General features: G+C 42.9%; 3 protein-coding genes and 1 long non-coding RNA gene across 8 annotated transcripts; 3 read left to right on the top strand and 1 right to left on the bottom strand.

Annotated features, from left to right (window-relative positions):
* Positions 1-18,398: 18,398 nt before the first annotated feature.
* Positions 18,399-31,712, top strand: LOC124013538. Of its 3 annotated transcripts, none has more exons than XM_046327853.1 (7): positions 18,399-18,534; positions 21,276-23,279; positions 23,447-23,607; positions 23,685-23,917; positions 24,451-24,580; positions 30,771-30,868; positions 30,949-31,712. In XM_046327853.1, exons 2-7 carry the CDS (start codon positions 21,308-21,310, stop codon positions 31,085-31,087), a joined length of 2,733 nt encoding a protein of 910 aa, XP_046183809.1. In that variant the 5' UTR covers positions 18,399-18,534; positions 21,276-21,307; the 3' UTR covers positions 31,088-31,712. The 3 variants fall into 3 exon arrangements, with proteins under 3 accessions (XP_046183809.1, XP_046183810.1, XP_046183811.1); XM_046327854.1 differs by lacking the exon at positions 18,399-18,534 and adding an exon at positions 18,770-18,993; XM_046327855.1 differs by lacking the exon at positions 18,399-18,534 and adding an exon at positions 19,178-19,323.
* A 1,537-nt stretch (positions 31,713-33,249) lies between these two features.
* On the bottom strand, positions 33,250-41,127 carry LOC124013541. 3 transcript variants are annotated; one of them, XR_006834890.1, is made up of 4 exons: positions 40,816-41,127; positions 39,106-39,235; positions 35,998-36,123; positions 33,250-33,309 (listed from the first exon to the last, which is right to left on the bottom strand). It is a non-coding gene; the product is annotated as an uncharacterized LOC124013541 (long non-coding RNA). The 3 variants fall into 3 exon arrangements; XR_006834891.1 differs by lacking the exon at positions 40,816-41,127 and adding an exon at positions 39,353-40,552; XR_006834892.1 differs by lacking the exon at positions 33,250-33,309 and having other exon boundaries at positions 35,997-36,123; positions 40,816-41,125.
* A 139-nt stretch (positions 41,128-41,266) lies between these two features.
* Positions 41,267-52,891, top strand: LOC124013540 (sensor for unfolded proteins in the ER ire1-like). The gene is made up of 7 exons (XM_046327858.1): positions 41,267-41,344; positions 45,164-45,327; positions 45,410-45,630; positions 45,970-46,099; positions 48,245-48,316; positions 51,792-51,817; positions 52,022-52,891. The coding sequence occupies exons 2-7, from the start codon at positions 45,211-45,213 to the stop codon at positions 52,158-52,160; spliced, it is 705 nt and encodes a 234-aa protein (XP_046183814.1). The 5' UTR covers positions 41,267-41,344; positions 45,164-45,210; the 3' UTR covers positions 52,161-52,891.
* A 3,868-nt stretch (positions 52,892-56,759) lies between these two features.
* On the top strand, positions 56,760-58,296 carry LOC124013539 (serine/threonine-protein kinase/endoribonuclease ire-1-like). Its single transcript, XM_046327857.1, has 3 exons — positions 56,760-57,648; positions 57,812-57,972; positions 58,050-58,296. Exons 1-3 carry the CDS (start codon positions 57,210-57,212, stop codon positions 58,284-58,286), a joined length of 837 nt encoding a protein of 278 aa, XP_046183813.1. The 5' UTR covers positions 56,760-57,209; the 3' UTR covers positions 58,287-58,296.
* The last annotated feature ends 13,351 nt before the right edge of the window (positions 58,297-71,647 follow it).

Raw genomic sequence — 71,647 nt, 5'->3', positions numbered from 1 at the left:
GCGCTTCCAGTCTGACGATAAGGTTCATCCTTGCGCTTATTTTTCTCATCGCCTGTCGCCATCTGAGCGCAACTATGATGTGGGTAACCGTGAACTGCTCGCCATCCGCTTAGCCCTAGGCGAATGGCGACAGTGGTTGGAGGGGGCGACCGTTCCTTTTGTCGTTTGGACAGACCATAAGAACCTTGAGTACATCCGTTCTGCCAAACGACTTAATGCCCGTCAAGCTCGTTGGGCGTTGTTTTTCGCTCGTTTCGAGTTTGTGATTTCTTACCGTCCGGGTAGCAAGAACACCAAGCCTGATGCCTTATCCCGTCTGTTTAGTTCTTCTGTGGCTTCTACTGATCTCGAGGGGATTCTTCCTTATGGGCGTGTTGTCGGGTTGACAGTCTGGGGAATTGAAAGACAGGTTAAGCAAGCACTCACGCACACTGCGTCGCCGCGCGCTTGTCCTAGTAACCTCCTTTTCGTTCCTGTTTCCACTCGTCTGGCTGTTCTTCAGTGGGCTCACTCTGCCAAGTTAGCTGGTCATCCCGGTGTTCGAGGCACTCTTGCGTCTATTCGCCAGCGCTTTTGGTGGCCGACTCAGGAGCGTGACACGCGCCGTTTCGTGGCTGCGTGTTCAGACTGCGCGCAGAAGAAGTCTGGTAATTTCTTTTCTGCTTCTGCTCCTGGTCTTGCTGGGTCTCAGTCTGTTCCCTGCCATCGCATCTCTCCTGTTCTTGTCCCTGCCCTTGCTGTGTCTCAGTCTGTCCCTAGTTCTCATTTTTTTTTTAGAGTAGTACCCTAGTTTCCCTTTTTATCGTTTTTTCGTTACGGTCCTGAGGAGAGGAGTTGGGTTCTTTCTCGGGACGTGCTGGACCGTTTGATCTATGATTTCCTCCGTTGCCGCCAGTGTTCCTCCTCGAGAGCGCCAGGAGGCGCTCGGTGAGTGGGGGGGTACTGTCATGTTTTGTCTTATATCATCTTGTCATTTTGCTTTTCCTTCTGTTCGTTTCCCCCTGCTGGTCTTATTAGGTTCGTTCCCTTTTTCTATCCCTCTCTCTCCCCCTCCCTCTCTCTCCTCTCTCTATCGTTCCGTTCCTGCTCCCAGCTGTTCCTATTCCCCTAATCATCATTTAGTCTTCCCACACCTGTTCCCGATCCCTTCCCCTGATTAGAGTCCCTATTTATTCCTTTGTGATCCGTTCCTGTCCCGTCGGTTCCTTGTTTTGTATTCACCATGCTGTGATTGTGTTTCGCCCTGTCCTGTCGTGTTTTTTGCCTTCATCAGATGCTGCGTGTGAGCAGGTGGCTCTATCAACTACGGCCTGCGCCTACCCGAAGCGACCTGCAGTCTGTGGCCGCTTCTCTAGTTATTCCCCTCTACAGACTAGAGGATTTTTGTTATTCCCTGTTTGGATTTAAATAAACTCTGTTTCTGTTAAGTCGCTTTTGGGTCCTCTTTCACCTGCATGACAGAAGGAACCGTCCAAAAATAGATTTAGCAACAAAGGATTTAGGGCCTACATTCAACATGCAAGAAGAGATAAGTTAGGCTTACATCTTAGATGGAAGGGCATAGTACAAAATGAATGGCATGCATTTCCATCTACAGTTTGGTTTAAAAAGCTGTGGCTAAAAATAATTGTATCCATTAGTGTACATCGTCTAAAACAAACCAAAGAAGGGGTTACAATTTCTGAGTCATTTCCGGTCACTGCCACTGGACACGATGCAATGTGAAACAGGGAGTTGTAGTTCTTCACAGAAAGCGTAGGTGTATTTGAACCATTTGTAGTTCCTAAGCACTGACATTTAAACGTTTTTGTTCTGGAATCATCATGAAGCACCCCTTAAATGTATTGTCTCTACCTTCTTGCCCTTTGTGCTGTTGTCTGTGCCCAATGTTTGCACCATGTTTTGCAACCATGTTATGTTCTGCTACCATGCTGTGTTATGTGTTGCTGCCTTGCTATGTGGTCTTAGGTCTCTCACAAGTGTTGTGTTGTCTCGTTGTGATGTGTTTTGTCCTTTATTTATGTTATTTATTTAAAATGTTTAATCCTAGCCCCCGTCCCCGCAGGAGGTATTTTGCCTTTTGGTAGGCCATCATTGTAAATAAGAACTGTAAAACTGACTTGCCTAGTAAATAAAGGTTAAATAAAATAAATAAAAATTAACATATGACAATGTTCTCACTACAATTTCGGACTTAAAGTGGTGAACTTTTTAATAAATAGGCCTATAGGCTTTTAGCTAGGGTTGAATATACTCAACAGTAAACTTTGGAAACAGCTTGATTGTACTACTAGACACTTTATATATATATATGCCATTTAGCAGACGTTATTTATATCGTTTACCCCTTTTTCTCCGCACTTGGTAGTTACAGTCTTGTCCCATCGCTGCAACTCCCGTACGGACTCGGGAGAGGTGAAGGTCGAGAGCCATGCGTCTTCCGAAACATGACCCGAGCCGCAATGCTTCTTGACACACTGGAAGCCAGCCACACCTTACACCTTGGTGACCGTGCAGGCTTCCGGCTCGCCACGGAAGTCACTAGATCCCGGTGTGACAAGGACATCCCGGCCGGCTAAAGGAAGGAGGCCAAGGTGGCGGCTTGAACAGACACTTTTTTTACAGAGCTCCGCACCAAACTTCAGAAAGATTGTGAAAAAAACAAGTTTACAGTCATTACTATTACTGTTTTTATTTGTTCGAGATATAAGAACCTTCCTGTGACTGGAATAAGAATTGGATCATTTATTGTCCATGCAAAGTCGTAACAAAAAAAGGAAGAAGCTACCAGTTCTATTGCTAATCAACAAGAGAGAAACGTGCTTATAGACAACTGCCATAACTACACTTGCCCTATGGATAATATCATGCTTTCGAATGCTGTTGAAGATGACAAATTCCCCTCTTTACCGGTTACTCCATGCAAACCTTTACCCTCCAAAAAACCCAACATGAACTCTGACATCGTGGCTACCCTCTCCTTACTCATCAACTCCAGGTCAGACGCCACTGAGAAAATGGTAGGCGGAAACACCATGGTTATCAAAGGCTTGATAAAGACTGGAGTTTGCATGTGGTGAAATCAAGGATGTGAAAATGAGTGGCAAAAGTTGAAAAAAGTGTGGAAAAGAATAACAATGTCTACCATAGACATCTCACTGACCTGGAGCAATACACAAGAAGATGGAACCTGAGACTACGGTGTGCCAGAGGTGGAGAATGAGGATGTGCGAGGAGATGCTATCCACATCTGCCAAGAAGTTATGCCTGCAGAGTAGAACAAAGTTGGTGATACAATCGACGTTGTGCATGGCCTCGGCAAGAAGCAACAGCAAAACGATTCAAGACCTAGCGGTATCATCATCCTCTTCACTGCCAGATTCTACAGGGATGCTGTCTGGAAAGCTGCTAGGAAGAACGCCTTCCTTCAGAGCCATGGTATGCGTTTCGCCGAGCATCTCAGCCCAGAGGACATAGAAAGAAGGAACAAGTTGTGGCCAACGATCAAGATAGCACGAAATGAGGGAAAGGCTGCTTACTTCGTCGGAGGACGAGGCTTCATCAATGGTTCAGAAATCCATATTCCTCCCCAAAATCTCACCAGAAGGAACAGATTTATGGTTTCGGCCATTTTATTCTCATTTTCCTTGTATTGATTAACGTTACCTAACAAGCATCAGGTGACTAGTTTTTGGAATACTCAGGTACCTCAATTCATTAGTTTGTTCTTGTATGACCAGAAGGCCTATTTTCTTTACAAACTTACGAAGAAGACTGAACGTTGTATTTATTTTTTATGTATACAGTAACCAAGATACTGTTTTAACTTCTTAAGGTATAGGGGGCAGCATTTTCACTTTTGGATAAATAGCGTGCCCAATTTCAACTTCCTGCTACTCATGCCAGGAATATAAGATATGCATATTATTAGTATATTTGGATAGAAAACACTGAAGTTTCTAAAACTGTTTGAATCATGTCTGTGAGTATAACAGAACTTATGTAGTAGGCAAAACCCAGAGGACTAACCGTTCAGAATGTATTTATTTTTTGGTCTCGGTCTGTTCACTGCGTTCTCATTGGCAAATTATATTTCTTAGGAACCTGTTTTCAGTTCCTACCGCTTCCACTGGATGTCACCAGTCTTTGGAATTTGGTTGAGGTTATTAATTTGTGCAATGAATGTTGAGAGTGAGCAAGACGTGAAAAATAGCGTTGGTTTGTTGTCTTCCTGTATTGAACACAGATAGACCCGTCTACAATTTTATCGATTATTAACGTTTAAAAATACCTAAAGTTGTATTACAAAAGTAGTTTGAAATATTTTGGCAAAGTTTATAGGCAACTTTTGAAATATTTTGTAGTGACGTTGCGTTTTTTGGAAGCTGTTTTTTTCTGGATCAAACGCGCTTTATACATTGACATTTGGATATATATGGACGGAATTAATCGAACAAAAGGACCAATTGTGATGTTTATGGGACATATTGGAGTGCCAACAAAAGAAGTTCGTCAAAGGTAATGCATGTTTTATATTTTATTTCTGCGTTTTGTGTAGTGCCTGCAGGGTTGAAATATGCTACCCTCTTTGCTTACTATTGTGCTATAGATAATAGCTTCTTATGCTTTCGCCGAAAAGCCTTTTAAAATCTGACATGTTGTCTGGGTTCACAACGAGTGTAGCTTTAATTGAGTATCTTACATGTGTGATTTAATGAAAGTTTGATTTTTATATAATTTTTTAAAATTTGCCGCACTGCATTTCCCCTGTTTTTTTGCCCAAGTGGGATGCAACCGTCCCCTATACCATAAGAAGTTAAAGGGCATACAGGTCTGCTCTGACTTTACACGGTTATTGTTCTATTTAGTTATTAATACTTATTTCCAAGTGAAAAAGGTCTTAGGAACATGTGTATGTAAAATATTTTTTATTCCATTTTTTATGATCAGTTTTCATATGCACTTAAAATAGTAGGTACCCTTTAATTTAAATTATTATTTTGTATTGTATTTCTCAGAATAGTTCCTGATTACACTAAAGAGGGTTTTTAGTGTCTCTTACTACAAAGAACCCTTGGTTTGGTCTTGAACATAATTTTCTGTTGAGTTGAATTTCAAAAGCCGGATAACATCTAGCTCAGAGTTTATGGAATAAGCTATTTTCACTTTAAGTTGACTTAACTGGTGCAGATCTCGGTTCCTTATCGCTTACGTTTACTGTTCCTACGCTTTTGACTCATCCTACTACAGTTTATACTTTTATATCATCTTTGTTGTTTTGTCTTTGTCTATAGTTTCTCTTAATGCTAGGGGGTTGCGAAAAACATTGTGAAGCGCAAGGCCTTATTTTTATTTGCTTATCAATTTCTAACAGATTTTTGGCTTATATCCAAATGTATTGACAGTGAGTGTGCTACTACAAATATTTGTACTCCTCCACTCACAGACCATAGGGCCATTTACATTGATATCAAAATATTTACCCCTGATACTAAACTTGGTAGAGCATCCTACTGGAAGCTAAATAGCTCGTTATTAAATAATGATATAGTTAAGTTTGAGGTTAAAGATCTGCTTTCACACTTTTGGGAAAGGGCTTGTGAAGAAAAATCTTATTGCAAGAACTGGGAGCTCTTTAAATTTGAGGTTTCCAAATACCTTAGAAAATATGGTAGTAATCTTGCTAAGACCAGAAGAGCTGAGGAGGAGGTCCCCGGCCAGCCTCTCGGCAGAGGAGAAGATGGAACTGATTGAGTTACAAAATAATAAACTGGATAATATATATAGATTAAAGCAGATGAGCCTTTATTAGATCTAGGAAAAAATGAATCAAGGAGGGAGAACAGAATTCATCCTATTTCTTTAGACTTGAGAAATTTCACTCTACAAATAACACTATCCATAAGTTAAACATCGATGGTGTTATTACAGATGACCAAAAATGAATCGCTAAATACTCTATAAATTTTTACAGTCATGAATCCATAGATATGTTTTTTGACTCACTGAATAATGTTCACTCTATCAGTGATATAGAATCTAAACAGTGTGACGAACCCATCAAGTTGAAGAGATTATAGAGTCTATCAAACATCTAAAGAACAATAAATCACCAGGTGTTGATGGAATTACATCAGAATTTTGCTAATTATTTTCTGAACAAGTAGCTCCCTCCCTATTTAAATACAATGTTCTCCAACCTACAATGAGTCAGGGATTAATAACACTGATACCTAAAGTCTAAAAAAGTGCTGCTCATCGATAACTGGTGTCCAATTTGTCTTCTTAATAATGACTATAAGATATTAGCCTTACTACTTGCAAAAAGAATGAAAGAAGTCCTGGATGCAATCATTGATGAAACACAGTCTGGCTTTATGAGGAACAGACATATTTCTAACAATGTCAGACTAGTATTAGACATACTTCACTACTCAGACCTAATAACCGAGGATAGCTTCATATTATTTTTAGATTTTTATAAAGCATTTGACACAGAGACTTGGCTTTGGGGATTTTTTTCTGTTAGGCTATTAAGACTCTCTATACACGTGGTAACAGCTCTATCAAATTGGAATATGGAGCCTCACCTCAATTTCAGTTAAAGCGAGGAATTAGGCAAGGTTGTCCTATCTCTCCATACATGTTTTTATTAACCAGCCAACTTCTTACAATTTTTTAAAATAATAGTCCCGTACAAGGTATTTCCATAGCTGGTAAAGAAATTATTATAAGCCAGCTGGTTGACGATACGACACTTTTTCTGAAAGACGCTAACCAAATTCCCATATCGATTAATGTGATACAACCCTTTTCCAAAGCGTCTGGTCTATATCTTAACATTAATAAATGTGAACTCATGGCTGTCAAAGATTGTGTGACACCTTCATATTATGGTATTCCAGTAAAAGAAGAACTTCCATATTTAGGCATAACCATTTCAAAGGATCAGAAGTCAAGAGGCTTACTAAATTTTAACCCTCTTGTTAAAAAAAATGATGAAGAAGCTAAATCAATAGCTACAGAGGGACTTGTCTTTAAAAGGAAGAGTCCTAATAACCAAGGCTGAAGATATCTCTAGACTAACATAAGGCACTCTATCTTTATATCTTGACAGTAAAATAAGCATGGAGATAGACCAGATGCTTTTCAACATTCTGTGGAAAAACCATACCAATTACATTAGGAAAACTGAACACTTATGAGAATGGTGGGCTGACTTTTATGGACTTTACTACCTTAAATAATACTTTTAAAATTAATTGGATAAAACAATTCCAAAGAAAACCCACTTCTATGTGATCATTTTATTCCTCATAATTCCTCATTTTACAATTGTATTCCTTATCATGTCTTCTCTACTTTTGGTGGCCTTAACTTCATGTTGGTTTGTATTTCCGGTTCCGGTTGGAGCGAGTGGTCGCATCTGCACGTCGCTCCAACGGGTAGTATAACTTTTTCATTATATTTCATTATATCACAACGGTTTGATTTGTCTTATCTTAGCAATTTCTTCTCAGCTAGCTACATAGCCGTCTTTGTATCAAAGATAATTGCGTAATTATCGTATTTCGCCGTCCTAACGTAGTCTTCACTAGCCAGCTAGCTAACGTCCACTGATTAGCTGCACTGAGAAACTATTACACTCAACTGAACGACTTGATTAGTTTAGTGTTAGCTACCTACATAGCTGTCTTTGCTGTCTTCGTATCATCGTATCATCGTATCCAAGATAATTGTGTTGTTTAGGTTTAGAGTGTGTAGTCTTAGAGTGATTATCTTAATTTACCGAGGTTAGCTAGCCAGCTATTTGTCGTCCTTAACGTAGGTGACTCTGCTAGCTAGCCAACTCTGCTAGCTAGCCAACAGCTAGCCAACGCTAGCCAACGTCTTCTGTATAGAACTCAACTACCCGGTCGCATTCACAGGTTGTATCACATTTTCACTTCATTTCATTACAGTACAACGGTTTGATTTGTTTGATCGTAGCTAGCTACTTAGCTAGCTACATAGCCGTCTTTGTATCAAAGATAATTGTGTAGTCTAGAGCGATTTTCTAGGTTCGCTAGCCATCTATTGTCGTTCTTTTAACGCAACGTAACGTAAACAACACTGCTAGCTAGCCTGCTAGCCCCCGAATAGCAACACTGCAGAAACTATTACACTCAACGGAACGACTTGATTAGTGTAGTGTCAACAACGCACCCACTGCCAGCTGGCCTACTTCAGCAGTACTGTATCATTTTAATCATTTTAGTCAATAAGATTCTTGCTACGTAGCTTAACTTTCTGAACATTCGAGACGTGTAGTCCACTTGTCATTCCAATCTCCTTTGCATTAGCGTAGCCTCTTCTGTAGCCTGTCAACTATGTGTCTGTTTATCCCTGTTCTCTCCTCTCTGCACAGACCATACAAACGCTCCACACCGCGTGGCCGCGGCCACCCTACTCTGGTGGTCCCAGCGCGCACGACCCACGTGGAGTTCCAGGTCTCCGGTAGCCTCTGGAACTGCCAATCTGCGGTCAACAAGGCAGAGTTCATCTCAGCCTATGCCTCCCTCCAGTCCCTCGACTTCTTGGCACTGACGGAAACATGGATCACCACAGACAACACTGCTACTCCTACTGCTCTCTCTTCGTCCGCCCACGTGTTCTCGCACACCCCGAGAGCGTCTGGTCAGCGGGGTGGTGGCACCGGGATCCTCATCTCTCCCAAGTGGTCATTCTCTCTTTCTCCCCTTACCCATCTGTCTATCGCCTCCTTTGAATTCCATGCTGTCACAGTTACTAGCCCTTTCAAGCTTAACATCCTTATCATTTATCGCCCTCCAGGTTCCCTCGGAGAGTTCATCAATGAGCTTGATGCCTTGATAAGCTCCTTTCCTGAGGACGGCTCACCTCTCACAGTTCTGGGCGACTTTAACCTCCCCACGTCTACCTTTGACTCTTTCCTCTCTGCCTCCTTCTTTCCACTCCTCTCCTCTTTTGACCTCACCCTCTCACCTTCCCCCCTACTCACAAGGCAGGCAATACGCTCGACCTCATCTTTACTAGATGCTGTTCTTCCACTAACCTCACTGCAACTCCCCTCCAAGTCTCCAACCACTGCCTTGTATCCTTTTCCCTCTCGCTCTCATCCAACACCTCCCACACTGCCCCTACTCGGATGGTATCGCGCCGTCCCAACCTTCGCTCTCTCTCCCCCGCTACTCTCTCCTCTTCCATCCTATCATCTCTTCCCTCCGCTCAAACCTTCTCCCACCTATCTCCTGATTCTGCCTCCTCAACCCTCCTCTCCTCCCTCTCTGCATCCCTTGACTCTCTATGTCCCCTATCCTCCAGGCCGGCTCGGTCCTCCCCCTCCGCTCCGTGGCTCGATGACTCATTGCGAGCTCACAGAACAGGGCTCCGGGCAGCCGAGCGGAAATGGAGGAAAACTCGCCTCCCTGCGGACCTGGCATCCTTTCACTCCCTCCTCTCTACATTTTCCTCCTCTGTCTCTGCTGCTAAAGCTACTTTCTACCACGCTAAATTCCAAGCATCTGCCTCTAACCCTAGGAAGCTCTTTGCCACCTTCTCCTCCCTCCTGAATCCTCCGCCCCCTCCCCCCTCCTCCCTCTCTGCAGATGACTTCGTCAACCATTTTGAAAAGAAGGTCGACGACATCCGATCCTCGTTTGCTAAGTCAAACGACACCGCTGGTTCTGCTCACACTGCCCTACCCTGTGCTCTGACCTCTTTCTCCCCTCTCTCTCCAGATGAAATCTCGCGTCTTGTGACGGCCGGCCGCCCAACAACCTGCCCGCTTGACCCTATCCCCTCCTCTCTTCTCCAGACCATTTCCGGAGACCTTCTCCCTTACCTCACCTCGCTCATCAACTCATCCCTGACCGTTGGCTACGTCCCTTCCGTCTTCAAGAGAGCGAGAGTTGCACCCCTTCTGAAAAAACCTACACTCGATCCCTCCGATGTCAACAATTACAGACCAGTATCCCTTCTTTCTTTTCTCTCCAAAACTCTTGAACGTGCCGTCCTTGGCCAGCTCTCCCGCTATCTCTCTCTGAATGACCTTCTTGATCCAAATCAGTCAGGTTTCAAGACTAGTCATTCAACTGAGACTGCTCTCCTCTGTATCACGGAGGCGCTCTGCACTGCTAAAGCTAACTCTCTCTCCTCTGCTCTCATCCTTCTAGATCTATCGGCTGCCTTCGATACTGTGAACCATCAGATCCTCCTCTCCACCCTCTCCGAGTTGGGCATCTCCGGCGCGGCCCACGCTTGGATTGCGTCCTACCTGACAGGTCGCTCCTACCAGGTGGCGTGGCGAGAATCTGTCTCCTCACCACGCGCTCTCACCACTGGTGTCCCCCAGGGCTCTGTTCTTGGCCCTCTCCTATTCTCGCTATACACCAAGTCACTTGGCTCTGTCATAACCTCACATGGTCTCTCTTATCATTGCTATGCAGACGAAACACAATTAATCTTCTCCTTTCCCCCTTCTGATGACCAGGTGACGAATCGCATCTCTGCATGTCTGGCAGACATATCAGTGTGGATGACGGATCACCACCTCAAGCTGAACCTCGGCAAGACGGAGCTGCTCTTCCTCCCGGGGAAGGACTGCCCGTTCCATGATCTCGCCATCACGGTCGACAACTCCATTGTGTCCTCCTCCCAGAGCGCCAAGAACCTTGGCGTGATCCTGGACAACACCCTGTCGTTCTCAACTAACATCAAGGCGGTGGCCCGTTCCTGTAGGTTCATGCTCTACAACATCCGCAGAGTACGACCCTGCCTCACACAGGAAGCGGCGCAGGTCCTAATCCAGGCACTTGTCATCTCCCGTCTGGATTACTGCAACTCGCTGTTGGCTGGGCTCCCTGCCTGTGCCATTAAACCCCTTCAACTCATCCAGAACGCCGCAGCCCGTCTGGTGTTCAACCTTCCCAAGTTCTCTCACGTCACCCCGCTCCTCCGTTCTCTCCACTGGCTTCCAGTTGAAGCTCGCATCCGCTACAAGACCATGGTGCTTGCCTACGGAGCTGTGAGGGGAACGGCACCTCAGTACCTCCAGGCTCTGATCAGGCCCTACACCCAAACAAGGGCACTGCGTTCATCCACCTCTGGCCTGCTCGCCTCCCTACCACTGAGGAAGTACAGCTCCCGCTCAGCCCAGTCAAAACTGTTCGCTGCCCTGGCCCCCCAATGGTGGAACAAACTCCCTCACGACGCCAGGACAGCGGAGTCAATCACCACCTTCCGGAGACACCTGAAACCCCACCTCTTTAAGGAATACCTAGGATAGGTTAAGTAATCCCTCTCACCCCACCCCCCCTAAGTTTTAGATGCACTATTGTTAAGTGACTGTCCCACTGGATGTCATAAGGTGAATGCACCAATTTGTAAGTTGCTCTGGATAAGAGCGTCTGCTAAATGACTTAAATGTAATGTAATGTAAATGTAATATTGGCAAAGTTCCAGTGAAGCTTTCTGCTTTTCATCGTCAGGTTTTCTTGTCATGATCCTTAATTTATAAGCATAATTTTCCTCCACACAGGTATTATATATGGAATAATCGGGATATATTGTATAAAAATACTTCTTTGTTTTTAGAATATTGGTTCCCGAAATAATATCCTATTGGAGAGCCAACTGGTAAATACAGAGGGTCCTTTATTTAGTTATAAGGAATTCTTATCACTTTACAAGGTAACATCTGAAGATTTTGCAATTGTTTTAGATAACATTCACTCGTGTGTTGCTTTATTATTCAGGAACGTGTCAAGACCTGACCCTCAGAGCCTACCTTCTATTGACCCTGTTGACTCATTTCTTTTGGTCCATTCAACAACAGAGCAATACGAACCTTGTTTCAGCAGGATGTTGTATCTATACCTTATGTCATGACTTATTGGAATGGATTTATTGATAATGTCTGTTGGAAAAAAGTTTGGATGTTGCCACACACATACCTACTTGTTAACAAAATTAAGGAAGTTTCCTTTAAAATTATTCATAAATATTATCCTGCCAACCACTATATGAAGAGGTTTAAGGAAAACATCAACTTAAATTTTTCCTTTTGTAATGACCACCCAGAAACAGTGTTGCATATTTTTTGGCATTGTATTCATGTGAGAAAACTGTGTAAAGACATCAGTAGATTTATAATTGAACATATTTATGAAGATTTTAAACTATTGTGGAGAGATGTAGTGCTTGGATTCTTTACCTACGATAGAAATAAGCTGAAACATTTATGTAATTAATGTCATTATTCTTTTGACAAAATGTCATATTCACAAATGTAAATTTACAAACAAAACACCACATTTTCTTACCTTACAAAAAGAAATAGAACTGTATTTTAAGACAATTAAATACTCTACTAACAAAAAAGCTCTTAGAATAATAAGTGTATGTATGTCCCTTAAGGTCCTTGTGTAATGTGATATTGTACCCCCTAGCCCACATATGTCAGAGTCAAGGCCCGCGGGCCACATCCGGCCCGCGAGAAGGTTTTTTAAGAAAAAAGTGGAGCTCTAAAAACAACAAAGAAAGACCTAGAGGAGCACCTGAGAATAACAAACGTTGACTCAAAGCGACATGAACATCTGGCCATCCCATCAGATATCCCACCCATTGAACCCCCGGAACATCATATTGAGACCAGCCCTCCGACATGGAAAGAGGTGGAAGACACAGTTCGACGGGCAAGAACAGCATCAGGCCCGGGGCCAAATGGAGTCCCGTACAAAGTGTATAAGAACACACCAGACGTCCTGAGGTTCCTCTGGAGGCTTATGAGAACAGCTTGGCAGAAGAAGATAATACCCAAAGTGTGGCGTAGGGCAGGCGGGGTCCTGATCCCTAAGGAGAAGGATGCAGTGAACATCAGCCAATTCCGCCCAATCTCCTTACTGAATGTCGAGGGAAAAATCTTCTTTAGGGTCATTGCCCAGAGGATGGCCGAGTACCTACAAAGGAATACGTACGTCGATGCATCTGTACAGAAGGCAGGAATATCAGGGTTCTCTGGCTGCTTGGAACATTCCAGCATGATCTGGCATCAGATCCAAATGGCCAAGGTGGAGAAAAGGGACCTCCATGTAGTCTTCCTCAACCTTGCCAATGCATTTGGCTCTGTGCCCCATGAACTCCTGTGGTCTGCCTTCAGATTTTTCCACATACCGGACACCATCACAAACCTGGTGAAGTCGTACTTCCAGGATCTGCAGTTCTGCTTCACCACCTCAGAGTTCACCACCTCATGGCAGTGCCTGAATGTAGGTATAATGGCGGGATGTACCATTTCTCCGTTGGCATTCACAATGGCAATGGAGGTTATCATCAGATCCTCAAAATGGGTTGCTGGTGGACAGCGAGTCGACTCTGGTTTCCGCCTCCCTCCACTCAGAGCCTACATGGACGACATTACAACATTGACCACCACTGTCCCATGCACCAGGAGACTGCTCAGAAAACTTGAGGAGAACATCAGCTGGGCCCGTATGAAGATTAAACCATCCAAGTCACGCAGCATCTCGATTGTGAAGGGAGTACTCTCTGACCTGAAATTCTTCATCGGAGATGACCAAATCCCAACAGTGTCTGAGCAGCCGGTAAAAAGCCTTGGAAGGTGGTATGATGCAAGCCTGAAGGACAAAGACCAGGTGCAACAGCTGCGCAAAGACATCAGTAGTAGCCTACAGTCCATCGACAACACCCAGCTACCTGGAAAGTTAAAGGCCTGGTGTCTGCAGTTTGGTCTCCTACCCCGGGTGTTGTGGCCCTTAGCACTGTATGAGGTTCCAATCTCAACAGTGGAGAAGATGGAAAGAGGAGTCACAGGCTACTTAAAGAAGTGGCTTGGAGTTCCACGATGCCTTACCACCATAGGCCTCTATGGAGATGGTGTCCTCAAGCTGCCCCTCACCAGTCTAACAGAGGAATTCAAGTGTGCAAAAACCAGGCTCCAAATGACACTGAATGAATCTCGAGACCCAGTGGTGAGCAACAACGTGCCGACCTTGGCAACTGGGCGCAAATGGAGGCCAGGAAAAGCAGTCCAGGAGGCAACAGCAGCCCTCAGACATGCTGACATTGTGGGTCATGTTCAGCAAGGGAGAGGAGGCCTTGGGCTAACTAGCCGTGCTGCTTGGAGTAAGGCCACTGCACCAGAGCGGCGGAAGATGGTAGTGCAGGAAGTACGCCATCAGGAGGAGGCTGCAAGGTGGGCCAAGGCAGTCTCTCTTGCCAAACAGGGACAGTGGACTCGATGGGACAGTGTGGAGAAGAGGAAGATCAGCTGGAAGGATCTGTGGGCCATGGAAGCGAGGCGGTTGAGCTTTTCCATCAGAGCAACATATGACGTCCTTCCAACACCAGTTAATCTTCACCAATGGTATGGTGAAGATCCGGACTGTGCCCTCTGTTCCATGCCAGCCAACCTCAGGCACATTCTCACAGGCTGTAAAACAAGCCTCGCCCAAGGACGCTACACTTGGCGTCACAACCAAGTCCTTAAAAACCTTGCGTCCGCCCTGGAGGACAAGCGAGCTGCCACCAACTCCCTACCACCCACAGCAGCATCACACTCCTTACGGACAAACTTTGTCCGCGAAGGGGCTAAACCACCGAAGAGCGGCTCTACACCATTAGAGCGAGACCAGCTGCGCTTGGCCCGCGACTGGAAAATGCTAGCTGACATTGGCCGGCAACTTGTGTTTCCTCCGGAGATCGCAACCACCACCCTAAGACCTGACATGGTGCTCTGGTCCCGTTCACTCAATAAGGTCTTCATCATTGAGCTCACAGTACCCTGGGAAAACTCAGTAGATGAGGCTTATGAGCGAAAACATCTGCGCTATGCTGATCTAGCTGCCGAAGCACGGCATCATGGCTGGAACACAGAAGTCCGACCAGTGGAGGTGGGCTGCAGAGGTTTTGTGGCAACATCTACAACCAGACTGCTTAGAGACCTGGGAATTAAGGGCCAGAGCCAGCGTTCGGCAATCAAAGCTGTATCAGAGGCGGCAGAAGGCAGCAGTCAGTGGCTCTGGATGAAGAGGAAAGACCCCAGCTGGGCCCCGAAGTGAGAGGGCCAGGAGGTATGCGGTCAACAATGATTGACTCAGGGAGGAGGACGCCCCTGCCATGCATAGTCCCATGGGATGTTTGCTATCAACAACAAGGCAACTCCTATGACTAATTGGGAATGGGACGCAAGCGTAGGATTGATCACCCTGTCGCTGGCCGCCTTTGAGGAGGGTGTATAGTGTGAAAGGCCGAAACACCCTAGGAACCAAAGGTACACTACTGACGATGCGCTCCCCAAATTTCACCACGCTCACTGTTCATTAACTCTTGGAAGTGCTTGCACAAAGGATAGTAACATCTCATCCTGTGTTCTTGGAATCTTGGAATCTTTACGGCCCCTGGGATGATCTTGATTTATTATTAGAACCGGCCCGCAGACCGCAGCAAGCCGGCAGCCCGCAGATCTTTTACACGCACCAATACTACATTTCCCACAATGCAACGGTGACGCACCGAGCAGTAGGCTGCTTCATTTCAATATTTATTGGCACAGCAGTTGTCAGCATCACAGTAAAATTAACTTTCAGATACCCATCAAAAATGGCAAAACGGAAGGTGGACACTGAGAACCGGGGGTTTCAAACAAGGTGGGAGTCGGAGTATTTGTTCACGGAGGTAGCTGGAAAACCTGTGTGTCTTCTGTGTGGAGAAAGTGTGGCGGTACTGAAAGAGTATAATCTGAGACGACATTATGAAACGAAACACGCGGACAACAACAAGAATATGGACATGGAACAAAGGCTACAAAAGGCAGAGGAATTAAAACGAGGCCTCAAATCTCGACAGGCTCTGTTCAAAAAAGCCAAATCACAAGGCCAGGCTGCTGTCAAGGCCAGTTTTATTTTGGCAGAAGAGATCGCTAAATCAGCCCGGCCATTTACGGAGGGGGATTTCATCAAAAACTGCATGATTAAAGTTTGTGACGAAGTTTGCCCAGAAAAAAGGCAACTCTTTTTAAATGTGAGTCTGAGCAGAAACACCATTGCCGAGAGAGTAGACCAGTTGTCCATCAATCTAAAAGAGCAGCTTGTGAAAAAGGGAAAAGATTTCATTGCATATTCCTTGGCTGTGGATGAGAGCACCGACATTTCTGACATTGCCCAGTTGTCAATTTTCATCCGCGGAGTGGACTCCAGCCTAAGCGTGACAGAGGAGTTTTTGGCTTTACGTCCTATGCATGGCACAACTACGGGGCATGATTTGTATGAAGAGGTGTCAAGATGTGTAAATGAGATGGAGCTGCCTTGGGAAAAACTCGTGGGTTTGACAACCGACGGAGCACCTGCGATGTGTGGACACAGGAGTGGACTGGTGGAGAAGATACGGGAAAAGATGCAAGAGGAAAACGCGACAGGTGAGCTGACAGCTTATCATTGTATCATACACCAGGAAGCGTTGTGCGGTAAAGCCTTGAAAATGGAGCATGTAATGAGCATCATCACGCGCACAGTTAACTTTATCAGAGTCAAAGGTTTGAATCACCGCCAGTTCAAGGCATTTCTGACGGAGTTAGAAACGGAGCATGGTGATTTGCCTTATCACACAGAGGTGCGATGGCTAAGCCAGGGAAAGGTGCTTCAAAGATGTTTCGAGCTTCGTGAGGAGATTTGTCTGTTCTTGGACAGCAAAGGGAAAGACACAACACAACTCCGAGACGAAATGTTTCTGTGTGAAATGGCTTTTCTGTGTGACATTACGAGTCATCTGAATGCAATGAACTTGCAGCTGCAGGGTCGGGATCGTGTCATCTCTGATATGTACAGTACAGTGAAGGCATTTAAAACCAAACTGACTCTGTGGGAGACGCAGATGCGGAAAGAAAATTTGAGCCACTTTCCCAGCTGCCAGACCATGAAAGAGAAGCTCTCTACCAGTGCGTTCCCGAGCGCACAGTTGGCTGATAAAATAGGTATGCTTGCCGCTGACTTTCGACGCCGATTTGCTGACTTTGAAGCACAAAAAAGCAGGTTGGAACTGCTCGGTAACCCATTTGCTGTTGACGTGGAAAGCTCACCACCAAACCTCCAAATGGAGTTGATTGACCTCCAATGCAATGATGCACTGAGGGCAAAATATGCGGCAGTGGGTGCTGCGGAGTTCGCCCGTTTCCTCCCGACACAATGCCCCAGCTGCGCATCCAGGCTGCTCAAACGTTGTCTATGTTTGGCAGCACATACCTGTGTGAACAACTGTTTTCTTTGATGAACTTGAACAAAACATCACACAGAAGTCGACTTACTGCTGAACACCTCCACTCAATTCTGAGGATTTCCTCAGCTCAGAGCCTTACCCCGAACATTGATGAACTTGTGGAAAAGATGGGACACCACCAAGTATCACCCTCAACCTCAAACAAGTGAACATTACTGTGCAATCACATATTTAGAGTTTTTACTCAGTTCAAGTTTAAAAGTTAAAGTTTAATATTTGTTTTCACTGCATGTTACTTCTCCTTAAACAAAGTGTTGTTTTTGATTAATAGATTTTTGCACTTTATTTTATTGTATTTCAATCCAATTATATTTTAAAAATATTTCAGTTGAGTGGATGATAGAAAATTGCTATTATTGTTTTTTTCTTTGAAGTAAATTTAGCCCACTTTTGCTAAAATAGAAAATATAGGCTACTGATGGTGCCTTGAATACCGGTTTCTTTCATTTAATGTTCATGTTATGGGGATTTTTATATAAAGGAAATTTGTCTTTTGTGTCTGTTGAAAATTAAAGATTACTGACAGAGCCATAAGAAAATATTGCTTTATTTATCTGATCATATTGGAATATATTTGTTAGGTTTTCAGTAGGTTCAATTAGGTTCACTAGACTATATGCGTCATTTAAAATTTTTTCAATGAACATTCGAACAGTCCGGCCCTTGGCTTGTAGCTAAATTTTTTATTTGGCCCTCCGTCCATTTGACTTTGACACCCCTGCCCTAGCCCAATTGTCCTTTGCATATTATTTATATGTACTTTTGTTCCCACAGGTACTTCCTGTATTGATTTGTTGTTAATAAAACATAAAAAAATATAAATTTAAAAAATGTCCTTTGTATATTATTTATATATACTTGGGTTCCCACATGTACTTCCTGTATTGATTTGTTGTTAATAAAAACATATATATAACATTTAAATAATTAAACGTACATTAAGTCCGGCTAAACTCCCCTAACCCGGACGACCCTGGGCCGATTGTGCGTCGCAAGGGTTCCCGAAAGTCTCGCGATGTTGCGCAACAGGTGTTACAAACTCTGCTTTTGGGCTACGCCTCTTCCGCTCTGATTTAAGGAAGCACAGTTAATGTCCGTGTTTGGGTGATTTGTCGATCAGTCAGTCAACAGTCGCTTTGGTGCTCTCGAACGCGGCCGATGTTATTTCCGCATCAGCAGTGCGGGCACTGTAACTTCAGCCTTTCTCATCTAAAGAACTAAGGGGTATGTACTTGTACTTTAATAGATTTTTGAAGCTATTGGCACAGTCCAGTGAATGTTGCTCTTTCCAAGTTTATGTTAGTGGAAACAACACAACCTCCGTATTTGAAACTATTAAAATGTTTGTTTTTTCCAAAAGTCTGTCAACCGTACTTTAGTCAGGTAAACCACCACACATTTAGTTGGTATGCACCAGAGCTGTCAAACTGCATGTTTGATTAGTGCCACAGTATGAATCATAACCCGGAAATCGTTCCATTTGTTATTTCGCCATGTATTTTTCCATCTGGGTGTTTAAAACTATTTCATATAAGATCTGTGTTTCGTGTAGGCGTACCCTGGGGTGGCACATTGATAACCACGCAAATCCCTCTCGGACGTTAACTTTTATAAATATTTAGCTTAGCAATTATTTTGAGTAAATTGAAGGGAACACACGGCTTATCAGAACGTCACGCCAAGGTAAGCCTACAACAAACACAATTAATTAGATTTTAAAAAATCCAATTCAAATGGTTGTGTTTCAAACTCAAAGTAGACAGCCCTAAACCTTCAGTTCTTGGAGGGGAGGAGAAAGTCCCTCGGCCATATTTGTCGTCAGTTCAATTGATTAGCCAAAGCAAGGACGTTTGCAATGTATGCCCTATTTTTTATGGAGTTTGCGAGTGTCCAATTATGTTCATATCGGGGCTTGAAACGCCCCGTAATTCAATTCGCGATGATTGTATATCCGCGAAGAAAAGTATCGCCAAAACTTAAAACTCTACGTCGATATGAAGTCAACATACAAGTGTAAGTAAAAACGAATGTAAATAAGTTAGAAATTGTGCTACTAATGCACAAACACGTCTCATAAAAGTAATGCTTTGATTTGGTATCTTTAGGAAATCGTAGAAATAAACATTTCCTCCTTCAGAAGTAAATGGGCAGGCTAACGTTAATTAGCTCATTAATTTGCTAGCTATTATACAGTAGGCGTATATTAATAATTAACGTAAACTCACCCCATTCCGTACAAATGTGCGCAACCGCAACATTCAAACGAGGCTACAAAGATAACTAATGGGACTGTAGCGACTGTTAACTTCAAAATCGGGGGTGTGAACTAGGTTTCTATTCAAACGTTGATCGACATGGTAATGGAAATCTAGTATTGGAGAAGTTGAAAAAAACGGACCCTCTGTTACAGCATGCATGAAGCAACTATTTCTGTCTTACAATCTCACTCCACCAGGTGTAGCACTTCTCTCATCCTTTAAAAACAAGAAATTGACGGGGTAAGGGGGATACCTAGTCATTTTTTTCGTCATCATTGCATGCGCTCATCATACTCAAAGCCGCTGTTTACTTCTAGGATCACTTTAGCACCGCCCTAAAATCCCGATTCAAATTCGACACAAACCTTCACATAGGTATGTAATGAGACATTATATAAACTCTTTATAGTGTTTTATTTACATTTTAGAGGTGCTAAGTTGGACAGATCGAGTGGGAAAAAAGCTATTTTCCCACAAGACATCTCTCCTTCTCACTATCACGCATTAGTTTCGCTTCCCTACCCGCCATTTTTAAAAAGACCCAACGGGGCTCATTGCCTGCTTCAATTATGCAGAAACGGGCAGTGTTTTAAGTCATGTAATTGATTTTGTTGGAAAGGGGAGAAATTGTGCTTTACAATGGTATTGACATTACAGTTGATCTGGAAGTATTATGTTTTTGGGGAGCTAAAATAAGGGCAATTGTACGGACCAAGGCGATGTACAAGTTTACGTTATATAGTTAATATAAGTAGACATGCAATCATTACTGACTGTAGCGCATATGAAGCACCCACAAGCTATCTGTGGCTGAAAACAATCATTGCAGGATGACCAAGTGATGAATTTCTGGGCAAGGGCAGTCAAAAATGATTCCATCTTTAAAAAATGTTTCTATTAACAAATCAATACAGACAGTAAATGTGGGAACACAAGTGTGTGTATATAAATAATATACAAAGGACAATTGGGCTAGGGGGTTGAATTTCACATTACACAAGGACCTTAAGGGACATACATACACTTATTATTCTTACAGCTTTTTTGTTAGTAGAGCATTTAATTGTCTTAAAATACAGGTCAATTTATTTTTGTACGGTTAGAAAATGTGGTGTTTTTACCAACGATAGAAAAGTAAAAAAATCCTTCCTCTTGCCCTGCAAGTGTATACTCGTAAGATGTCATGACACGTCATCAGAAGTGTCCACTTCATTTGTGGGTGTGTCTTAAGTGTTTGGAGGGCAAGCAATGTGAAAATGAATGGCCGAAAAACTGTTGGAACCATTGCTGCGATTTTTAAGGGTATTATGACGCTTCCACTGTGGCAGACTATTTGAGAAAACAGTACAAAAATTTTATTTATGTATTACTCTCCTAATGAACTCCACCCAGTTGTAATGTACAGTAAGTACACTCTTAGAAGATAAAAAAGAGAGCCCCATGTTGGAGGTGTGGATATGGAATGGGCAAGCATAAGCTACGGACAACAAACAATTGCATTTTATCGATGGCAATTTGAATGCACAGAGATACTGTGACGAGATCCTGAGGCACATTTAAAATTGTTGCTTTTATATTTTTGTTCTGTATACGTGTAGAATAGGTATATAAAATAACAAAAGGTCAGGCCTACTTTATGTCCCAGAATTATTTGTATTATTTAATTGAACAGTTCACTGTACTCACCACATTGCTTTTCTTCCTCAGATATCCCTGCGTAGATAACATCGTCAGGAGTTATGGAACACAAGATTGATTTTCAAGAACTCCTGGCCAGACTGGATATCTCAGAGCCAACAGATCCTATTATCAAGTGCATTATTAATAATAATCTGGAGAGGCTGAAGAAATTGATTAGAGGCAAGGACATCAATGCATTGTACCCTTGTGTTGAGTTACAAGATGAAGTAACCCCTTTAATGGCTGCTGTTGCATTTGCAAATCAGGAGATTTGTACATTTCTTCTGGGAAAAGGTGCTGACTCCAACAAACCATCAAAGAGATATTTAGCACCACTGCATTATGCTGGACTGCGTAAAGTTCCAGTGAATATTGTGACAACATTACTGGAAGCAAAGGCAGATCCAAATGGTCTAGCAGAACAACCATTCTTTCCAATTCAATTAGCACATGACAGAGAGGATATTGTGAAGGAGCTTCTCAAATCTGGAGCTTTAATGTGGCTAAATTGGGGCGTCCATCCTGCAATTGATCAGAAATTGGAAAGAGTAATTGGAAACTTTGCTAAAGAGAGTGAGTTCTTTTCCAAAATCAAGCTTTTTTTCAATTTTGCACAAGCAATAAAACAAACATCCCCAACAGATGTTTTCAAGCACTATGATCTTCACTTACTAGAGCAGAACCCACAAACCCACCTCACAATGATTGACATGTGCTTTAACGTTGAAGGTGCAAATGAAGACGAATACTTCCAGAAAGCCATGAAATGGTTGAACGACTCCAAGAAACTAGTTTCCTATGTTGAAGATGTAAGCAAACGTCTGTCCACAGTTCCTCTGAAATTTAGGGCAGGTGCATTGAAATCCTTATATAGAGTTGTTTGCGCAATGAAGGAAATACCTAATGAGGTGTCACTTACCCTAATTCCTGAGTTAGTGAAACTGCTTTCCTCTAAAACAGAAGATTATCTTGTGCCATTGATCATTGTTACGCTCTATGGCATCACACAGAAGACAAAAGACAAGGATCGTTGGAGCAACTCTGACCTTGAGGAAATATGCAAGCACATTGTCCCATGCACACAGAGGAAGGGTTATCCCTATGAATTGAAGATGTATGCCTATGCCTTGCTAGCAGATCTTTACACATTTAGTTGTGTTCCTGGTTACATCAGCTCTCTGGGACTGACTCTGGTACCTGAAGGACTACTTAACTGGGGAAGGGATGAAAACCTGAAAGTAAAGCTGAGAGATCTAAACATGTCCTTAGACAGACAACGTTCTTTCTCCCTGTCAACAAGTGAAGATTCAAAAGACAGTCATTTGTCAGAAACCAAGAAGAAGAAGAGGAAGACGATTAAGAAGATGAAGAGAACGGCAGAAAAACAAGACATACCAAAAGAAGAGACAGACACTCAAGAAAATGAAACCTGTTTAGCCTTCAATACTTCATCTACCCCTGTTGAGGAATCTGGCCTTGATGAGTGTTCTAGTGTCAAGCCGTTCCACCCCACCACTGACGCGTCACCATCACAGCGCAAATGGCTCAAAGTCAGCAAGCGGTGGGAGACACAGTTAGAGAAGCTAGCCAACGTGGATGAATGTAAAGTTTATAAAGTAGGAAACCTCACTCTTATATCTAATGATGACTACTTTCGCATAGCAATGGGAAGTGATGGATCTGAGGTCTTCTTGGGCCTGAGGGATGATGGCACTGAAGTAGCTATAAAGAGAATTATCAGGTCAAACTATCAGTTTCTCAAGAATGAGGAAGGATTTTTACGTCTTCCAGAGCTTGACAGTAGCTGTATTGTGAGATACATGGACTTTGCAGAAGACAGTTTCTTTGGTTATCTTGCTCTTCAGCTCTGTGAATACACTCTGGATGAGTACATTAATACACACCTGTCCAAGGACGACACTCCTGCCCTGATGAAAATCACTGAAGAGGTGCTCTGCAGTTTAAGTGTCCTTCATGGTCCAACTACCAAAGTCCTTCATCGGGATATCAAACCTCAGAATGTTTTGATAGGTGAGATATACTATAGCATTGCACAGTTAAGCCTTTCACTCCCACTAAATATAATACATGGCTTTCATCATTGTGGATTAAAAATCCATATGCAGTATCTTAAAGTCATTTTCTAGTACCTATACTTATGAAAAGCATGATATTGTGATATTATTTATCCTTAACAGATGTCAATGGAAATGCAAAATTGGCAGATTTTGGCATAAGTCGCAGATTGACAGTGGAACAAACAACTCTACACACAGTCCCTGCAGGAACAAAATGCTGGATGGCCAAGGAGACGTTAGACAAACAAGGCTCTGGATATAAGAGGAGCTCTGACATACAGGTTGAGCAACGTGAAGATAGAATAAAGATTATTTCCTGTTTGTAGAGCGATGGACTGAATGATTGTTGAAATTTCAGGTGGCTGGGATGTTGGTATACTACGTTCTTTCTGGTGGACACCACCCCTTTGAAGGTCCACTTGGTGAGGAACTTGAACAGAATCAAAACATAATCAAGGGGACTTACACACTAGAACATGTGGCAGACGAGGTGACAAAAGACCTCATTGAGTGGATGATCAATGAAGACCCTGCTGGGAGACCTACAGTGGAGGAGACCCTGAATCATCCCCTCTTCTGGAAACCACAGAGGTGAAAATCCTTATTTGTCACTTGAAAAGTTGTTTGTTAGTATGGCACCCTGTGTAATGAATAATAATAATGAACATTACTGACTTTATTGTCCCCATGGGGAAATTGTTGCTGTGTCGTGTACATGTTTAAAGTGGTGTTTAAATAACAAAGCAAATTGACCTTACAACTTCCATAAGTTACAACCAATAAAGAGTAGCCTGTTGGCCTTACTGGGTCGATAGGAACATTAGCTCGAGCTATTTAGTAGGGATATCACACCACATTTCATACATTGCATTTAAAACACAAACTAAAGCTAAACATAAGGACAAAACATTTTGGGATCAGTATTCCAGTAATAGTGACAGAATGATTGACACAATGATAATACTCTACGTGCATAATGAAAATAATGAGTTAATATTATTACGATGCATAGGATGCTTGGGCAAAATAAGAGACGATGCTAAAGTATATGCATTAAACTAGGAGTACACAAAGTACGTGAATGTATGACTAGACATTTTTTACTGTATATTGTTGTCTTTCAGGAGAGTTGAGTACTTGCGAAGAATTGGGAATGAGAAGGAGGTCGGGAAGTATAGCGACGCTGACCAAAAACTTCTAGAAGCTCTGAAACAAAGTGCTACGGAGAGAACCTTCTGTCAGTGGAGATCCAAGGTGAACCAGATGTCATTTTATAAAATGTAGTGGGGCAAAAAAAATATTTAGTCAGCCACCAATTGTGGAATTTCTCCCACTTAAAAAGATGAGAGGCCTGTAATTTTCATGGATACACTTCAACTATGACAGAAAAAATGTATTATTTTTTTTTTTAGAAAATCACATTGTAGGATTTTTAATGAATTTATTTGCAAATTATGGTGGAAAAAAGTATTTGGTCAATAACAAGTTTATCTCGATACTTTGTTATATACCCTTTGTTGGCAATGACAGAGGTCAAACGTCCTATTTTCTTCTAAAGTACTTATATCTACTTTGGCTCCGGAACCCCTCAACTGAAGCTAGCCAGCTAACTACCAGCTAGCTACCAGCTATCAGTCAGCAAACCATTGCTAGCGGTCTTCAGCTAACCGGTCATCAGCTAACCTTTAGCTCGGAAAGCTCTCGCCAGTTCGAACAACGCGACTCTAACCAGAGCATAACGGACCTCTTTTTTCTGGATTCTTCACAACTAGCTATCTAGCTAACCGCAACCCTGGATGATTACTCCTGGCTAGCATTTCCACCCACTTAGCTTGAAGCTAGCCCAGCCAGAGCTCCTGTGCTACCACCGACGCATACTCCTGGGCTACAATATCCGGACCCTCGACCGGTGTATCGATGTCACCGCATGAAGAGGAATAAACAGACTCACCCCATCGCGACGTCCTTGCTTGCTAATTCGGCCTGCTAACTGCTAGCTTGTTTAGCCCCGGTCCGCTAACTGCTACCTTGTTTATCCCTGGCCTACTAACTGTTAGCTTGTTAGCACAGTCCTGCTAACCGTCTGAATCGCCGCGTCCCAAACACTCACTGGACCCATATTTACTTTCTCTTTTCGATTTTTAATTTGTTTATACCTTCCGGTAACCTGCCTCACCCAATGTGATACGGAATCACCATTATTTTTAATTTTTAGAACACACTCAAGAACCTCCAGAAGCTAACCAGCTAACTAGCTACAAGCTATTTAGTCATTGTTAGCCACTGCTAACTGTTTTTTAACCTGGATAACACTCGCCAGTCCAGTTTGCCCCATCCACCGCTGCCCCCCTGGACACTGATCACTTGGCTACATAGCTGATGCATGCTAGACTGTCCATTAATCACGGTACTCCATTCTGCTTGTTTATGTTTTATCTGTCGGCCCCAGCCGCACTCAGGCTTTGTGTAGTTAATCCGACCCTCCCTGCCTAGCCTACGCCATTTTACCTGCTGTTGTTGTGCTAGCTGATTAGCTGTTGTCTCACCTACTGTTTTAGCTAGCTCTCCCAATTCAACACCTGTGATTACTGTGTCTCTCTCGAATGTCAATATACCTTGTATACTATTGTTCAGGTTAGTTATCATTGTTTTAGTTTAAAATGGAGCCCCTAGTTCCACTCTTCATACCCCTGATACCTCCTTTGTCCCACCTCCCACACATGTGGTGACCTCACCCATTACAACCAGCATGTCCAGAGATGCAACCTCTCTCATCATCACCCAGTGCCTGGGCTTACCTCTGCTGTACCCGCACCCCACCATACCATTATGCCCTGAATATATTCTACCATGCCCAGAAATCTGCTTCTTTCATTCTGTCCCCAACGCTCTAGGTGACCAGTTTTCATAGCCTTTAGCCGCACCCTCATACTACTCCTCTGTTCCGCGGGTGATGTGGAGAAAAAACCCAGGCCCTGCATGTCCCCAGGCACCCTCATTTGTTGACTTCTGTGATCAAAAAAGCCTTGGTTTCATGCATGTCAACATCAGAAGCCTCCTCCCTAAGTTTGTTTTATTCACTGCTTTAGCACACTCTGCTAACCCTGATGTCCTTGCAGTGTCTGAATCCTGGCTCAGGAAGGCCACCAAAAATTCAGAGATTTCCATACCCAACTAACATATTCCGTCAAGATAGAACTGCCAAAAGGGGCGGAGTCGCAGTCTACTGCAGAGATAGCCTGCAAAGTAATGTCATACTTTCCAGGTCCATACCCAAACAGTTTGAACTACTAATTTTGAAAATTACTCTCTCCAGAAATAAGTCTCTCACTGTTGCCGCCTGCTACCGATCCCCCTCGGCTCCCAGCTGTGGACACCATTTGTGAATTGATCGCCCCCCATCTAGCTTCAGAGTTTGTTCTGTTAGGTGACCTAAACTGGGATATGCTTAACACCCCGGCAGTCCTACAATCTAAGCTAGATGCCCTCAATCTCACACAAATCAAGGAACCCACCAGGTACAACCCTAAATCTGTAAACAAGGGCACCCTCATAGACGTCATCCTGACCAACTTGCCCTCCAGATACACCTCCGCTGTCTTCAACCAGGATCTCAGCGATCACTGCCTCATTGCCTGTATCCGCTACGGAGCCGCAGTCAAACGACCACCCCTCATCACTGTCAAACGCTCCCTAAAACACTTCTGTGAGCAGGCCTTTCTAATTTACCTGGCCCGGGTATCCTGGAAAGACATTGACCTCATCCCGTCAGTCGAGGATGCCTGGTCATTCTTTAAAAGTAACTTCCTCACCATTTTAGATAAGCATGCTCCGTTCAAAAAATGCAGAACTAAGAACTGATATAGCCCTTGGTTGACTCCAGAACCGACTGCCCTCGACCAGCCCAAAAACATCCTGTGGCGGACTGCAATAGCATCGAATAGTCCCCGCGATATGCAACTGTTCAGGGAAGTCAGGAACCAATACATGCAGTCAGTCAGGAAAGCTAAGGCCAGCTTCTTCAGGCAGAAATTTGCATCCTGTAGCTCCAACTCCAAAATTTCTGGGACACTGAAGTCCATGGAGAACAAGAGCACCTCCTCCCAGCTGCCCACTGCACTGAGGCTAGGTAACACTGTCACCACCGATAAATCCATGATTATCAAACTTCAACAAGTATTTCTCAACGGCTGGCCATGCCTTCCCGCCTGGCTACTCCAACCTCTGCCAACAGCCCCCCCCCCTCCGCAGCTACTCGCCCAAGCCTCTCCAGGTTCTCCTTTACCCAAATCCAGATAGCAGATGTTCTGAAAGAGCTGCAAAACCTGGACCCGTACAAATCAGCTGGGCTAGACAATCTGGACCCTCTATTTCTGAAACTGCCCGCCGCCATTGTCGCAACCCCTATTACCAGCCTGTTCAACCTCTCTTTCATATCGTCTGAGATCCCCAAGGACTGGAAAGCTGCCGCAGTCATCCCCCTCTTAAAAGGGGGAGACACCCTGGACCCAAACCGTTACAGACCTATATCCATCCTGCCCTGCCTAAGGTCTTCGAAAGCCAAGTCAACAAACGGGTCACTGACCATCTCGAATCCCACCGTACCTTCTCCGCTGTGCAATCTGGTTTCCGAGCCAGTCACGGGTGCACCTCAGCCACGCTCAAGGTACTAAACGATATCATAACCGCCATCGATAAAAGACAGTACTGTGCAGCAGTCTTCATCGACCTTGCCAAGGCTTTCGACTCTGTCAATCACCATATTCTTATCGGCAGACTCAGTAGCCTCGGTTTTTCGGATGACTGCCTTGCCTGGTTCACCAATTACTTTGCAGACAGTTCAGTGTGTCAAATCGGAGGGCATGCTGTCCGGTCCTCTGGAAGTCTCTATGGGGGTGCCACAGAGTTCAATCCTCGGGCCGACTTTTTTTTTCTGTATATATCAATGATGTTACTCTTGCTGCGGGCGATTCCCTGATCCACCTCTACGCAGACGACACCATTCTATATACGTCCGGCCCGTCCTTGAACACTGTGCTAGCTAACCTCCAAACGAGCTTCAATGCCATACAACATTCCTTCCGTGGACTCCAACTGCTCTTAAACGCTAGTAAAACCAAATGCATGCTTTTCAACCGTTCGCTGCCTGCACCTGCACGCCTGACCAGCATCACTAACCTGTATGGTTCCAACCTTAAATATGTGGACATCTATAATAATATAATAATAATATATGTTTACCTAGGTGTCATGTGCATACATTCTAAGTACTGTAAACTCTCCTTCCAGACTCATATCAAACATCTCCAATCGCAAAATCAAATCAAGAGTCGGCTTTCTATTCCGCAACAAAGCCTCCTTCACTCACGCCGCCAAACTTACCCTAGTAAAACTGACTATCCTACCGATCCTAGACTTCGGCGATGTCATCTACAAAATTGCTTCCAACACTCTACTCGGCAAACTGGATGCAGTTTATCACAGTGCCATCCGTTTTGTCACTAAAGCACCTTACACCACCCACCACTGCGACTTGTACGCTCTAGTCGGCTGGCCCTCGCTACATATTCGTCGCCAGACCCACTGGCTCCAGGTCATCTACAAGTCCATGTTAGGTAAAGCTCCGACCTTATCTCAGTTCACTGTTCACGATGGCAGCACCCATCCGTAGCACGCGCTCCAGCAGGTGTATCTCACTGATCATCCCTAAAGCCAATACCTCATTTGGCCGCCTTTCGTTCCAGTTCTCTGCTGCCTGTGACTGGAACGAATTGCAAAAATCGCTGAAGTTGGAGACTTATTTTAATTTTTTAATTTTACCTTCATTTAACCAGGCAAGTCAGTTAAGAACAAATTCTTATTTTCAATGACTGCCTGGGAACAGTGGGTTAACTGCCTGTTCAGGGGCAGAACGACAGATTTGTACCTAGTCAGCTCGGGGGTTTGAACTCACAACCTTCCGTTTACTAGTCCAACGCTCTAACCACTACGCTCACCAACTTCAAACATCTGCTATCTGAGCAGCTAACCGATCGCTGCAGCTGTACATAGTCTATCGGCAAATAGCCCACCCATTTTTACCTACCTCATCGCCATACTGTTTTTATTTATTTACTTTTCTGCTCTTTTGCACACCAATATCCCTACCTGTACATGACCATCTGATCATTTATCACTCCAGTGTTAATCTGCAAAATTGTAACTATTTGCCTACCTCATGCCTTTTGCACACAATGTATATAGACTACCCCTTTTTTTTTCTTGTGTTATTGACTTGTTAATTGTTTACTCCATGTGTAACTGTTGTCTGTTCACACTGCTATGCTTTATCTTGGCCAGGTCGCAGTTGCAAATGAGAACTTGTTCTCAACTAGCCTACCTTGTTAAATAAAGGTGAAATAAAAAAATAAAAAAATACTAGGTTTTCACACACTGTTGCTGGTATTTTGGCCCATTCCTCCATGCATATCTCCTCTAGAGCAGTGATGTTTTGGGGCTGTTGCTGGGCAACAGACTTTCAACTCCCTCCAAAGATTTATGGGGTTGAGACTGGCTAGGCCACACCAGGACCTTGAAATGCTTCTTACGAAGCCACTCCTTTGTTGCCCAGGCGGTGTGTTTGGGATCATTGTCATGCTGAAAGACCCAGCCACATTTCATCTTTCAATGCCCTTGCTGATGGTAGGCTTTGTTACTTTGGTCCCAGATCTCTGCAGGTCATTCACTAGGTCCCCCCGTGTGGTTCTGGGAATTTTGCTCATCGTTCTTGTGATCATTTTGACCCCACTGGGTGAGATCTTGCGTGGAGCCCCAGATCGAGGGAGATTATCAGTGGTCTTGTATGTCTTCCATTTCCTAATAATTGCTCCCACAGTTGATTTCTACAAACCAAGCTGCTTACCTATTGCAGATTCAGTCTTCCCATTCTGGTGCAGGTCTACAATTTTTGTTTCTGGTGTCCTTTGACAGCTCTTTGGTCTTGGCCATAGTGGAGTTTGGAGTGTGACTGTTTGAGGTTGTGGACAGGTGTCTTTTATACTGATAACAAGTTCAAACAGGTGCCATTAATACAGGTAACGAGTGGAGGACAGGAGCCTCATAAAGAAGTTACAGGTCTGTGAGCCAGAAATCTTGCTTGTATGTGACAAAATACTTTTCTACCATAATTTGCCAATAAAGTCATTAAAAATCCTACAATGTGGTTTTCTGGAGAAAAAAATATTTTGTCTGTCATAGTTAAAGTGTACCTATGATGAGAATTACAGGCCTCATCTTTTTAAGTGGGAGAACTTGCACAATTGGTGGCTGACTAAATACTTTTTTGCCCCACTGTATATACCTGTACATGTATACACTAATGCAAAAGTGTGGGAGTGCCCTCTCCCCTGGCAGAGTGTAGAAAGCTCAGAGGCTACACAATTTACAGATTGTTTTGTGTTCACAGCTGCCATCTGAATTGATGAAAAAGATGGATGGCAGAAAGCCCTACCCTGAGAACATGTTGGGGTTACTACGCTTCATACGCAACCTCCATGAGCACAAGTAAGACTGTTTTCCCCCGTACTAAAATGTTTCACTGTCTTACCATTTGAAGGTGGCTGAGTTTGTTTCTCCTTCTGCAGTGCTGAGGATTTAGAATCTGTTGACCTGATGAAAATGTTCCCTGATCTCTTTGGATGCGTCTACATGTTGGCCAAGAAACAGAGCTGGAATTCAAGGCCTGGTCTGAAAAATGTGTTTCAGAGAGATCTAAGCTCATGATTCTGAAATGTAAACTCATTTGAACTGATTAAATATGAACTATAGTAATACTTTTGACTTTTTGTTGGTAGAGGCAATGACTTTAACTGTCTCAAGGACATTTTATATTCTATATTTTCACTGATAGATCTAATATCCATATGATTTTTACAAATAATGATCTGACATGGTTATAGCCTACATATTATGGGAGTTCACACAAATACAGTACTCACAAAGCTTTGGTGAAATGTAGTGATTACTTTTTAACTGTCTTCACTTAAGGTTTATGGGATTTGTATTAATATAAATGATCTGTATGAGATTTCAGGGATGTCTGGATCAAAGTATTGACATGTTTTTTTTCTATCTGTGTTTTGCTTGATATGAAAATGAAGTCTGCCCAAGAGTGCATTGAAACCTGATTGTATTTCTTAAATCTGTGATCTAGCATTGGAGCTGTGATCACCAAAATGAGAAATACAATGGAGGTGCTGTGACGCCCTCTTGTGGATAGAACTGTGAAGGTTACAAATGTAGTGATCATCAACATTTATTTTTATTTTTATTTTTAATATTAATGGAACACAACAGTAAAATGTTAATGCAACTCTCTCAATATAATAAAGGCTATCAAAGAGCAATATAAAACTGCCATTTTTTTTACACACCTGGACATTCCCACCCACCTGCAACAGCTGCTGGTGTAGAGTAAACAAACTAGTATGCAGTAGGAACAAAACATTGTCCTCTTTTTGGTATAAAGCCACACATCCAGCACCAGATCAACCACAATGAAAAACAGACCTCTGAGTCACCAGGAATTCTGACAGAGGGTAGTAGACCTGTCACCTGTGACGCCAGGTGGTCGCTTATTCCACCCGATTAGATGACGATCACCTCAGTAAAAGGTGGAAATCACACCATTCAGGTGAATGTGGTCGACATGCTATGTCGGAACTTAATGTGTTGCGCCGTCTGGCCCCAGACACAGACTGTTATTGTTTTGACCTATTAAATGATTTATCACCCCCAAGAAACACAAAGCATAAGATATCAATTGTGATGTGTCCCCCTTTAATAAACACAAATTATATATTAGAAACATGTTATTTTTATCAAACAATTGTACAGACTAACAGACTTTAATTTTATTTTATTGGGATCCCCATGATCTGGGGTCCAAAAACGTACGTTGTATGCAAGTATATTTGAGTTCTCTTTACAGAACAATGGAACAGTTGTGGTAGCAGTAGGGCTTTTAGGTTCGTCTGGATCAAGTTATGATCCACCAAAACATGAGGGAAAGTACTTTGCCAACCAAGCTGATGTGGATCAATTCAGGTGATAGAATCAAATCAAATTTTATTAGTCACATGCGCCGAATACAACAGGTATTACCTTACAGTGAAATGCTTACTTATGAGCCCCTAACCGACTGCAGTTTCTAAAAATATGGATAAGAGAAAAGTAACAAGTAATTAAAGAGGAGCAGTAAAAAAAAAAATATATATATATATATATATATATATATATATACAGGGGGGTGCCGGTACAGAGTCAATGTGGAGGCTATATATAGGGGGGTGCCGGTTAGTTGAGGTAGTATGTACATTTTATGTAGAGTTAATTAAAATGACTATGCATAGACTACAACAGAGAGTGGTGTAGAGAGGGGAGGGGGGGCAATGTGAATAGTCTGGGTAGCCATTTGACCAAATATTCAGGAGTCTTACGGCTTGGGGGTAGAAGCTGCTTAGAAGCCTCTTGTACCTAGACTTGGTGCTCCGGTACCGCTTGCCGAGTGGTGGCAGAGAGAACAGTCTGACTATTGTGGCTGGAGTCTTTGACAATTTGTAGGGCCTTCCTCTGACACCGCCTAGTATAGAGGTCCTGGATGGTAGGAAGCTTGGCCCCGGTGATGTACTGGGCCGTTCGCACTACCCTCTGTAGTGCCTTGCGGTCGGAGGCTGAGCAGTTGCCATACCAGGCAGTGATGCAACCAGTCAGACATGCTCTCGATGGTGCAGCTGTAGAACCTTTTGAGGATCTGAGGACCCATATCAAATCTTTTCAGTCTCCTGAGGGGGAATAGGTTTTGACGTGCCCTCTTCACGACGGTCTTGGTGTGCTTGGACCATGTTAGTTTGTTGGTAATGCGGACACCAAGGAACTTGAAGCTCTCAACCTGCTCCACTGCAGGCCCGTCGATGAGAATGGAGGCGTGCTCGGTCCTCTTTTTCCTGTTGTCCACAATCACAAGGGTAAAGTGAACATTATGCCTGCATGTAATATGCACTGCATTTTAAGTATAACTTCCATTGTTACCTTATACACAACGTGAACAAAATCTATAATTATTTGAATAGGCTTTATGCATTATTCTGCCTCATTTTCTTTTTTAGTATTTTTTTCAGTGTTTGATTAGTAGTTTGTGACTAATCACTAACATTGAGTGGCTGCTGCCAACACACTGACTCAAATCTCTAGCCACTTTAATAATTAAATTTGATGTAATAAATGTATCACTAGTCACTTTAAACAATGCCACTTTATATAATGTTTACATACCCTACATTACTCATCTCATATGTATATACTATATATATGCTCTCTCCATTGGCTTCCAGTTGAAGCTCGCATCCGCTACAAGACCATGGTGCTTGCCTACGGAGCTGTGAGGGGAACGGCACCTCAGTACCTCCAGGCTCTGATCAGGCCCTACACCCAAATAAGGGCACTGCGTTCATCCACCTCTGGCCTGCTCGCCTCCCTACCACTGAGGAAGTACAGTTCCCGCTCAGCCCAGTCAAAACTGTTCGCTGCTCTGGCTCCCCAATGGTGGAACAAACTCCCTCACGACGCCAGGACAGCGGAGTCAATCACCACCTTCCGGAGACACCTGAAACCCCATCTCTTTAAGGAATACTTAGGATAGGATAAAGTAATCCTTCTCACCCCCCTTAAAATATTTAGATGCACTATTGTAAAGTGGCTGTTCCACTGGATGTCATAAGGTGAATGCACCAATTTGTAAGTCGCTCTGGATAAGAGCGTCTGCTAAATGACTTAAATGTAAATGTAATGTAAATGTATACTGTACTCTATACCATCTACTGCATCTTGCCTATGCCGTTCGGCCATCTATCATCTATATATTTTTATGTACATTTTCTTCATTCACTTGTGTGAAAATGTAGTTGTTGTGAAATTGTTAGATTAATTGTTAAGATTACTTGTTAGATATCACTGCATGATCGGAACTAGAAGCACAAGCATTTAGCTGCACTGGCATTAACATCTGCTAACCATGTGTATGTGACAAAACATTTGATTTCATTTGATTGATTTGTCAAATGTAGTGTGCCTGCTGAGAGGTGGAGGGGATGAGAGGCAAAAACATCATACTCTTCATGTATAATTGCTGCTGAAGGTGCTTCCACAAAGTACTAATAAAAGGTCTGAGTACTTATGGAAATGTTTTTTTGTATTTTTATAAATGAGCAACTTTCTCTAAAAACCTGTTTTTGCTTTGTAATTCTGAATTATGGGGTATTGTGTGTAGATTGATGGGGGGGGGGGCAATTGAATCAATTTTTAGAATAAGGCTGTAAAGTAACATGTAGAAAACGTCAAGGCATCTGAATTCTTTCCGAAGGCCCTGTACATACAGTACATACTGTATGAATAAACATCAAATGTTACATACTACATTACAGGTAACACTTAACAAAACATGACATTTAATCTGTAATCTATTGATGTGACTAAATGTATCTGCTGTTTGCTTTTATTAAAACGGAAACACTTTAAACATACTACATTTAGAATTGAAGAGGTCTTTAAGCTCCTGAACTAGATCTGCTGGGCTCCTCCCACCCTCATGTGGTCCAGTTGTGTTTACACCTATCAACAATTAAAATAACATGGTGCAGAATGACACTTTACATAATTTAGGACAAGTATAAGCACCCACCTAATTATTATGATTGATTATTTATGAAAATATGCAGAGGAAAACAAGAAACGCAGCAACCACAATGTCTGGCTTTTACAATAGTACTTTAGGCCAAGTGCTGCACCTCCTTTTGTCCTCAATGTTTATTCAAGATGAGGACAACAGCCTCCACAAGCACATCCTCCAAATCAGACAACTTAATAAGAACATTTATTAAACTACACGAGGAACCAAACATTACATTTATAAGAAAGTCAATTTGACACTTTTTCTACTGAAAACAAATGACTGATTATATTTTCTGTAACACAATCGTTCTGTTTAAAAGTCATCTCTGAACCCATATTAACCTCTTCTCTTCTTCAAACTTCTTATCTTACCCTATGTGAGGTTCTAAAACAGAAACACATTTAACCCACACTTATCAGGCACATATTTGCAGCTTTTAAGTAAGAACCAATAGCTGCAGGGTTGCTGGTTCAAACGACTGGAGGGTTGCTGGTTCAAATGACTGGAGGGTTGCTGAAATCTAATTTAAGTGATACCTAATAAGGGTCCAATGAACAACATATGAAACACTTTGAAACTACGAATTAGAGGCTAAAAAGTGTGGGCTAAAATATAGTGTTAGGCTGCCATCCTAACATCTGTTACTCTGAGCTGGGCTTTAAATTGCTTTGTATGGTCACCCACTCTCCTAGCCCTAATGTCTTCAGCCATCTGTCCTTTATCCCTTGACTCCCTGAACTCCTCAGTCATCGTCTGGAATTTCCACCTCTAAACCCCCCAACCTGCCACTGAGGGTTGTCAGGTCACCTGAGATGACAATATTGTATACTGATGTCAACTATAACAGAAGATATTGTCGTGGTGAAAGTATCGTGAGCTATTGGCGTATTTGAACCATACAGGATCACCTTCAAACTGTTCATGCTCACCTACGAAGCACTGAATGCGCTGGCGCTAAACATACCTTACTGACCATCTGCACCCCTAGATTCCCGACCTGCTCACTGCACTCCTCTAACAATGGCCTCTTCATCCTCCCTTGCACCAGGCTTAGCTCCATAAGAGACGTTGCTTTTAGCAGTGCAGTACCCTAAAGAAGCACACAAAAACGGATCAAAACTGGCACGAATATCCAGTTTATTGTACAGATGTGATGGTACAACGCAGTGGGCACTGTTACTCCAGTGCTGCGGGATACAGTTCTACCGTGACAGAGCCAAGGCGAGCACACCATGTTGTTTCACTATTTAACCAGATATTCAACTGACCAACAAGCCAGATAATGTCAGTTATAAACAAAATCATGCACGTGACCCATGACTGTATCAATATTATAAAGACATAGTCCACATATAATATTCTCTAATAATATACTGTCTGATAATATACACCATTAAGCAGACACTTTTCAGTGACTTAGTCATGCGTAGCTTAACCTCTTTCTGTCACACCCTGATCTGTTTCACCTGTCTTTGTGCTTGTCTCCACCCCCCCACCAGGTGTGTCCCATCTCCCCTCATTATCCCATGTATTTATACCTGTGTTCTCTGTGTCAGTTTGTGTTGTTTGTCAAGGCAACCAGTGGTTTCCCCCTTGCGCCTGTATAGTTCCTGGTTCCGACCATTCTGCCTGCCCTGACTCCAAGCCTGCCTGCCGTTCTACTGACCTCTGCCTGAGACTGCCTGCCATTCGCTACCTTCTGGACTCTGATCTGGATTACTGACCACTGCCTGGGCTTGACCTGTCGTTTTGCCTGCTCGTTGTTCTAGTAATAAACTTTTGTTGCTTCAACACTGTCTGCATCTGGGTTTTCCCTCAAATGTGAAACTTTCTAAATATGTTGGAATACTAATTGTTTTATGCAATGAAGAATACATGCTTAATGAAACAATTAACTTTTAAATTGTTCTCTAACATTACGGAATACCCAAGTTGACTTTTTTTTGGTGTGACATGCTTCACCTGTGATTGCGCCCAGGTGCATCTCGTTATTGGTGGGTGGGATTTTCCCTATCGATTCCATGTTTTTCCCCAGTGGCCAGAAGATTCTGATTATTTGTAAAAAGTCAGTGTGCCTTGAGAGGACAAGAGAGGTGAAGGTGTCTTAAACTAAATTTCCAGTAATGGCAGCCTGATAGTTGAATCTTAAGTATGGCAAGGGTATGACCCCAAGCCAGGACCAGCTCTCCTTCTCCCTGGGCACATCTCCCTAAACCTATGACCGTATATATTTTTAAAGTGAAAGCTAATAAGTATATATTGGTGATATGAGCATTAGAGCTGAAGATATTTTTAGATTATTGTGGCGTGCTGCATTGGTGATTATAGAGATGTGACTCTAATATTGGTGATGAAAGATATTGGTGCTTCAGAATAAATCTGTATTTGAAATATATCTCAGGCACATCAGATACAACTGATTGCATTAGGCTGTATCAAGGGCTTTGTGATTCGTTGGCCAGTCAATTCAGGTGTGATTGTGCCGGGCTGGATAAAAATGCTTTCTTACTGTTCACGAGGAAACTAATTAGGAAACACGGTATCATTTTGTACTTCCATAATAACTGCTATGTACTTAGTCTAAGTAGTGGTTGTTAGATAACAGCACAACTCCAGCCAACATGTTTCAGAACAGTGTTTATACTGCATGTATTACTGTGTACTAGTTATATAGGATTGAGGGCAGCTTGATGTAGTGTGACTAGATGCACTCATTACTAACTACATAGACATCCATCTCACAGCTGCTGAATGATTATGGATTGATAAGTGATTTGTAGTGAAACGCATAGTTTTAAGTAATAGATTTCTGAATATATTTCACTTATGACTCAAACCGTGGACCTCATTCCTGTAAATCACTCATGTGCAAAGACCTTGCTCAACAATGAATGTCACATCAAAGTTGACTTTCACTGCTATTCTGATGACAGCCAGCTCTACCACTCCACCAAACCCACCACTCCCCTCCCTCATCAGCTGCCTTCATGACACCCAGAGCTGGATGAGCATGAACCTCCTCAAATTCAACAACAACAAGACAAAGGTTATGCTCATTGGCTCCAAATTCACCCTCTCCAAGCATTACCATAGCTGACTTCCTGGTCCCTCGAAACACAAGTCAAAAGCCTGTGTCTCCCTGGGCAATTCCCTCTCTTTCGAACCCCACATAAAAACCAACACCCGGACAGCATTCTTCCACGTACGAAATATCTCCAGGCTCCGCCCCTCACTGTCACACTCCAGAAACGAAACCCTCATCCATGCCTTCGTTACGTCCCGACTGGACTGTAACACGCTACTCACCAGATCCCCACCAAACCCATCAATAGACTCCAACTGGTTCTGAACTCTGCTACCAGAATCTACACCTGCACCAGATCAACTGAACACATCAAACCAATCCTCCTCAATCTACACTGGCTCCATGTGCAATCCTGTATTCACCTTAAAACACTCTGGCTCTTCCAACAAAGCCTTTCATAACCAGGCACCCACCTACCTCTCTGATCTTCTCCCAGTCTATGCCCCCTCCCACTCCCTCCTCTGCTGGTGGTCTTGTCTCCACCCCATTTCACCATGGGTGCCCTGGCCTTTAGCTCCTATTCCCAACCCCAACCTCTTCATTTTATCTGTCTTTTTGTCTGGTCCTTTAGTTTGAAATGGTTTAGATTTTATACTGCACTCTTAATTGCTGCACTTGATTTTAGGACTTTACGTACGACACTTCATTTTATGTAATGTAAGATGTCCTTAATGTAAGATGTCCTGTAAGGCGTCCGCCAAATGAAAATTCATTATTAGTGTATCGGGGGAAAAGGATGTTGTTGGCCAGTTAATATAATTTAAAAAATAATAATACTCTTACTTTAAAACCCCTTTAAAAAAATATAAAGCAGGAAACAGTCATATTTGAAATTAGGATTATATCATATTTTTCGGTCTAAAAATGTATTACTGTGGGAAGATGCATTATGGAATGAAGAGGAGAAAGTAGTAGAGTAATTCTCAACATTTCAGATCAGAATGCAGGACTACATTGTTTTATACACATTCATCTGAGAATACATACCTTTCCCCTTCAGCACCTCTGCACAAAACAAGTTATAGGCAGACACATTGCGCTTATAACCAGCAGCTTTAGCCGCACCCAGGTGTTGCAGTTGGCGTTAAGTAAAACACCCATAGTTACCAATCCAGTTCTGTAATTTGAAAGGAAATCGTTGTCATTAGATGTAACGAAAAACATTCAACCATAACACTGTAACTTCTGTGTTGATAAAATGACGTTATAGCACTGTATTTTAACATGATTTTACACTGTTGCCTGATTCTGCCTCATCCAGTGTGGTGAATTGTTCATTCTTTTTTTCCACAATATTCAAATAATACGGAGGGTTAGGAAAGAAAACACGGCCTGGCTGGGGTCGTCCAGCGGTCGTGTGCTGTGGTGGAATGTCTCCCAAATATGCTTGCACCAATCCAATGCTTTTAAATGTATGAGGTGAAATGAAAGTGGAAACACTTCTGAATGCACCTTATTTATTCCCCCACTCTCCACTAAATCAATTTGTCGCCCCAATCCTATCTTGCCACTAACCCCTCAAAATCGACCAACCCTGTAGTCAAATGTCCCCCACTTCCTTAACGTCGCCATAAACTGTCGAGATTCCTGTTTTATAATTCGCAGCGATACTTTGCTGTGTGCTGGCACTCGCCAGAAACCGAAGGGTGACAGAAAGCCTTTCTGCATGATTTACGGGCATGCTGTGAGTTCTCTCGTGTGACATGTGAGGGGCAAGTCGCTGAAGCAAGTCGTCAAATCTGGCAACCGACACACCAAGTATTGAAAATGTATTTTCTTGTCAATGGCGTTTCGCATAGGTTGGACGAGACGTGTACAGTATGGTTTTGTCGTCCGCAGTGGACGAATTTGGCATTGTCTCAATCTTTTTAAAATTCTTCTCCCGAGTAGTAATATTAGTTCAAGCTCTAGCAATTGCAATTAATACATGTTTGCTTCTGTTGCTAAAAAAAGTACTGTTGTAAAGCATAGAAGATCAGACACTCTGACATTTTCCTAGCATATAAAATTACATATTTACACCGGATCCGGAAGTTCAAACGTCGTCGCTAGCTAGAGTCAAAAAGAGTGCCTCGACTCCTCCCATGGCCCCCTAGTGGGCATCCACGACACAAGGTGGACCTGTCTGGGTGGAATGCAACAAAAAGAGTCTGCTGCCCCGCCAAAAACCGACTCCCCCCACATGCACACAGATCAAAGGAGGGCTCTTCTAGCCACCTTCACAAGCGTCCCAGAAAGTCTCGCCTCTGGGTTTTACAAGCTCTTCTTTCCGACTTCGCCTCTTCCTACAAATACTTTTGATAACTAAACCAAGATAGACCACAGCCTGTTTCCTATGGGAACAAATGAGTAACAGTGGCCAGAACAAAAAAAGGAGATCGAATCCCTGAGCTGACAACGTAAAAATGTGTAGTTCTACCCCTGAACAGGCAGTTAACCCACCGTTCCTAGGCCGTCATTGTAAATAAGAATGTGTTCTTAACTGACTTGCCTAGTTAAATAAAAATTAATAAAGAGTCAAGCACGAGCTAGCGGGATCCTATTAGCCCGTTTTGGCATGCCTCTGCATATTTCCGTTAGGGAACGCCTACTCAGAGTTCGCATGTGCAATAACTAAATTCGCCTTTGCATTCCTTCTAAACAAAGCAATGTTTTTACAACGTTAGCAAATGTTAAATTCTACAAAACGTTGTCCACCTTCATAACAGATTATAGTTTTGGTTACAGAAAACTACTGAAATAAAAAATCAATAATCGATGAGAAAATGTGCAGAATGTTGGCCAAAATCCATCTTCTCCCACTGCCGGCTTCTTCTTACTACAATATTTGGTAGTGAGTGGAAACGCCAAGCGGTTTCATTTTTACATCCGGTGAAATATCTGTCTCATTGTTCTATCGTTTCTTCCTCTCTGATTTCAGGAAGAACAGTTAATGGCCGTGTTCGAGGTTAATGGCTAGAAGGGATACAGCTTTTGTCAAATGAGCCTTCTAGCCATGTATGTGTTCAAGAGTCAAAAGCGCAATGTATAATGGGTAAATTGTGACTGAGTGACTTTTTAGTAAATAATAATGAGTCGTTACTTATGATGCAAGGTGATTTGTAGATCAGTCAGTAGACAGTCGCCTGCGGTCGTTTTGATGCTCTCGAACGCGGCCGATGTTTCTTCCGCATCAGTAGAGCGGGCACTGTAACTTCAGCCTTGCTCCTCTTAAGAACTCTTAGAGGTATGTACATTTTAAATAGATTTAAGGCTATTGACACAGTCCAGTGAATGTTTTTCTTTCCGAGTTATGTTATAGTGGAGACTACAAATCCTCCGCATTTGAAACTATGAAAATGAGCTTTTCCAAAAGTCTCGCAATAGTACTGTAATGAAACAGGCAGAGAGCAGGTCTCGAACCTTCGACCTTCTAGCCCAAAATCCAACGCGCTATCGACTGTGCCGCAAAAGCATGCTCGTGTGGCAGAGTCGAGTCCAGGGTCGATATTTATAAACTGGTATATGGCCAATATACCACAGCTAAAGGCTGTTCTTTGCAAGCCTGTTCTTTCACGACCCGAGTGCCTGGATAAAGCCCTCTGGGGTGCCTTATTGCTATTATAAACTGGTTACCAACGTAATTAGAGCAGTATAAAATAAATATTTTGTCATACCTGTGGTATACGGTCTGATATACCACAGCTGTCAGTGCTCGAACCACCCAGTTTATAATTAAGCAATAAGGCCCGAGGGGGTGTGGTATATAGCCAATATACCATTGCTAAGGGCTGTTCTTAAGAGCAACTCAACTTGCGGAGTGCCTGTACACAGCCCTTAGCTGTGGTATATTGGCCATGTACCACAAATCCCAGAGGTGTCTTATTGCTATTATCAACTGGTTACCAACGTAATTAGAACAGTACAAATATATGTTTTGTTATACCTGTGGTATACGGTCTGATATACCACGGCTGTCAGCCAATCAACATTCAGGGCTCAAACCACTCAATTTATAAAGAATCTTTTAGGATGCCATATAGCCCCTTTGGGTTGCAGAAAAGCAACATATAAGGTGTTGGTTTCATGAGCTGAAATAAAATACCCCAGAAATGTTCCATATACACAAAAAGCTTATTTCTCTCAATGTTTTACATCTGTTAGTGAATATTTTTCCTTTGCCAAGACAATCCATCCACCTGACAGGTGTGGCATATCAAGGAGCTGATTAAACAGCATGATCATTACATGTGCATTTTGTGCTGGGGACAATAAAAGGTAACTCTAAACTGTGCAGTTTTGTCAAACAACACAATGCCACAGATGTCTCAAGTTTTTAGGGAGCCTGCAATTGATATGGTGACTGCAGGAATGTCCACCAGAGCTGTTGCCAGAGAATTTAATGTTCATTTCTCTACCATAAGGTCTCACAACCGCAGACCACGTGTATGGCGTCTTGTGGCCGAGTGGTTTACTGATGTCAACTTTGAACAGAGTGCCCCATGGTGGCGGTGGGGTTATGGTATCGGCAGGCATAAGCTACGGACAACAAACCCAATTGCATTTTATTGATGCCAATTTGAATGCACAGAGATACTGTGACAAGATCCCAAGGCCCATTTAAAATCGTTGTGTTTATATTTTTGTTCAGTATAAGTGTAGATTAGATATAAAGTTAGGCCTACTATAAGTCCCATAATTATTTGTTTTATTTCATTAAAAAGTTCAACTATACTCACCTTCTTGCTTTTCTTCCTCAGATGTCCCTGTGTAGATGACATCGTCAGGAATTATGGAACACAAGATTGATTTTCAAGAACTCCTGGCCAGACTGGTTATCTCAGAGCCAACAGATCCTATTATCAAGTGCATTATTAATAATAATCTGGAGAGGCTGAAGAAATTGATTAGAGGCAAGGACATCAATGCATTGTACCCTTGTGTTGAGTTACAAGATGAAGTAACCCCTTTAATTGCTGCTGTTGCATTTGCAAATCAGGAGATTTGTACATTTCTTCTGGGAAAAGGTGCTGACCCCAACAAACCATCCAAAATATTTTTAGTGCCACTGCATTATGCTGGACTGCGTGAAGTTCCAGTGAATATAGTGACAACATTACTGGAAGCAAAGGCAGATCCAAATGGTCTAGTAGAAACAGGCCTACCTGTAAAACCAAAGTTCTCTCCAATTCAATTAGCACATGACAGAGAGGATGTTGTGAAGAAGTTGCTCGAATCTGGAGCTTTATTGTGGCTAAATTATGGCATCCATCCTGCAATTGATCTGAAATTGGCCACAATAATTGAAAACTTTGCTAAAGAGAGTGAGTTCTTTTCCAAAATCAAGATTTTTTTTTTTTTTGTGAAAGCAGTAAAACAAACATCCCCAACAGAAGTGTTCAGCAGCTTTGCCCAGAACCTTCTACAGGTGAACCCCCAAACCCACCTTACTATGGTTGACATGTGCTTTAACATTGAAGGTCCATATGCAGAAAAATACCCCCAGACAGCCATTACATGGTTGAACGACTCCAATAAACTAGATTACTATGTTGAAGATGTAAGCAAACGTCTGTCTACAATTCCTCAGCTTTTTAGGACAATTGCATTGAAATCCTTAGATAGAGTTGTTTGCTCCATGAAGGAAATACCCAATGAGCTGTCACTTACCCTAATTCCTGAGTTAGTGAAACTGCTTTCCTGTAAAACAGAAGATGATCTTGTTCCATTGATCATTGTTATACTCTATGGCATCACACAGAAGACAAAAGACAAGGATCGTTGGAGTAACTCTGACCTTGAGAAAATATGCAAGCACATTGTCCCATGCACACAGAGGAAGGGTTATCCCTCTGAATTGAAGATGTATGCCTACGCCTTGCTAGCAGATCTTTACACATTTAGTTGTGTTCCTGGTTACATCAGCTTTCTGGGACTGACTCCGGTACCTGAAGAACTACTTATCTGGGGACGGGATGAAAACCTGAAAGTAAAGATGAGAGATTTAAACAAGTCCTTAAACGGACAACATTCTGTCTCCAAGTCAGCAAGTGAAGATTCAAAAGACAGTCATTTGTCAGAAACCAAGAAGAAGAAGAAGAAGAAGAAGAAGAGGGGAACGGCAGAAAAACAAGACATACCAAAAGAAGAGACAGACACTCAAGAAAATAAAACCTGTTTTGCCTTCAATACTTCATCTACCCCTGTTGAGGAATCTGGCCTTGATGAGTGTTCTAGTGTCAAGCCGTTCCACCCCACCACTGACACGTCACCATCACAGCGCAAATGGCTCAAAGTCAGCAAGCGGTGGGAGACACAGTTAGAGAAGATTGCCAACGTGGATGAATGTAAAGTTTATAAAGTAGGAAACCTCACTATTGTAGCTGATGCAGAATTCTACATAGCAAAGGGAAGTGATGGAACTGAGGTCTTCTTGGGCCTCAGGGATGATGGCACCGAAGTAGCCATAAAGAGAATGACCAGATTAAACTATCAAGTTCTCAAGAATGAGGAGGAATTCCTACGTCTTCCTAAACTTGATAATCCCTACATTGTAAGATATGTTGACTTTGCCGAGGATACAATCTTTGGCTACCTTGTTCTTCAGCTGTGCGAATACACCTTGGATGAATACATCAAAGACCACTTACCAAAGAACAACCCTCATGTTCTGAAGGACATTGTACATGATGTTCTCTCTAGTCTAGGAGTGCTTCACAGTAAAGACACCAACATACTCCACAGGGATATCAAACCCCAGAATGTTTTGATAGGTAAGACCACATTTCATTATGTCTTGACTTAACCTCCTGTTCGCAGAGACCACAGAAGACACAAACCAATGAGCATCAGTCAGGGAGTAATGTGAAAAGCATTGAGCAGAATATGTTGTCAAATGTACTTTATTTGGGCTATACATTCAATGTCCGTTTTAAACAGCACCATCATTGGAATAAAATATAATATGATACAACAATGTCATTCTATAATTGAACAATAATGATAATTCTGATATTTTTAAACCACACATGTCATTATTAAACTGTTAGCATGGTTTTCTCATCAGATGTTACCGGCAGGGCACGATTAGCTGATTTTGGTATAAGTCGACAAATGACCACGGGACAAACGACTGTAAAAACAAGAAGTGCTGGAACAAAATGCTGGATGGCCAGGGAAACTTTCGATGAAGATGGCGATATCAGATATAAGCGGAGCACTGATATTCAGGTTTGTGTAATGAAAATAGGTAACGTTATCTTGGTTTCCATAATGTTTTTCTAATTGTTCAAATGCTTACTGTCATTTCCAGGTGGTTGGAATGTTGACATATTACATCCTGTCTGGTGGACACCACCCCTTTGGCAGAGGTCCTCGATGTGAGAGCAACATTCTGGATGGGAAGTACAATCTGGATCACGTTGTAGATGAGGTTACAAATGACCTCATTGAGTGGATGATCAACAAAGACCCAAAAAAGAGACCTACTGTGGAGGAGACCTTGGATCACCCCTACTTCTGGGATGAGAAGAGGTAAGAAGAACTGCTAATACTAGTCAATCAAAAGGTTTGGTTAAAAATGGGCAATCTGGGATTAAAACAAAAATGAAGAGTTCATCCGGCTGTTTTTTTGTAAACTGCTGAGGGATGCAGCTGGAGAAATGTAACCACTCTTAAATTTCTAGATGGAACTACTGTATGTCTGCAAATACTGACCAGCCATGATAACTTATCACACAGATAAAAATGGATAACTTGTTAAAGATGATGCTAGGATGCTTGAGCACAAGAAGAGCCAATGCACAAGTATATAAAATATGAAATATGTATGTATTGACTAGACATTTTGTACTGCACCCTGTTGTCTTTCAGGAAAGTTGAGTACTTGAGAAGAATTGGGAATGAGAAGGAGGTCGGGAAGTATAGTGATGCTGACCCAGAACTTCTAGAAGCTGTGACACAAAGTGCCATGGAGAGAACCTTCTGCCAGTGGAAATCCAAGGTGGGCCATGTGTCATTTTCTTAAATTGTTTTGGAGGCGGCTTATGGTAGAGAAATTAACATTAAATTCTCCGGTAACAGCTCTGGTGGACATTCCTGCAGTCAGAATATCAATTGCACTCTCCCTCAAATCTTGAGACATCTGTGGCATTGTGTTGTGTGACAAAACTGCAGATTTGAGTGATTTGCAGATTTTATTTTCCCCAGCACAAGGTGCACCTGTGTAATGACCATGCTGTTTTAATCCGTTTCTTGATATGCCACACATGTCAGGTGGATGGATTATCTTGGCAAAGGAGAAATGCTCACTAACAGGCATATAAATACTTTTGCGCCCAAAATTTGAGAGAAATAAGGTTTTTGTGCGTATCAAACATTTCTGGGATCTTTTATTTCAGCTCATGAAACATGGGACCAAAGCTTTACATGTTGTGTTTATATTTCTGTTCAGTGTACACTGAGTGTACAAAACATTATGAACACCTGCTCTTTCCATGACATAGCTTTCACCTGGTCAGTCTATGATCCCTTACTGATGTATCTCGTTAAATCCACTTCAATCAGTGTAGATGAAGGGGAGGAGACAGGTTAAAGAAGGATTTTTATGCCTTGAGATAATTGAGACATGGATTGTGTATATGTGACAAAATATACACTACGTTTCAAAAGTTTGGGGTCACTTTGAAGTGTCCTTGTTTTTGAAAGTAACTGCAAAACACCAGTCCTTGTTGTCCCCAGTCCACCTGGCCGTGCTGCTGCTCCAGTATCAACTGTTCTGCCTTATTATTATTGGACCATGCTGGTCATTTATGAACATTTGAACATCTTGGCCATGTTCTGTTATAATCTCCACCCGGCACAGCCAGAAGAGGACTGGCCGCCCCACATAGCCTGGTTTCTTCCTAGGTTTGGCCTTTCTAGGGAGTTTTCCTAGCCACCGTGCTTCTACATCTGCATTGCTTGCTGTTTGGGGTTTCAGGCTGGGTTTCTGTACAGCACTTTGAGATATCCGCTGATGTACGAAGGGCTATATAAATACATTTGATTTGATTTGAACAGGGAAGAGGAGACCCGGGATGCTGGCCTTCTAGGCAGAGTTGCAAAGAAAAAGCCATATCTCAGACTGGCCAATAAAAATAAAAGATTAAGATGGACAAAAGAACACAGACACTGGACAGAGGAACTCTGCCTAGAAGGCCAGCATCCCGGAGTCGCCTCTTCACCATTGACGTTGAGACTGGTGTTTTGCGGGTACTATTTAATGAAGCTGCCAGTTGAGGACTTTTGAGGCATCAAACTAAACACTGATGTACTTGTCCTCTTGCTCAGTTGTGCACCGGGGTCTCCCAATCCTCTTTCTATTCTGGGTAGTCAGTTTGCGCTGTTCTGTGAGGGGAGTAGTACACATCGTTGTACGAGATCTTCAGTTTCTTGGCAATTTCTCTCGTGGAATAGCCTTCATTTCTCAGAACAAGAATAGACTGATGAGTTTCAGAAGAAAGGTCTTTGTTTCTGGTCATTTTGAGTCTGTAATCAAATCCACAAATGCTAATGCTCCAGATACTCAACTAGTCTAAAGAAGGCCAGTTTTATTGCTTCTTTAATCAGGACAACAGTTTTCAGCTGTGCTAACATAATTGCCAAAGGGTTTTCTAATGATCAATTAGCCTTTTAAAATGATCCACTTGGATTAGCTAACACAATGTACCATTGGAAAACAGGAGTGATGGTTGCTGATAATGGGCCTCTGTACGCCTATGTAGATATTCCATAAAAAATCTGCCGTTTCCAGCTACAATAGTCATTTACAACATTAACAATGTCGACACTGTATTTCTGATCAATTTGACGTTATTTTAATGGACAAAAAAAATGGGCTTTTCTTTCAAAAACAAGGACATTTCTAAGTGACTGCAAACTTTAGAAAGGTAGTACATAAGTGCCTTTAAACAGAGTATTTTAGTAGGTGCCAGGCGCACCGGTTTGTGTCAAGAACTGCAACGCTGCTGGGTTTTTCACACTCAACAGTTTCCTATGTGTGTCAAGAATGGTCCACCACTCAAAGGACATCCAACCAAACTTGACTTTGTGGGAAGCTTTGGAGTCAATATTTCCCTTTCCTCATCTTGTTGTTTTGTGTTCACAGCTGCCGCCTGATTTGATGGAGAAGATGGATGGCAGAAAGCCCTACCCTGAGAACATGTTGGGGTTACTACGCTGACTGAACTTCCGGCGCCGACTGAGATGGCCGCCTCGCTTCGCGTTCCTAGGAAACTATGCAGTTTTTTGTTTTTTTTACGTGTTATTTCTTACATTAGTACCCCAGGTCATCTTAGGTTTCATTACATACAGTCGAGAAGAACTATTGAATATAAGATCAGCGTCAACTCACTATCAGTACGACCAAGAATATGTTTTCCGCGACGCGGTCCTGTGTTCTGCCTTACAAACAGGACAACGGAATGGATCGCATGCAGCGACCCAAGGAAACGACTCCGAAAAAGAGGGAAACGCGGCGGTGTTCTGGTCAGACTCCGAAAAAGGGCACATTGCGCACCACTTCCCAGCATTCTTCTTGCCAATGTCCAGTCTCTCGACAACAAGGTTGATGAAATCCGAGCAAGGGTGGCATTCCAGAGGGACATCAGAGACTGCAACATTCTCTGCTTTACGGAAACATGGCTTACTGGAAAGACGCTATCCAGGGCGGTGCAGCCAACGGGTTTCTCCACGCATCGCGCGGACAGAAACAAACATCTCTCTGGTAAGAAGAGTGGCGGGGGCGTATGCCTCATGACTAACGGGACATGGTGTGATGAAGGAAACATACAGGAACTCAAATCCTTCTGTTCACCTGATTTAGAATTCCTCACAATCAAATGTAGACCGCATTATCTTCCAAGAGAATTCTCTTCGATTATGATCACAGCCGTATATATCCCCCCCCCAAGCAGACACATCGATGGCTCTGAACGAACTTTATTTAACTCTTTGCAAACTGGAAACCATTTATCCGGAGGCTGCATTCATTGTAGCTGGGGATTTTAATAAAGCCAATCTGAAAACAAGACTCCCTAAATTTTATCAGCATATCGATTGCGCAACCAGGGGTGGTAAAACCTTGGATCATTGTTACTCTAACTTCCGCGATGCATATAAGGCCCTGCCCCGCCCCCCTTTCGGAAAAGCTGACCACGACTCCATTTTGCTGATCCCTGCCTACAGTTAAAACAAGAGGCTCCCACGCTGAGGTCTGTCCAACGCTGGTCAGACCAAGCTGACTCTACACTCCAAGACTGCTTCCATCACGTGGACTGGGACATGTTTCGTATTGCGTCAGATGGAAATATTGACGAATACGCTGATTCGGTGTGCGAGTTCATTAGAACGTGCGTCGAAGATGTCGTTCCCATAGCAACGATAAAAACATTCCCTAACCAGAAACCGTGGATTGATGGCAGCATTCGCGTGAAACTGAAAGCGCGAACCACTGCTTTTAATCAGGGCAAGGTGTCTGGCAACATGACTGAATCCAACAGTGCAGCTATTCCCTCCGCAAGGCGTATTAAACAAGCTAAGCGTCAGTACAGATACAAAGTGGAATCTCAATTCAATGGCTCAGACACAAGAGGCATGTGGCAGGGTCTACAGTCAATCACGGACTACAAGATGAAATCCAGCCCAGTCACGGACCAGGATGTCTTGCTCCCAGGCAGACTAAATAACTTTTTTGCCCGCTTTGAGGACAATACAGTGCCACTGACACGGCCTGCAACGGAAACATGCGGTCTCTCCTTCACTGCAGCCGAGGTGAGTAAGACATTTAAACGTGTTAACCCTCGCAAGGCTGCAGGCCCAGACGGCATCCCCAGCCGCGCCCTCAGAGCATGCGCAGACCAGCTGGCCGGTGTGTTTACGGACATATTCAATCAATCCCTATACCAGTCTGCTGTTCCCACATGCTTCAAGAGGGCCACCATTGTTCCTGTTCCCAAGAAAGCTAAGGTAACTGAGCTAAACGACTACCGCCCGTAGCACTCACTTCCGTCATCATGAAGTGCTTTGAGAGACTAGTCAAGGACCATATCACCTCCACCCTACCTGACACCCTAGACCCACTCCAATTTGCTTACCGCCCAAATAGGTCCACAGACGATGCAATCTCAACCACACTGCACACTGCCCTAACCCACCTGGACAAGAGGAATACCTATGTGAGAATGCTGTTCATCGACTACAGCTCGGCATTCAACACCATAGTACCCTCCAAGCTCGTCATCAAGCTCGAGACCCTGGGTCTCGACCCGCCCTGTGCAACTGGGTACTGGACTTCCTGACGGGCCGCCCCCAGGTGGTGAGGGTAGGCAACAACATCTCCTCCCCGCTGATCCTCAACACGGGGCCCCACAAGGGTGCGTTCTGAGCCCTCTCCTGTACTCCCTGTTCACCCACGACTGCGTGGCCACGCACGCCTCCAACTCAATCATCAAGTTTGGGACTTTGGTAGGCTTGATTACCAACAACGACGAGACGGCCTACAGGGAGGAGGTGAGGGCCCTCGGAGTGTGGTGTCAGGAAAATAACCTCACACTCAACGTCAACAAAACTAAGGAGATGATTGTGGACTTCAGGAAACAGCAGAGGGAACACCCCCTATCCACATCGATGGAACAGTAGTGGAGAGGGTAGCTAGTTTTAAGTTCCTCGGCATACACATCACAGACAAACTGAATTGGTCCACTCACGCTGACAGCGTCGTGAAGAAGCGCAGCAGCGCCTATTCAACCTCAGGAGGCTGAAGAAATTCGGCTTGTCACCAAAAGCACTCACAAACTTCTACAGATGCACAATCGAGAGCATCCTGGCGGGCTGTATCACCGCCTGGTACGGCAACTGCTCCGCCCTCAACCGTAAGGCTCTCCAGAGGGTAGTGAGGACTGCACAACGCATCACCGGGGGCAAACTACCTGCCCTCCAGGACACCTACACCACCCGTTGTTACAGGAAGGCCATAAAGATCATCAAGGACATCAACCACCCGAACCACTGCCTGTTCACCCCGCTATCATCCAGAAGGAGAGGTCAGTACAGGTGCATCAAAGCTGGGACCGAGAGACTGAAAAACAGCTTCTATCTCAAGGCCATCAGACTGTTAAACAGCCACCACTAACATTGAGTGGCTGCTGCCAACACACTGTCATTGACACTGACCCAACTCCAGCCATTTTAATAATGGGAATTGATGGGAAATGATGTAAATATATCACTAGCCACTTTAAACAATGCTACCTTATATAATGTTACTTACCCTACTTTATTCATCTCCTATGCATATGTATATACTGTACTCTACATTATCGACTGCATCCTTATGTAACACATGTATCACTAGCCACTTTAACTATGCCACTTTGTTTACTTTGTCTACACACTCATCTCATATGTATATACTGTACTCGATACCATCTACTGTATGCTGCTCTGTACCATCACTCATTCATATATCCTTATGTACATGTTCCTTATCCCCTTACACTGTGTATAAGACAGTAGTTTTGGAATTGTTAGTTAGATTACTTGTTGGTTATCACTGCATTGTCGGAACTAGAAGCACAAGCATTTCGCTACACTCGCATTTAACATCTGCTAACCATGTGTATGTGACAAATAAAATTTGGTTTGATTTGATTTGATTCATACGCAACCTCCATGAGCACTAGTAAGTAAGACTAATGTTTTTCCCAGTACTAGCTGTTTTCGCTCTCTTACCAAATCTGTCGTTCTGCCCTTGAACAAGGCAGTTAACCCACTGTTCCTAGGCCGTCATTGAAAATAAGAATTTGTTCATCATAACTGACTTGCCTAGTTAAATAAAGGTCAAATAAATTGAAGGTGGCTGAGTGTTTTGTTTCTCCTTCTGCAGTGCTGAGGATTTAGAATCTGTTGACCTGATGAAAATGTTCCCTGATCTCTTTGGATGTGTCTACATGTTGGCCAAGAAACAGAGCTGGAATTCAAGGCCTGGTCTGAAAAAAATGTGTCCGAGAGATTTAAGCTCATGATTCTGAAATGTAAACTGTATGTCATTTTAAACTGATGAAATATGAACTAATGTCATACTCAAGACACTTTGTAAGTAGAGCCAGTGATCTGTGTTAAGGACATTTTATATTCTACATTTTCACTGATAGACCTAATATACATGTGATTTTTACAAACCAAGAATACGTGGTTGTAGCATACCTATTATGAGGGATTTGAATGTAAAATATAACCTTGTGAATTCTAAGGCTTTTTGTTTACTTGTTTCAGTTTACTTTTTACACAAAGCATTGATATGATAGCAATGACTTGTCAACTTTATTGTTCATGCAGTCGTTTTTTTTTTAAAGGAATCTAGTAGGTTTTGTCCAGTGTTGTCCACTTTTGTTTTCCATTTTAACACAGCTGGTAGACAAGAGAAAATATGCCTCTAACTCTAACAACTCAAACATTCATGGTTGTTTTATTTGGAGGTTTACGGGATTTGTAATAATATGAATGATCTGGATGAGATTTTCTAGAGATGTCTGGATCAAAATGTTTACATACTATCGTTTCTTTATTTTTTACATCTGTGTATTGCTTGGTGTGAACATGAAGCCTACCAAGTGTGCATTGAAACAACTGTATTATTCTCTATTCAGTGATTCAATCAAGGAGCTCTGACGCCCTTTTGTGGATAGAACTGAGAATCATCCGTTTTCTATGAATTGAACACCAAAAGAATCCAGCAAGTCTCAATATAATAAAAGGTATAAAATAGCTAAATAGAACTGTGCTTTTTTTCAACCCTCCTGTACAACCCCACCCACCTACAACAGCTGGCATATATAACAAATCTCCGCAGCAGAAACACCAGCAGCCCCACATAAACAGACCTTCTTCCTGGTATAAAGCCACAATCAGCCACATATCCAGTATCAGATCAACCATAAGAAAACAGACCTCAGAGAGTCGTCAGGAATTCTGACACAGGTTAGGTGACAATGGGTTGTCTGTAAACCTAAATGCCACACCTTTGTGCTTGCTATAGCTCTTCAGTACCGAAACACAGACAACATTTGTCTTCTGTTCCTCTTTGGAACCAAGAGGTCTAGTCTGTTTTAAGAATACACACCCTTCCATTCTAATCCTCCTTGTTCCAGCACTTTATAAATTGTTTTTTTTTCTAAATATTACATTTCAGCCATTTGTTTTGAAAGTAGTTTTCAATTCAACAATTGTGTACTACACCATCCATTTCATATGGTAAGTCCTGCAATTTTGTTTGTGCAATTATGAGGATGTGTTACGAATTCCAAATTGTAAAATATTTTACAAATAAGTTCTAAAGATCCTGGACCGCATCATGAACTTCTTGACAGACGGCTTCAATGGCCCCGACTGCAGTGGAGGGGCCCAACACCACAGGAACTATATTGAGAGATATTACTGTTTGTTGCTTGAGTCATCCCTAAGATGCTATTTAGACATATTCAAGCCATCATAGAAAGTGAGATCGCAGTCCTGTTCTTTAGTGTCATCTCCTGGCTGCTGAGGTGGTGCACATCTAATCTCTGCTTTCCACCAGACCTGCTGCTGGGTTCTATGAAAAGGAAGACTTTCCTTTGGCTCCAGTCTGAGACAATGGGACGGACGTGGCTCGGCACTGCACTGAAGTCCCTGCTGCAGTAATTCTGTGTTGACAACTACTTCTGCTTTCAGCACTTACCCACAGTGCTGCAGTGAAAACTCTAGGTTTTGACCTCATTTGCCTCTGATGGTTTCTCAGGTCTCAGCTCTTTGCAGCACAACATGACTTCTATCACAGCAGTTTCACATAAAAGACTGACCGTTCTTCAGATTCAAGTCTGATAGAACTTTAAATCTTGAAGTACTTTGAATGGGAGTTTTAGTTTTGTTTCGTTTGAGAAGTTTCAAATGAAGGAAAGTGTCCTTAAGCGTTAGGTCTAAACAGGGTGTACTCTGAAAGTATAGGACTTGATTTTAGTCAAATCAATTCAAATTCATACCTTCCTGACAGCAGGAGGTAAATGAGAGATGGAGGATGTGGGTTCCATCACCCAGTATGTATGCCTGCCCTGAATAACCCCACTTGTGTAACGGATGTCCGCCCAGTTAAAGATATACAGGAAGATCTTATATGGTCTCTTCCTCGTTAGTAGAGCAGGTACTGTGAGCTAAAGGCTTAAAGAGATTTCTCCTCTAGAACTCCAAGGGGTACTTACTTTGAGGAATAAGGTTGATTTTCTTTAGGCTGTACAGAAAGATTATGGCAAATTACTGGTATCCCATAGAAAAGTGCTGGCTGCAATTGTTTCCCCATCATGACCTCATCGTTGGGATGTCTATTGTTCCTGGGACTCAGTCCACCCCATTCCAATTTGCATATGGCTAAAGCACTACATGTACCAGATATCATTCTAGGTTGGCTTTCGAAAAGTACTTTTATTGCCGTTTCTTCCTTAGTACAGTGGGCACTGTAGGCGTCGAGGTGAGAGGACGTTTCTCCTCTAATGAGGTAAGTACATTTTAAGAATAAGGTTTGTATTTAAGACTGTTCTGTTTAGAATATGGGTAGGGTCATCAGCAATATGTTGTGGCCATCTGTCACTAAGCATGGTGATGCTAGGGAAATTAAGCAGAGGTTTGATAAGCTGATTATTTTGAACTGACAGTGATCCTCCCCATAATGCAGAAGGTTAGGATGCTTTGATAGGACATAGTCAAGACAGTGTTGCCAACATTGTAGGGTCGTTTTTTAAGGATCTGTAATCTGATTACAATATTTTTGCTGGTAATGTAATGGATTTCTTCTGTGTAATCCGCTACATGTAATCCGTTACTCCCTAACACTGGTGACGGATTTGATGTTCCAATTCAGTGGTTGTCCTCAAGTACTGACATAATCTCAATATCCACTCCATGTATTGATAGTGGGGATAGGCTTGGTTGACTTTTTTTCCTAAAGTTGATTTGCATCTCTTTGGGTTTCCTTGTGTTTAGTACTGATGAGTTTTTGGTACAGTGCCGGAAATGTTTCCATGATAAAGATTGTGAAAACAAATGTAAGAAGAGTTGTCTAAAGCACTAAATATACCTGTTGTACCAGTCTAGGTTGGGTTTCAGGAAGAGCTTTAAATTGTGTCTCTTCCGCATCAGTAGAGTGGGCACTTTGAGCTTCGGGCTGAGAGAGGACGTTTCTGCTCCAAGAACTCTAAGGAGTACGTACTTTTAAAGTCGATTTTTGAGAGTATTGGCACAGTCCAATGAATGCTGCTCTTTCCATGTTATAACAAATCCTAACTCTGCAGTTGACATAATATAAAACAGCTTTAATAGTATTTCAGTCAGGTAAAGGCACCACACAGGTATGCACCAGAGATGTAAAACTGCAAGATTTATTTGAGTTATTACTCTCCTAATGAACTAAACCAATTGTACTGTACAGTATATTCACTGTATCTATTTAGACACTAATAACATATACATTATAAGAGGATATTATACACTGTTATTTAACATACAAGAGCATACTGAAAATATCATGTTAAGTTACTATGAATCCCATTTCAATTTGATTTAATTGAAAAATATACTCATGACATTTTCTCCCTCAGATGTCCCTGCGTAGAAAAAATTGATAGGAATTATGGAATACTTTTTTGAACATCTGGCCAAAATCTCAGGGCCAACAGATCCTATTATCAAGTGCATTATTAATAATAATCTGGAGAGGCTGAAGAAATTGATTAGAGGCAAGGACATCAATGCATTGTACCCTTGTGTTGAGTTACAAGATGAAGTAACCCCTTTAATGGCTGCTGTTGCATTTGCAAATCAGGAGATTTGTACATTTCTTCTGGGAAAAGGTGCTGACTCCAACAAACCATCAAAGAGATATTTAGCACCACTGCATTATGCTGGACTGCGTGAAGTTCCAGTGAATATTGTGACAACATTACTGGAAGCAAAGGCAGATCCAAATGGTCTAGTAGAACAACCATTCTATCCAATTCAATTAGCACATGACAGAGAGGATATTGTGAAGGGGCTTCTCAAATCTGGAGCTTTAATGTGGCTAAATCATGGCGTCATCCTGCAATTGATCAGAAATTGGCCACAATAATTGGAAACTTTGCTGAAGAGAGTGGGTTCTTTTTCAAAATCAAGCTTTTTTTCAATTTTGCACAAGCAATAGAAGAAACATCCCCAACATATGTTTTCAAGCACTATGATCTTCACTTACTAGAGCAGAATCCACAAACCCACCTCACAATGATTGACGTGTGCTTTAACGTTGAAGGTGCAAATGAAGACGAATACTTCCAGAAAGCCATGAAATGGTTGAATGACTCCAAGAAACTAGTTTCCTATGTTGAAGATGTAAGAAAACGTCTGTCCACAGTTCCTCTGAAATTTAGTGCAGGTGCATTGAAATCCTTATATAGAGTCGTTTGCGCCATGAAGGAAATACATAATGAGGTGTCACTTGCCCTAATTCCTGAGTTAGTGAAACTGCTTCCCTGTAAAACAGAAGATGATCTTGTTCCATTAATCATTGTTATACTCTATGGCATCACACAGAAGACAAAAGACAAGGATCGTTGGATCAACTCTGACCTTGAGGAAATATGCAAGCACATTGTCCCATGCACACAGAGGAAGGGTTATCCCTATGAATTGAAGATGTATGCCTATGCCTTGCTAGCAGATCTTTACACATTTAGTTGTGTTCCTGGTTACATCAGCTCTCTGGGACTGACTCTGGTACCTGAAGAACTACTTAACTGTGGAAGGGATGAAAACCTGAAAGTAAAGCTGAGAGATCTAAACATGTCCTTAGACAGACAACGTTCTGTCTCCAAGTCAACAAGTGAAGAGACAGACACACAAGAAAATAATGCATGTTTAGCCTTCAATACTTCATCTACTCCTGTTGAGGAATCTGGCCTTGATGAGTGTTCTAGTGTCAAGCCGTTCCACCCCACCACTGACACATCACCATCACAGCGCAATGGCACAAAGTCAGCAAGCGGTGCGAGACACAGTTAGAGAAGATTGCCAACATGGATGAATGTAAGGTTTATAAAGTAGGAAACCTCACTCTTATATATAATGATGACTACTTTCGCATAGCAAAGGGAAGTGATGGATCTGAGGTCTTCTTGGGCCTGAGGGATGATGGCACTGAAGTAGCTATAAAGAGAATGATCAGGTCAAACTATCAGTTTCTCAAGAGGGAGGAAGGATTTTTACGTCTTCCAGAGCTTGACAGTAGCTGTATTGTGAGATACATGGACTTTGCAGAAGACAGTTTCTTTGGTTATCTTGCTCTTCAGCTCTGTGAATACACTCTGGATGAGTACATTAATACACACCTGTCCAAGGACGACACTCCTGCCCTGATGAAAATCACTGAAGATGTGCTCTGCAGTTTAAGTGTCCTTCATGGTCCAACTACCAAAGTCCTTCATCGGGATATCAAACCTCAGAATGTTTTGATAGGTGAGATATACTATAGCATTGCACAGTTAAGCCTTTCACTCCCACTAAATCTAATACATGGCTTTCATCATTGTGTTAAAAATCCATATGCAGTATCTTAAAGTCATTTTCTAGTACCTATACTTATGAAAAGCATGATACTGTGATTATTTATCCTTTACAGGTATCAATGGAAATGCAAAATTGGCAGATTTTGGCATAAGTCGCAGATTGACAGTGGAACAAACAACTCTATACACAGTCCCTGCAGGAACAAGATGCTGGATGGCCAAGGAGACGTTAGACAAACAAGGCTCTGGATATAAGAGGAGCTCTGATATACAGGTTGAGCAACGTGAAGATAGAATAAAGATGATTTCCTGTTTGTAGAGCGATGGACTGAATGATTGTTGAAATTTCAGGTGGCTGGGATGTTGGTATACTACGTTCTTTCTGGTGGACACCACCCCTTTGAAGGTCCACTTGGTGAGGAACTTGAACAGAATCAAAACATAATCAAGGGGACTTACACACTAGAACATGTGGCAGACGAGGTGACAAAAGACCTCATTGAGTGGATGATCAATGAAGACCCTGCTGGGAGACCTACAGTGGAGGAGACCCTGAATCATCCCCTCTTCTGGAAACCACAGAGGTGAAAATCCTTATTTGTCACTTGAAAAGTTGTTTTATTAGTGTGTCTTTGTGTATAATAGGTAATAATGAAAATAATAATAAACATGGAGATAAAACTAAATTCTAGTTACAGTTACATGATTGACACAGTGACACAATTATATTACTCTATGTGCATAATTACAATAATTCATATTATTCAAATGTATTAATGCATTCAAGCAAATGTAATCTGTTAAACAAATTATAAGCCAAGTGTAAAGGTATTTAGCTTTCGATAAAGTTTGTAGACGCCTTAGGTTTTATCATCATGCAAGATTTGCATTTTCCATGGCATGAAATTCTTACCTTACATAGACACCTTTGCCAGAGACTTACACCTATTTGCATCACTTGAGGCTTCCCATCACAACAAGTGATGGGACGAAATATGAGGCAGTGCTATTCTTAAACGGATTAGCATGAGACTGAGAGGGAAATTACAAGATGGACATAACTTCCCCTATAATTTGTTTCAAATGTATTGATGTTCACCGTTTGATCAGGAGATTGGATTACTTAAATAAAAATTGGGAATCAGGAGGAGGCAGAGAACCATCGTAATGCTGACCCAGAGGTCGTTCAAGCGCTAGACCAAGGTGTTGAGACGAGATCTTCTATCAGTGGAAATCCAAGGTTAGCCAGACGACGTTTTATTCACTACTTACCACCACAAGCCATTTATGAGAGTGTAAAGCAATGTTAACACGTACAGCAATTCTTTGCCTTCACAGCTGGCCCCTTCGTTGATCCAGAAGGTGGAGGGTAAAAAGAAGGTCTACACTGAGAACACATTGGGGTTACTGCGCTTCATACGCAACCTTGATGCACACTAGTAAGTCAAAAAAACAACAATTAGTGTTAGTGGCACTGATCTAAATTTCAAATTGCTTTACGTTTCAATCAATTGGGGAATTGAATAGATACTGTACTTATTTCAAATCCTAACATGACATACCAGATATCAAGTTAGATAATAAGATTTCCCCTGATTTCTGTTAATCAAATCTGCCTCTGTAATTGACGTTACAGTATGTTGAAACTGCCCAACACTGACATCATAGAAAATGTTTTTTGTGTTTTCTGTCTTTCTGTAGCACTAAGGTTGCGGATAAGGATAAGGATAAGGATTAGGTTGCGGATAAGGATAAGGATAAGGATAATGATAAGGGATAAGCGGCCTGCTCTGTTTGCAAAGATCTGGTGACAACGTTTCCTGATCTCTTTGGATGCGTTTACAATTTTGCTAAGAAACAGAACTGGAATACAAGACGACCTGATCTCTGCATTTTTTTAATGCAGAGGAACTAAGCTCATGATGCTGACATATACAGTGGGGCAAAAAAGTATTTAGTCAGCCACCAATTGTGCAAGTTATCCCACTTAAAAAGATGAGAGAGGCCTGTAATTATCATCATATGTACACTTTAACTATGACAGAAAAAATGAGAATATTTTTTTTTCAGAAAATCACATTGTGGGATTTTTTATGAATTTATTTGCAAATTATGGTGGAAAATAAGTATTTGTTCAATAACAAAAGTTAATCTCAATACTTTGTTATATACCCTTTGTTGGCAATGACAGAGGTCAAACGTTTTCTGTAAGTCTTCACAAGGTTTTGACACACTGGTATTTTGGCCCATTCCTCCATGCAGATCTCCTCTAGAGCAGTGATGTTTTGGGGCTGTTGCCGGGCAACACAGACTTTCAACTCCCTCCAAAGATTTTCTATGGGGTTGAGATCTGGAGACTGGCTAGGCCACTCCACGACCTTGAAATGCTTCTTACGAAGCCACTCCTTCATTGCCCGGGCGGTGTGTTTGGGATCATTGTCATGCTGAAAGACCCAGCCACGTTTCATCTTCAATGCCCTTGCTGATGGAAGGAAGTTTTCACTCAAAATCTCATGATACATGGCCCCATTCATTCTTTCCTTTACACGGATCAGTCGTCCTGATGCAGAAAAACAGCCCCAAAGCATGATGTTTCCACCCCCATGCTTCACAGTAGGTATGGTGTTCTTTGGATGCAACTCAGCATTCTTTGTCCTCCAAACACAACGAGTTGAGTTTTTACCAAAAAGTTTTATTTTGGTTTCATCTGACCATATGACATTCTCCCAATCTTCTTCTGGATTATCCAAATGCTCTCTAGCAAACTTCAGATGGGTCTGGAAATGTACTGGCTTAAGCCCGCTCCTCCGCTCTCTCCACTGGCTTCCAGTTGAAGCTCGCATCCGCTACAAGACCATGGTGCTTGCCTACGGAGCTGTGAGGGGAACGGCACCTCAGTACCTCCAGGCTCTGATCAGGCCCTACACCCAAACAAGGGCACTGCGTTCATCCACCTCTGGCCTGCTCGCCTCCCTACCACTGAGGAAGTACAGTTCCCGCCTCAGCCCAGTCAAAACTGTTCGCTGCTCTGGCCCCCAATGGTGGAACAAACTCCCTCACGACGCCAGGACAGCGGAGTCAATCACCACCTTCCGGAGACACCTGAAACCCCACCTCTTTAAGGAATACCTAGGATAGGATAAGTAATCCTTCTCACCCCCCCCTTTAAGATTTAGATGCACTATTGTAAAGTGACTGTTCTACTGGATGTCATAAGGTGAATGCACCAATTTGTAAGTCGCTCTGGATAAGAGCGTCTGCTAAACGACTTAAATGTAATGTAAATGTTAAGCAGGGGGACACGTCTGGCACTGCAGGATTTGAGTCCCTGGCGGCATAGTGTGTTACTGATGGTAGGCTTTGTTACTTTTGTCCCAGCTCTCTGCAGGTCATTCACTAGGTCCCCCCGTGTGGTTCTGGGAATTTTGCTCATCGTTCTTGTGATCATTTTGACCCCACAGGGTGAGATCTTGCGTGGAGCTCCAGATCGAGGCAGATTATCAGTGGTCTTGTATGTCTTCCATTTCCTAATAATTGCTCCCACAGTTGATTTCTACAAACCAAGCTGCTTAGCTATTGCAGATTCAGTCTTCCCATTCTGGTGCAGGTCTACAATTTTGTTTCTGGTGTACTTTGATAGCTCTTTGGTCTTGGCCATAGTGGAGTTTGGAGTGTGACTGTTTGAGGTTGTGGACAGGTGTCTTTTATACTGATAACAAGTTCAAACAGGTGCCATTAATACAGGTAACGAGTGGAAGACAGAGGAGCCTCTTAAAGAAGAAGTTACAGGTCTGTGAGAGCCAGAAATCTTACTTGTTTGTAGGTGACCAAATACTTTTATCCCACCATAATTTGCAAATAAATTCATTAAAAATCCTACAATGTGATTTTCGTGATTTTCTTTCTCATTTTGTCTGTCATAGTTGAAGTGTACCTATGATGAAAATTACAGGCCTCTCTCATCTTTTTAAGTGGGAGAACTTGCACAATTGGTGGCTGACTAAATACTTTTTTGCCCCACAGTATGTGTTTACAGTCCAATTCTGTGTTTTTTTTGCCCAATTATTGGCAATTATTGGCAATAGAGCTGATCTGATTGGTCAAAAGACCAAAAATATCAGAATTGGGATGTGTAAACAAAGACTTTTTTTCATTTGGAAGATGCTGTTGAAATTCAATATATTTATGTCTATAGATCAACCATTCTTTAGAATAAATAGATTAGTGCAAATTTGACACTATGTTTTGAAGGAAAATGGTTGATTTCAGTATAATATTTTCAGGAATACTTTCTAGGCCAGCAGTGTATAAAAAGGGTTTGCTACTTATTCTATTTTTGCCTGCAGTTGTAAGCAGGCCCAGTGATTGTCATGCATTCTGAGCGGGAGATTTTATGGAGGAACACTTTTAACTGTTGCCTACTAGGGTATGTAGTCATGTATGATTGTCCATGTAAGAGAATGTTTGATGCTGGAGTCTTGAAATACTTTCTTCAAAAATGACTGTTAAATTGTTGCATAATTCCCAACGTAATCCCGCCTATTGAAATTGTATGGTTATTTTGGGGTAAATGACACGCTGCAACGGTTTGGTTGACAGAACGTTCTGCCCTTGTTGTTGTCCTGATCATAGCAGAAAATGTTAATGTAATGTGACAGCCATGGTTGTTTTATTAAAAGCTTGTTATACTATTAATTCATCCCTATAAAGGAATTGAATTGACAGCCTGTCTGTCTGAACTCTAAGCATTTACTTGATATTCCACTGGTCAATGCTTGGTCTCCCTGCAGAGTTCAACACAATTAACTATTTAGGCTCCATGTAAGGCTTGAGGGGGCTGCCTGAACATAATGGAAACCTGGAGGGAAAGAAGAGGGATAAGTCCTGGAGTGAACACAATGTAAACTGCCCACAAGAAGCCCTCAACTTAATTTAGGCTTGAGAGTTGCCTGTATGGTTCATATAACATATTATACAGCACAACTCATGTGCCCTTTTCTGTCAAATGAGGTCATTTCTAGGCAATATTTTTGACCATATAGTGGACCCCTTTTAGGGGACCCCTTTTGTCTCAAGAGCAACCCCAAAGGCTGCTCTGTAGCTCAGTTGGTAGAGCATGGCGCTTGTAACGCCAGGGTAGTGGGTTCGATCCCCGGGACCACCCATACGTAGAATGTATGCACACATGACTGTAAGTCGCTTTGGATAAAAGCGGCTGCTAAATGGCATATATGATTTATTATTATTATTCAAAAGTAAGTAAAATACCTTTAAAAGGACCTCCTCATATTCTCTTTGAGAAACTGTTCTGTTCTGAAGCTACTCGAATCATACATGACAAGTCCCCGAGCACCTCTCTCAATACACCTAGGATAAAATAAAATTGTATTGTGAACATGTCCACCCTCTGACATCCCTGCCCACCAACAACAGCTGACGTTAGACCTAAACATAGCAGCCAGCGGAGGAGAATCTCAATTCACCTTGCTGAAAGAACACAATTGTAGCCTTAACCGATTAACGCAGGAAAAAACGTGACATCTGCGTGTTGGGAAGACGCCAAGAAAATGTGAATAGTTTGAAAAGGAGTGAAAGTGATTGGCAAGGCCTGGTCAGCGAGGTGAGTGCGCTGCAAAAACCCTGTGACAATCGTTTGCGTGAGCCATCAGTGATGATTAGCGAATAGAACTACGGTTGCCATATGGAAGGAGAAACTAAAGTCTCAATATACATATTTTGTTACGATTATGAAGCCAAGTCTATGGATTCTAGGGTTGTTTGTGTGCATATACCCCACACAACGTATTTTTAACACAAAGCGATTGGTAGTCTACCGCCTGGTCCGTCCAAAACAATAGACAGTATGTTGTGAAAAGTAGGTAGAATCTTAATGAGAATGATTTACAGCTGTAATGGCTGCCAAAGGGGCTTCCATCAAGTATTAACTCTGGGGGGTGGAGACATATCCAATTATTTGTTTTTTCTCAATTTGGAAAATATCTTTCTTTCACTTTGAAAATGTGGATTATTTGATCTAGATCTGTAGGATTTATTTGAATTTGATCCCTCTTTAGAATTTTATTTTTTTAAGGCAGCAAAATGTGAAAAAAAAGTTCAAGGTTTTCTATAGGCATTGTAGTTCCTGGTGTGTAAGTGTAACCGGTGTTATGTCCCTTTCTGTACCATCCTATATGTTGTTCCATTGTTCCTGGTGTTGAAGCATAAGCTGGAGAGTAAGGAGGGCCCTCCTGATCCTGTCCAAAGAGCTGGACACCGGTCAAGAGGAGAGAGACCAGTACAAGCTGATGGCCAACCAGCTGCGAGAACACCACCAGGGACTCCAGAAGAAATACAGAGAGTTCATTATGAGTCTGCCTAAAGGATTTATATTTGAATATAGTACTCCTTTTCTGCCACGTTTTGCCTTAAAGTGATAGTTCGTCCAAATGACGAACTGGACTTTGTTTTATGGATATATGAAAAGGGTCTAAGGACCTGGAAAGTCAGTGACCCATGAATGTTTTTTTATTTGATTTGCATTAGTATTATTGAGTGCAAAACAATGGGACCCCTGTTAGCATGATTTCAATCGCAAGCCTAAATCACCTTGCAGTAAATCTTTGCATTTTTGTTATTTCTATTAGTTCTTAAATGTGTGTTCTATTTTGGGATGGAGATCCGTCTTTACCACCAGAAAACGTAATCAGGTAAATTGTGCTGCTGTTGGCCATTAAATTCATATTCTTAAAACTCTTGTCACTTTATCACAATGATGATGGACAAGGCTCATCTGACGTTTTGCCAGTTCAGCCTTAAAGCCAGGCTTTTTTTTTCATCTGTGACTCTCCCACTCTTTCACTTCCATCCCTTTTCGTTCTCCATCTCTCCCTATTTCTCTCCCTCTATCTCTTCCTCCTCTCCCCAGGTGAACTACACAACATGACCAAAAGTATGTGGACACAGGCTTGTCGAACATCTCATTCCAAAATCATGTGCATTAATATGGAATTGGTCCCCCCTTTGCTGCTACAACAGCCTCCACTCTTCTGGGAAGGCTTTCCACTAGATGTTGGAACATTGCTGTGGGGACTTGCTTCCATTTAGCCACAAGACCATTAGTGAGGTCGGGCACTGATGTTGGGCGATTAGGCCTGGCACACAGTCGGCGTTCCAATTCATCCCAAAGGTGTTCGATAGGGTTGAGGTCAGGGCTCTGTGCAGGCCAGTCAATTTCTTCCACACCAAACTCGACAAACTATTTCTGTATGGACTTCACTTTGTGCATGGGGGCATTGTCATGTTGAAACAGTTCTTGTGCTGACGTTGCGTCCAGAGTTAGTTAGGAATTCTATAGTGAGTGTTGCAACCGAGGACAGATGATTTTTATGTGTTACGCACCTCAGCACCTGGCGGTCCAGTTCTGTGAGCTTGTGTGGCCGTTTTTGCTCTTAGACGTTTCCACTTCACAATAACAGCCCTTAAAGTTTCCCGGGGCAGCTCTAGCAGAGCAGAAATTTGACGAACTGACTTGTTGGAAAGGTGGCATCCTATGACAGTGCCACGTTGAAAGTCACTGAGCTCTTCAGTAAGGTCAATCTACTGCCAATGTTTGTCTATGGATATTGCATGGATGTGCGCTCGATTTTATACACAAATTTTAAGGGGTGTCCACATACTTTTGTATGTACAGTGCATTCAGACCCCTTGACTTTTTCCACATTTGTCCATCTAAAATGGATGAAATTGTTTTTTTCCCCCTCATCAATCTACACACAATACCCCACAATGACAAAGCACAAACAGATCGTTAGAAATTTGAGGAAATTTATAACAAAAAAACTAATCTAATATCACATTTACATAAGTATTCAGACCCTTTACTAACTACTTTGTTGAAGCACCTAGGTAGCGATTACAGCCTTGAGCCTTCTTGAGTATGACGCTACAAGCTTGGCACACCTGTATTTGGGGAGTTTCTCCCATTGTTCTTTACAGATCCTCTCAAGCTCTGTCAGGGATGGGGAGCGTAGCTCCACAGCTATTTTCAGGTCTCTCCAGAGATGTTAGAAGGGTTCAAGTCCGGACTCTGGCTGGGCCACTCAAGGACATTCAGAGACTTGTCCCAAAGCCACTCCTGTGTTGTCTTGGCTGTGTACTTAGGGTCTTTGTCCTGTTTGAAGGTGAACCTTCACCCCAGTCTGAGGTCCTGAGCGCTCTGGAGCAGGTTTTCATCAAGGATCGCTCTGTACTTTGCGCCGTTCATCTTTTCCTTGATCCTGACTAGTCCTGACTAGTCTCCCAGTCCCTGCCGCTGAAAACCATCCCCACAGCATTATACTGTCACCAACATGCTTCACCGTAGGGAGAGTGCCATGTTTCCTCCAGATGTGGCACTTGTCATTCAGGCCAAAGAGTTCAATCTTGGTTTCGTCAGACCAGAGGATCTTGTTTCGCATGGTCTTAGAGTCCTTTAGGTGCCATTTGGCCAAATACAAGCATGCTGTCATGTGCCTTTTACCGAGGAGTGGCTTCCGTCTGGCCACTCTAACATAAAGGCCTGATTGGTGGAGTACTGCAAAGATGGTTGTCCTTCTGGAAGGTTCTCCCATTTCCACATTTCCACAGGCCTTGGTCACCGTCCTGACCAAGGCCCTTCTCCCCCAAATTTCAAGTTTCTTAGCAAATGGTCTGAATACTTATGTAAACAAGTGATTTCTTTTTTTAAAATACATTTGCAAAACCTGTTTTTGTCATTATGAGGTATTGTGTTCAGATTAATGAGAAAAATAAATAATTTGATAGATTTTACAATAAGGCTGTAATGTAGCAAAATGTGGAAAAAGGGATGGGATTGTATGTATATATGTATACACTGTATGTGTATCTCTCCCTCCTCTCCCCAGGTAAACTCGGCTCAGCTGTTGAGAGACGCGAGGGAAGGAGCTGCATCAGAATCACAATCATGAAGTGGAACGACATTTATTGGATATTTCAAACTTTTTTAACAAATCAAAAACTGAAAAATTGGGCGTTCAAAATTATTCAGCCCCCTTAAGTTAATACTTTGTAGCGCCACCTTTTGCTGCGATTACAGCTGTAATTCGCTTGGGGTATGTCTCTATCAGTTTTGCACATCGAGAGACTGAATTTTTTTCCAATTCCTCCTTGCAAAACAGCTCGAGCTCAGTGATGTTGGATGGAGTGCATTTGCGAACAGCAGTTTTCAGTTCTTTCCACAGATTCTCGATTGGATGCAGGTCTGGACTTTGACTTGGCCATTCTAACACCTGGATATGTTTATTTTTGAACCATTCCATTGTAGATTTTGCTTTATGTTTTGGATCATTGTCTTGTTGGAAGACAAATCTCCATCCCAGTCTCAGGTCTTTTGCAGACTCCATCAGGTTTTCTTCCAGAATGGTCCTGTATTTGGCTCCATCCATCTTCCCATCAATTTTAACCATCTTCCCTGTCCCTGCTGAAGAAAAGCAGGCCCAAACCATGATGCTGCCACCACCATGTTTGACAGTGGGGATGGTGTGTTCAGGGTGATGAGCTGTGTTGCTTTTACGCCAAACATAACGTTTTGCATTGTTGCCAAAAAGTTGCCAATTTTGGTTTCATCTGACCAGAGCACCTTCTTCCACATGTTTGGTGTGTCTCCCAGGTGGCTTGTGGCAGACTTTAAACAACACTTTTTATGGATATCTTTAAGAAATGGCCTTATTCTTGCCACTCTTCCATAAAGGCCAGATTTGTGCAATATATGACTGATTGTTGTCCTATGGACAGAGTCTCTCACCTCAGCTGTAGATCTCTGCAGTTCATCCAGAGTGATCATGGGCCTCTTGGCTGCATCTCTGATCAGTCTACTCCTTGTATGAGCTGAAAGTTTAGAGGGACGGCCAGGTCTTGGTAGATTTGCAGTGGTCTGATACTCCTTCCATTTCAATATTATCGCTTGCACAGTGCTCCTTGGGATGTTTAAAGCTTGGGAAATCTTTTTGTATCCAAATCCGGCTTTAAACTTCTTCACAACATTATCTCGGACCTGCCTGGTGTGATCCTTGTACTCCATGATGCTCTCTGCGCTTTTAACGGACCACTGAGACTATCACAGTGCAGGTGCATTTATACGGAGACTTGATTACACACAGGTGGATTGTATTTATCATCATTAGTCATTTAGGTCAACATTGGATCATTCAGAGATCCTCACTGAACTTCTGGAGAGAGTTTGCTGCACTGAAAGTAAAGGGGCTGAATAATTTTGCACGCCCAATTTTTCAGTTTTTGATTTGTTACAAAAGTTTGAAATATCCAATAAATGCCGTTCCACTTCATGATTGTGTCCCACTTGTTGTTGATTCTTCACGAAAAAATACAGTTTTATATCTTTATGTTTGAAGCCTGAAATGTGGCAAAAGGTTGCAAAGTTCAAGGGGGCCGAATACTTTCTCCAAGGCACTGTACATATACACACACACAATACACACTCTCACACAAACATGCATCTCTCTCTTAGGCGAACTCAAACTTGTAAGTGAATCTGTCCCTTGTTCCTTCCTCTGTTTCACCCGTCTCTCCCTGGTTCACAGCTGCTGAGGATGACCATCACCAGACAGAGGCTGGGGGATGTGGAGGTGGGGGGGGGGCACACCACTTCCCAGCCTATGAGAGAGAGAACCTGGTCCATCAACTGGAGAAGGCAAGGTTACAGGGGGGGATGGGACCTTGTCCAATGAGATTGCTCTTTTTCATATTCCGTTTTCAAAACTTTATGCTAAATCGTGCCCTGATGAACACGACTCAGTGCCTCTCCTTCATCAGCCTTTTGAGAAGGCTGATAAGGAGAGGCCTCCGCTGCATGTACTGTAACTGTCATGCAGGTGAAAGAGGACCCAAAAGCGACTTGGCGAAAACAGAGTCTTTAATCCAGTAAAGTAAATACAAACAAAAAACACAACTTTCACTCGAAATGACGAGGACAAACTGGAGACTCGATCTTGAACAGCAGGTGAACAGCAGGTTGCCTCGGGAAGGCACTTGAACCAGACAGACTCAGACACCTGCTCACCACGCAGCATCTGAGGAAAACACGACACGACAGGGCGATACACAAACACAGCACGGTGAATTCTAGACAGGGAACCGACAGGACAGGAACGGAACACAAAGGAAGAAATAGGGACTCTAATCAGGGGAAAGGATCGGGAACAGGTGTGGGAAGACTAAATGATTGATTAGGGGAATAGGAACAGCTGGGAGCAGGAACGGAACGATAGAGAGAAGAGAGAGCGAGAGAGTGAGAGAGGGAGGGGGAGAGAGAGGGATAGAAAGAGGGAAAGAACCTAATAAGACCAGCAGAGGGAAACGAATAGAATGGGAAGCACAGGGACAAGACAAGATAATAAATGACAAAACATGACAGTACCCCCCACTCACCGAGCGCCTCCTGGCGCACTCGAGGAGGAATCCTGGCGGCAACGGAGGAAATCATCAATGAGTGAACGGTCCAGCACGTCCCGAGACGGAACCCAACTCCTCTCCTCAGGACCGTAACCCTCCCAATCCACTAAGTATTGGTGACCCCGTCCCCGAGAACGCATGTCCATGATCTTATGTACCTTGTAAATAGGTGCGCTCGACAAGGACGGGAGGGGGGAGGGAAGACGAAGGGGGGTGCGAAGAAAGGGCTTGACACAGGAGACATGGAAGACAGGATGGACGCGACGAAGATGTCGCGGAAGAAGCAGTCGCACAGCGACAGGATTGACGACCTGGGAGACACGGAACGGACCAATGAACCGCGGAGTCAACTTACGAGAAGCTGTCGTAAGAGGAAGGTTGCGAGTGGAAAGCCACACTCTCTGGCCGCAACAATACCTTGGACTCTTAATCCTGCGTTTATTGGCGGCTCTCACAGTCTGTGCCCTGTAACGGCAAAGTGCAGACCTCACCCTCCTCCAGGTGCGCTCACAACGTTGGACAAACGCTTGAGCGGAGGGAACGCTGGACTCGGCAAGCTGGGATGAGAACAGAGGAGGCTGGTAACCCAGACTACTCTGAAACGGAGATAACCCGGTAGCAGACGAAGGAAGCGAATTGTGAGCGTATTCTGCCCAGGGAGCTGTTCTGCCCAAGACGCAGGGTTTCTGAAAGAAAGGCTGCGTAGTATGCGACCAATCGTCTGATTGGCCCTCTCTGCTTGACCGTTAGACTGGGGATGAAACCCGGAAGAGAGACTGACGGACGCACCAATCAAACGACAGAACTCCCTCCAAAACTGTGACGTGAATTGCGGGCCTCTGTCTGAAACGGCGTCTAACGGGAGGCCATGAATTCTGAATACATTCTCGATAATGATTTGTGCCGTCTCCTTAGCGGAAGGAAGTTTAGCGAGGGGAATGAAATGTGCCGCCTTAGAGAACCTATCGACAACCGTAAGAATCACAGTCTTCCCCGCAGACAAAGGCAGACCGGTAATGAAGTCTAGGGCGATGTGAGACCATGGTCGAGAAGGAATGGGGAGCGGTCTGAGACGACCGGCAGGAGGAGAGTTACCCGACTTAGTCTGCGCGCAGTCCGAACAAGCAGCCACGAAACGGCGCGTGTCACGCTCCTGAGTCGGCCACCAAAAGCGCTGGCGAATAGACGCAAGAGTGCCTCGAACACCGGGATGACCAGCTAACTTGGCAGAGTGAGCCCACTGAAGAACAGCCAGACGAGTGGAAACAGGAACGAAAAGGAGGTTACTAGGACAAGCGCGCGGCGACGCAGTGTGCGTGAGTGCTTGCTTAACCTGTCTTTCAATTCCCCAGACTGTTAACCCGACAACACGCCCATAAGGAAGAATCCCCTCGGGATCAGTAGAAGCCACAGAAGAACTAAACAGACGGGATAAGGCATCAGGCTTGGTGTTCTTGCTACCCGGACGGTAAGAAATCACAAACTCGAAACGAGCGAAAAACAACGCCCAACGAGCTTGACGGGCATTAAGTCGTTTGGCAGAACGGATGTACTCAAGGTTCTTATGGTCTGTCCAAACGACAAAAGGAACGGTCGCCCCTCCAACCACTGTCGCCATTCGCCTAGGGCTAAGCGGATGGCGAGCAGTTCACGGTTACCCACATCATAGTTGCGCTCAGATGGCGACAGGCGATGAGAAAAATAAGCGCAAGGATGAACCTTATCGTCAGACTGGAAGCGCTGGGATAGAATGGCTCCCACGCCTACCTCTGAAGCGTCAACCTCGACAATGAATTGTCTAGTGACGTCAGGAGTAACGAGGATAGGAGCGGACGTAAAACGTTCTTTTAGAAGATCAAAAGCTCCCTGGGCGGAACCGGACCACTTAAAACACGTCTTGACAGAAGTAAGAGCTGTGAGAGGGGCAGCAACTTGACCGAAATTACGAATGAAACGCCGATAGAAATTAGCGAAACCTAAAAAGCGCTGCAACTCGACACGTGACCTTGGAACGGGCCAATCACTGACAGCTTGGACCTTAGCGGAATCCATCTGAATGCCTTCAGCGGAAATAACGGAACCGAGAAAAGTAACGGAGGAGACATGAAAAGAGCACTTCTCAGACTTTACGTAGAGACAATTCTCTAAAAGGCGCTGTAGAACACGTCGAACGTGCTGAACATGAATCTCGAGTGACGGAGAAAAAATCAGGATATCGTCAAGATAGACAAAAACAAAGATGTTCAGCATGTCTCTCAGAACATCATTAACTAATGCCTGAAAAACAGCTGGCGCATTGGCGAGACCAAACGGCAGAACCCGGTACTCAAAATGCCCTAACGGAGTGTTAAACGCCGTTTTCCACTCGTCCCCCTCTCTGATGCGCACGAGATGGTAAGCGTTACGAAGGTCCAACTTAGTAAAGCACCTGGCTCCCTGCAGAATCTCGAAGGCTGATGACATAAGGGGAAGCGGATAAC

This window comes from Oncorhynchus gorbuscha, linkage group LG25, assembly GCF_021184085.1.
Source record: "Oncorhynchus gorbuscha isolate QuinsamMale2020 ecotype Even-year linkage group LG25, OgorEven_v1.0, whole genome shotgun sequence".
In the NCBI taxonomy this organism is placed as follows: Eukaryota; Metazoa; Chordata; class Actinopteri; order Salmoniformes; family Salmonidae; genus Oncorhynchus; species Oncorhynchus gorbuscha.
Note: the sequence above shows the minus strand (reverse complement) of the source record. Positions and strands in the feature narration are given on the sequence as shown.

Coding starts and splice junctions, on each gene's coding strand:
- LOC124013538 (XM_046327853.1), top strand. CDS start 21,308: ATGGAACACAAGATTGATTTTCAAGAACTCCTGGCCAGACTGGATATC. Junction 23,280..23,446: donor ACCTCAGAATGTTTTGATAG/GTGAGATATACT, acceptor TATCCTTAACAG/ATGTCAATGGAAATGCAAAA. Junction 23,918..24,450: donor CTCTTCTGGAAACCACAGAG/GTGAAAATCCTT, acceptor GTTGTCTTTCAG/GAGAGTTGAGTACTTGCGAA.
- LOC124013540 (XM_046327858.1), top strand. CDS start 45,211: ATGACCACGGGACAAACGACTGTAAAAACAAGAAGTGCTGGAACAAAA. Junction 46,100..48,244: donor TCTGCCAGTGGAAATCCAAG/GTGGGCCATGTG, acceptor TTGTGTTCACAG/CTGCCGCCTGATTTGATGGA. Junction 48,317..51,791: donor ACATGTTGGGGTTACTACGC/TGACTGAACTTC, acceptor GATTTGATTTGA/TTCATACGCAACCTCCATGA.
- LOC124013539 (XM_046327857.1), top strand. CDS start 57,210: ATGGATGAATGTAAGGTTTATAAAGTAGGAAACCTCACTCTTATATAT. Junction 57,649..57,811: donor ACCTCAGAATGTTTTGATAG/GTGAGATATACT, acceptor TATCCTTTACAG/GTATCAATGGAAATGCAAAA. Junction 57,973..58,049: donor AGAGGAGCTCTGATATACAG/GTTGAGCAACGT, acceptor TTGAAATTTCAG/GTGGCTGGGATGTTGGTATA.